Source organism: Lethenteron reissneri, chromosome 65, assembly GCF_015708825.2.
Source record: "Lethenteron reissneri isolate LAM-NWPU_2019-01 chromosome 65, ASM1570882v1, whole genome shotgun sequence".
Lineage (NCBI taxonomy): Eukaryota > Metazoa > Chordata > Hyperoartia > Petromyzontiformes > Petromyzontidae > Lethenteron > Lethenteron reissneri.
Genome location: NC_083843.1, coordinates 12,396,885 through 12,468,206, shown reverse-complemented (window position 1 = coordinate 12,468,206; position 71,322 = coordinate 12,396,885). Strand labels below are relative to the sequence as shown.

The 71,322-nt window shown below is 46.9% G+C and overlaps 6 protein-coding genes across 9 annotated transcripts in view; 3 read left to right on the top strand and 3 right to left on the bottom strand.

The window, feature by feature from the left end:
- LOC133359675 (aerolysin-like protein) overlaps positions 1 to 429 on the bottom strand; it is a 12,897-nt gene extending 12,468 nt beyond the window's left edge. The window contains exon 1 of one of the 2 annotated variants that reach the window (XM_061578184.1): positions 401 to 429. In XM_061578184.1, the coding sequence (XP_061434168.1) occupies positions 401 to 414 (14 nt within the window). In that variant the 5' untranslated portion in view covers positions 415 to 429. Of the gene's footprint in view, positions 1 to 317; positions 367 to 400 lie in introns of those variants that run through there. The other variant, XM_061578183.1, reaches the window with a different exon arrangement.
- A 5,465-nt stretch (positions 430 to 5,894) lies between these two features.
- On the top strand, positions 5,895 to 16,750 carry LOC133359673 (uncharacterized). The gene is made up of 4 exons (XM_061578180.1): positions 5,895 to 5,900; positions 8,745 to 8,814; positions 10,018 to 10,334; positions 12,609 to 16,750. The coding sequence occupies exons 2-4, from the start codon at positions 8,793 to 8,795 to the stop codon at positions 13,305 to 13,307; spliced, it is 1,038 nt and encodes a 345-aa protein (XP_061434164.1). The 5' UTR covers positions 5,895 to 5,900; positions 8,745 to 8,792; the 3' UTR covers positions 13,308 to 16,750.
- A 7,198-nt stretch (positions 16,751 to 23,948) lies between these two features.
- LOC133359660 (uncharacterized) lies at positions 23,949 to 35,597 on the bottom strand. The gene is made up of 5 exons (XM_061578143.1): positions 35,218 to 35,597; positions 33,144 to 33,227; positions 31,099 to 31,180; positions 29,953 to 30,014; positions 23,949 to 29,564 (listed from the first exon to the last, which is right to left on the bottom strand). The coding sequence occupies exons 3-5, from the start codon at positions 31,115 to 31,117 to the stop codon at positions 24,096 to 24,098; spliced, it is 5,550 nt and encodes a 1,849-aa protein (XP_061434127.1). The 5' UTR covers positions 31,118 to 31,180; positions 33,144 to 33,227; positions 35,218 to 35,597; the 3' UTR covers positions 23,949 to 24,095.
- A 5,358-nt stretch (positions 35,598 to 40,955) lies between these two features.
- On the top strand, positions 40,956 to 44,618 carry LOC133359665 (zinc finger MYM-type protein 1-like). 3 transcript variants are annotated; one of them, XM_061578155.1, is made up of 3 exons: positions 41,031 to 43,027; positions 43,129 to 43,228; positions 43,662 to 44,546. In XM_061578155.1, the coding sequence occupies exons 1-3, from the start codon at positions 41,523 to 41,525 to the stop codon at positions 44,109 to 44,111; spliced, it is 2,055 nt and encodes a 684-aa protein (XP_061434139.1). In that variant the 5' UTR covers positions 41,031 to 41,522; the 3' UTR covers positions 44,112 to 44,546. The 3 variants fall into 3 exon arrangements, 2 of the variants coding, with proteins under 2 accessions (XP_061434139.1, XP_061434138.1); XM_061578154.1 differs by having other exon boundaries at positions 43,584 to 44,544; XR_009757184.1 differs by having other exon boundaries at positions 40,956 to 41,810; positions 43,129 to 44,618.
- Positions 44,619 to 50,799: 6,181 nt separating this feature from the next.
- On the bottom strand, positions 50,800 to 64,712 carry ILKAP (ILK associated serine/threonine phosphatase). Its single transcript, XM_061578182.1, has 10 exons — positions 64,337 to 64,712; positions 61,462 to 61,578; positions 60,538 to 60,652; positions 60,029 to 60,135; positions 59,216 to 59,309; positions 58,361 to 58,448; positions 56,800 to 56,915; positions 54,745 to 54,864; positions 53,435 to 53,516; positions 50,800 to 52,685 (listed from the first exon to the last, which is right to left on the bottom strand). Exons 1-10 carry the CDS (start codon positions 64,371 to 64,373, stop codon positions 52,536 to 52,538), a joined length of 1,026 nt encoding a protein of 341 aa, XP_061434166.1. The 5' UTR covers positions 64,374 to 64,712; the 3' UTR covers positions 50,800 to 52,535.
- Positions 64,713 to 65,912: 1,200 nt separating this feature from the next.
- LOC133359676 (aerolysin-like protein) lies at positions 65,913 to 69,777 on the top strand. The gene is made up of 3 exons (XM_061578187.1): positions 65,913 to 66,427; positions 68,181 to 68,244; positions 68,779 to 69,777. The coding sequence occupies exon 3, from the start codon at positions 68,788 to 68,790 to the stop codon at positions 69,727 to 69,729; it is 942 nt and encodes a 313-aa protein (XP_061434171.1). The 5' UTR covers positions 65,913 to 66,427; positions 68,181 to 68,244; positions 68,779 to 68,787; the 3' UTR covers positions 69,730 to 69,777.
- Positions 69,778 to 71,322: the final 1,545 nt, after the last annotated feature.

The window sequence follows — 71,322 nt, the reverse complement described above, 5'->3', positions numbered from 1 at the left end:
TTCCAGGAACATCAGGGCTCCATACTCTTTGGTTCTTTCGGTAAAGTCACGTAGGTTTCAAATAAATTAAACTAAATCACGACGTTTCGGGCGCAACACAAGCGTCCGTCATCAAGTTGGGACAACCACAGCAAGAAACAATTGTTGAAGTGGGCAAATGGGCTGCTGTAACAGGAGGCTATGCAGGTTAGAGAAGGGGCAGGAGCAAGGGGGGAGATATAGAGACGGGGGGGGGGGGGGGTGCTGAAGTGAGCAGGGCTGGGAATCAACTATCGAATAAGCAAGATTAAGCGATCAAAACAAAAAATAGCTACTACCTCAACGATAGCATTCATCTCGATTCCGTGGCTTTGTGCATCAGGGTCGGCGATCGCGATCCACGCTCCACCACCGCACGAACCTGGCACCCGCCATCTGTGTGGTCACGAGGCGTCTTCAGTCTTCTGTTTTCTCTGCGTCCGCAAATACCTCACATCCCACGGGGGGGGGGGGGGGGGGGGCGTCGATCAGTAGACTCGGTCCGCCGACTGATAACTACAATTTTGGGTGCTGTTCATTTCGAATGTTTAGATCATGTGGTTGATTACTTATGACACCTCATGGCCCAACATCCTCCACTCATCTCTGTGCAACGAGATGCATCCAGCGGGCCAGCCTGAGTTCATTCTCGGTTCTTGTTCTGCAAACCTCCTGGCACCTGATGCGATAACCCTCCATAAAATGCCCTCCCACCAGAGGTCACCTTACGAATTGTGTGGGCACAGACCCACTTAATTGCCTCTCGGAGTGCATATTGTTTGTGTGTTTTTGTGTATGTGTCTGTGTGTTGTTGGGAGTGGTAGTGTAGCGGTTAGCACGTTGCGCTTCGAACCAGGTGACCCGAGTTCGATTCCCGCTCACGGCCAATACCCAGTGACGATTATCTGAACCGGTCATGGGCCTTCCCTAGGTCGACTCAGCCTCAAATGAGTACCTGGTGCGGTGGGTAAACATCGCCACTGGGGAGACAAAGGTGGCCGGGCGTGGTGTTGGCCACCCACATCCTCGTGTGCCGTGCCGGCCTTCATAGGTGCTGTTCGCTAGCAGCACTTGCCCCTACAGTCTGTTAAGGTTACACGGGGGATCTTTATGGTCATAGTGGGAAGGCCTTCAGCTCTCTGGGTGTTCACGTACAGGTTCATCCCTCACCCCTACGGAGCCCGGCTCGGCGCGTTAGAGTCCCACTCGCAACCAACTAAGAATTTATGGATCGTTTCATTCATTTTCTAAGGACGCATTAAGGTCCGAATCTTCTGCCGACGTTTGAACGCGCGGTGCATCGAGAGGGAGCGATGTCAGCCCGACTTCATCTCCGGTTCTGGCTCTGCAGACCTCCTGGTGCCTGTCGCTGTAACCCTGATAAAATTACCCTCCCACCTTGACGCCCCCAACATTCATCTGGTCGGTTTTTAGTGGCCCGGAGCCAATGATTGCCACCTCGGCCACACTCCCCCCCCACCTCCCTTCCTCCAGAGGTTATCTCAATGCTCGTGTGGATGCAATTGAGAACAATTACCCTTTGGAATGTCTTTTGACTCTTTGTAGCCTGGTTTACTCAGTTAGATTCTTCGGATCCTCTGCTGTTTTATGACTTCCTCCTTAGGTCAACTCAGCCTAAATGATTAACTGGTCTGTCACGTAAAAGATTGCAACTGGGAAGACAAAAGCGGTCGGGTGTAGCTTTGGTTGTATCCCTTGCATTATTACGTTTTACCTGCTTATTGCAGGCAGTATGGCGCAATAGTAATTGTTAATGAAAATATATAAAATAGTCACATTACACCTGTTCATGAACGAATCTTTGTTGATAGCCAGTGGGTTTGCAAGTACCTTCGTGAGCCCACCGCATTAAAGCAATGATCAGCTACGGCTGAGATATCGGTCCTTCTGTGTTTCAGATCTGCTTTATGTTCATAGGACTCGGTCCGAGACATGTCGCTTAGTTTCCCCAATTTAACTACTGCCTCAGACACAGCTTAGTTTGTAGACGCTGGGGTATTGCATGTCAGGGATCACATTGTTCACAGATGGGATCAGATCACGAATTTTACGTACCGTGTTAAATCTTGTGTTTGCTCATTATTTGATAAAAACAATTGGCGACCCCTGTTATGTATGACAAGATGATGGTTTTGATTGGGTCTTCAGATGGTTATTTCCCAACGGTTGGGGTGATAGATTTACAGAATGTGTAGTCTGAATATTCCATTCGTCTTGAGAGCTTGGTGTACGTGTTTCTGTTCACTGGATAGGTGGTGATGGTCGGAAATACGAGCTCTATGGTGGAGAGTTTTGATGAGGGAATTCTTCTGGGACGGATGGTGGTGAGTCAGGTTTTAGGTAGGCATCTGTAAGGATTACTTTCCTGTAGACAAGGTGGCCCATTGAGCCACCTGGTCTCTTTTAGATTATAACATCCAAGAATGGTAGCTTGCCATTATTTTCCACCTCCATAGTGAATTTGATGGCTGGGTGTATGGAATTGATGTGGTTGAGGAATTGGTTCAGAGCCGGTCGGCCATGTGGCCAGATAACGAACGTGTCATCTACGTACCTCTTCCACAAGGACGGACGTAGAGTGGATGCCTGGCTGGCGTCTGTCTCAATGTTTCCCATTAAAACATTGGCTACAACCGCAGATAAGCGAGAACCTATTGGGGAACCTTCAACTTGTTTGTAGAATGTTCCATTCCAGGTGGAGTAAGTGTTGGCGAAGCAGTGTTTCACCAGGGCCGGTACATCAAATTTCAGTCCTTGTTGCGCCAAATCTTCAATGATTACAATAGTGTCAGGCACAGGAACTTTGGGAAACAAAGATACTACATCGAAACTAACGAGCAAATCACCTGGAGATAGTGAGATGTCCTAAAATAACGATACCAAGTGAGCTGAGTTAAGTACAACTGAGGCGGTCTTACCAGTAAATGGTTGTAAGGTCTCAGACAGAAGTCGGGCCAGTTTGTAGGTGGGTGAGCCAATGGGAGGCGATAGGATGGAGAGGTGTACCTTCTTTACGCATTTTTGGTAAGCCATACAATCTGGGTGGTCTAGCAGCAGAGGTTTTTAAGGAAACCCGCTTGGTTGGTTCGATTAAAGATGTCGAATCAGTGATGATATTGTTGGTTATTGTAACGAGGCTGTTGGTGGGATCTCTTTGAATTTTTGTATAGCCACCATCATTAAGTAGGTCCTGAATTTTGTTATTGTATGTGGTTTTGTCTATAATGACTGTGGCATTGCCCCTGTCGGCTGAGAGGATGACGATGTCATCTCTCTTTTTTAATTGAGAAAGCTCAAAGCGCTTATCCTTACTGATGTTGCTGATAGGTGTCTTAGCGTTTTTGAGGATTCCAGCGATTTTCGATCTTGCCACATCTGCAGTGATGTGTTCCAAACCCTTAAGAGCTACGTCAGCCTGGGCAATGAATATCATCCACTGGGATGTGTTTAGGGGTGACTGCGAAATTCAACCTTTAATTAGAACCGATTTTAGGCTGTCTGAAATTAGACTGTCACTCTGATTGATAACAGTATTGTCAGCGTTTAACTTTTAAACGTGTCGATCTGGCTTCTTCTTAGAAAGGAGGCTGAACTTGGAAATTAGGTGAGCTGACATTGAGGCCGCTGAAGAGGCTGTCATGTTATCTACATGTTCCCAATCAGATGTAGACATTTTTTCCGTCAATGTTAAGTGTGATTTCAGGAGAGTATTGTCTAAATTGTCTAGTTCAAATCAGAGCAATCTTATTCTCTCTGAGATGAGGGCTAGGCCATCCCTGAACAAGATCCGTTTAGCATTAGGAGAAGTGACAGCAGCAGATGTCGGTGTAAAGGCGATCGCGGCATCCCTTCAGAAATGTGAGCGACTCAATCTATCAAGTTAACACTTAAAACCTCGATGTTTGAACATATTCCTGTGAGGTGGCGGTCAATCCCATTTTACAACTTGTCCAAGTCAAGGCTTGTTGATAATTAACCTCCAGGTGCCGAGTCTCCTTGTGTGGGGGCGAGGCAGCGGGGGCGGGGGGTTGCTCCTTTGGCAGTTGTTGTCTCAAGGGAAAAGTTACACAGGCCTCGTTCCTGCGTTTTTTTAGAACGCGTTAAATCCAGATATATAATAACCATTACATAAAAAGGCATTATCACTCTTAATATTATTTTTTGGAAAAGGCATATTTACAACAGTGTACAGGTGTCTGTGTGTCAGAGGTGGGACAAAGTCATTGTTATGCAAGTCCAAGTCGAGTCTGAAGTCATCAAATTCATGACTCGAGTCTGACTCGAGTCCAAGTCACATGACTCGAGTCCACACCTCAGAGGTGGGACAAAGTCATTGTTATGCAAGTCCAAGTCGAGTCTGAAGTCATCAAATTCATGACTCGAGTCTGACTCGAGTCCAAGTCACATGACTCGAGTCCACATCTCTGCTGTGTGTGGGTGGGTGTACAGGTGGAGATGACCCTGCTCAAATACAGGAAGAAGTCACCCGTGCTGGCTGGCTGAGGCACCATCTGTTGAGCAAGTTCTGACGGTGATCCAGAGTCTGAGACCAGGAAGAGCACCGGGCAGAGATGATCTCCCAAGCGAAATGCTGTGTGAAGGTGTCGTTTGTGCACAGACTGCCCTATATGTCTGGACCACTGGACAGGTTCTGCAGGATGGAAGGATGCCCTGGTGGTCCCCCTCTTAAAGAAGGGTGACTGCACAGACTAACAACTACAAGGGCATCTCACTCCTCAGTGTGCCGGGAAAGGTCATGGCAAGGATTATTCAACATCGCCGTGCCAGGCACGTTGAGGAGAGGCTTGTGGTGCCCCAATATGGTTTCAGGAAAGGGCGGTCTTGCACAGATGCCATTTTTCTGTCCATCTGCTACAGCAGAGGTGTAGATAATTCCAAAAAGACCTACATCTGTTTTATTGACCTGGTCAAGGCCTATTATACCATCAGTAGGCCTGGGCTCTGGGTTGTTATTCGTGCTTTTGGAGTCCGACTCTTTGCTCACAATCATTAAGGACCTTCATGATGGTGAGCAGGCCTGGGTAGACCTTCGTGGTCAAGATTCGGAGCCATTCAATGTTTACCTTGGGGTGTGACAGGGATGTCATCTGGCTTTCACATTATTTCACATCTATTTTGACCACGTAGCTCGTGAAGCCTTCGATGGCTGTACCGTAGGAATTTCCATCTAGTACAGATACAACCACACTCACCCACACTCATCGATATCCAACCACACACACCCATACCCACCCTGACACCCACACACTCAATCACCCACCTGCTCACTCACTCACGCTCGCTCAATCACCCACATTCTCATCCACTAACCCACTCACCAAATCACTTACTCACTCATCCACCCACTCACTCGTCCACCCACCCACTCACTCATCCACCCACCCATTCAGCCAAATGTCATCCGTTGCTTGACCCAGCTGAGTGTGAAATCGCAGTCGTTGGCTCTGCATCTACAGGAGCCGTACGACAATAAGGCGAAAACCAACACCACTCGCAGGCTTCCCGCCTTCCACATTCCCCCCTTAATTAGACCCGAAGCTGCTTAGTCGTTCCATGTGCATTGATCACATCGATGCTGATCTCGACTCCGCCAACCGTTTGCACCTCGTAGGAAATGCGTGGGAGTACAAAATACATCGATCTTTGTACATCACACACACACAAAGACACACAGACAAACAGGTGTGTGTGTGTTTATGTGTGCTTCTTGGAAATTGTATTGTCGTATTCTAGTCCGGGAATTTGCGTCACAATTGAAGTCTAAAACAGCCACGCAGCATATAAATACCGCCCGCTCTTAACATTACAATCACCACAGGCCTTTGAAATCGCGAGTAGAGGTAAGCACTTTAAAACGCCTGCTCTTTGTAAACTTTCACAATATTACGCCGTAGCATTTCTACACAGCAGGCGCCCGCGATAAATACTCAAAGCTAGGAGGGTTTGTTAGATCGCGTCAAACATCTAACCCCACCAATTATTGATACGTTGTCATCACTATACACTAAAGTAAGTTTTGCTCGCCAGACGTTGGTTTGATAACCTGTGATTAACCTGCGAATATTTGTGTTTCATTCTCGATGTACAATCATTCGACGGCAATACAATTATCTGATCAGATCGTGATCGGTTGTTTCTCTCTGCCCATGTAGATTCAACACTACCCAGAGACTCAACACAGCCCGTATAGTTTAACAAGTAGGCTTTCGCGACAAATATTATTCATAATCAACGTTTTTGGGTTAGATCGCGTCATTTATGAATGTGTCGTAACCCTCCACCACCCGACACGGCCAATCAGCAAAAAAAAGTGTCACGTTGACAAAAGACAAATAGTTCACGACTTTAGCCCACCTGTGTGTTGAAGCGTGAAACCGCAACATTTACAATTTTTGAGTACGACGTTTCGCTGATAATTGCATCCAGCATCATCGGGCAATTCGCATGAATGATGAGGCTCTGCTCTGGCTCCCGGTCTTAAATAGAGCAGCAGCAGGGTGACGTCATAATTTAACTCATCAGGTGCAACGATTTTAGGCAGAGGGGGGGTTATTGTAATTATATACTAAATTAGTAATCAGGCAATTGTTACGCTGTGAGTTGTAGATTAGTAATCAGTTGTAATGTGTGTTATTGTAATTATATGCTACGTTAGTAATCAGTTAATTAGTATTTGTTTCCCCTATAAGGAATTGTAATATGTATTATTTAATAATACGCTTCCAGGCCGCACTAAGCTTGTAGCTGTCTGAGCGATTAAAGTTATTTCTGTTTCTCTCAATTTCAATGGATGCTCTAATTAGTCTTTGCCAGTAGTAATTCGTTTTACACAACACTTCAACGTTATTAATATCAATTGAGTGTCCCTGTTGGCAAGCATGCTTCAAACCAGACCGTATGTCATAACTGCGATTGTTAATAAGGACAAGCAAACGAGTCGCGTTTAAAACCTCATGTAACAATGGATCCCATCATTAGATTACCGTGCAGCAGTAGTAGTAGTAACCACGACGTTTGCGATTATTTTAATGTGCGGCGGTTGTCACTGTGAACGTTTAAACTTTCCAGGCACCGGGGTTTGTTAACTCAGAGCAGCGGTCGGGAACCAATGGCTCGCGAGCCATATATGGCTCTTCTGGTGACGGCATATGGCTCCCAGACAAATTTGAGTTGAAAAAAAAAAATCAGTTTGGAACTGATTTTAAAATACATGTGATATTGCTTAATAATACTGTGTCATTTTAAAGTAAACAGAAATTTGTTTTGAAGATAAATTTCACGGGTCACGCCTGCACGAAGCTTCAACCTCACCACGTACGAACCAGACTACTACAAGGCCATCAGCAAAACCACGCAGCACCAGAAGTTGCATTAAAAGTAAGACATATTTAATTTATTATACGTTAAAAATACTATATGGCTCTCAATGCAATATATTTAGAAATATTTGGCTTTTATGGCTCTCCCAGTCAAAAAGGTTCCCGACCCCTGACTCAGAGAGTCGTTGGAGCGACAAAGGGACATTCTGCTTTGACCGTAGGGTCCCTCCCTTTCGTAAACATATCTCTCGTAAATGTGTCGGGCGTCACCCCTTGCCCACGCAAGGAGTTATTTCGTCCATGGCCCTGCCATTTGACGCGTTTGCCCTTCTGCTACGTCGACTCGGTTTAATTCCTGGGAAGCGAACTTATATTGAGGCTTCACAAGAACCGGCCTCAGGCTCTGGTGATGTTCATCATGGCCATCCGATCAAAGCCTCTAGTAAAGTGTTTCCCCTCGCTTCCCATTCTGGCGCTGTATGGGTTTGTCATCTGGGTTTTGCGACTTTCGGGACGCAGGGAACGCGTCTATGGCCACAAGGAGCTTTGACATTCAAAAGAGACAATATCACACTCAGTATTAATTTTTGGAAAAGGGATACGTACATTACGACACTATACACTACCATTCACTACACTATACACGACTATTCACTACACCATACACTACGCCAAGCACTACACTACTGTACACTACACTATACATTCCTATACACTACTATACACTACACTGTACACTATTATACACTATACTATACAATACACTGTACACCTACTATACCATACAGTAGACACTACTATACTCTACACTTTACAGTACACTATACACTACCATACATGACACTATGCACTGTACACTACTATGCACTATACTACGATACACTTCACTATACACTACACTACTATACACTACACTATTCATTACTATACACTACACTACTATACACTGCAATATACACCACAATACTATACACTACACTATTCAATTACTATACACTACACTACTATACACTGCATTATACACTACAATACTATACACTACACTATACACTACTATACACTACACTCAACATGATACTACTATACACTACACAACTATACACTACACTACTATATACTACTATACAATACTATACACTACACTATACACTCCAATACTATACACTACAATACTATACACTACACTATACACTACAATACACTGCACTATACACTACAATACTATACACTACACTATACACTACTTTACACTACACTACTATACACTACACTATACACCGCACTACTATACACTACACTACTATACACTACTATACACTACACTATACACTACACAAGCTCACTAAGCCACCGTGTTGCCCACAGGACTCCACAGCAAGGACAGCGCCCGTGGCTAAGAGGCTCGGCAACAATATGGGCTCAGAACAGAGCAAAGGTAAACTACAACTACAGTCTATGGGTAGTGTTGAGTCTATGGGTAGTGTTGAGTCTATGGGCAGTTTCGAGTATATGGGTAGTTTTTAGTCTATGGGTAGTGTTGAGTCTATGGGTAGTGTTGAGTCTATGGGCAGTTTCGAGTATATGGGTAGTTTTTAGTCTATGGGTAGTGTTGAGTCTATGGGTAGTGTTGAGTCTATGGGCAGTTTCGAGTATATGGGTAGTTTTTAGTCTATGGGTAGTGTTGAGTCTATGGGTAGTGTTGAGTCTATGGGCAGTTTCGAGTATATGGGTAGTTTTTAGTCTATGGGTAGTGTTGAGTCTATGGGTAGTGTTGAGTCTATGGGCAGTTTCGATTTAAAGCTTTAGTGACTGCAGGGATTCATCTTCTTGGTTTTTTTCGGTAAAGTCACGTAGAAGGGAAGTAATAAAATAATAAAAATAAAACAATAAAATAATTCTCACGACGTTTCGGCCACAACGCAAGCAGCCGTCCTCAGGTGAAGAACAGGTCTGTCAGAAAAACAGTGTCTGAATGAAAACCACCAGACTTGGCAGCGTATATTTAAGCTGGGTTGAAAGGGGGAATTGCGCCCCGACAAAGGAATTCGCATATCAAGAGGAATCTAGCATACCCATGGGTATGCTAGATTCCTCTAGATTCCTCTTGATATGCGAATTCCTTTGTCGGGGCGCTCTTCCCCCTTCCAACCCAGCTTAAATATACTGCTGCCAAGCGTGGTGGTTTTCATTCAGACGCTGTTTTTCTGACAGCCCTGTTCTTCACCTGAGGACGGCTGCTTGCGTTGTGGCCGAAACGTCGTAAGAATTGTTTTATTATGTTTTATTTTTATTATTTTATTACTTCCCTTCTACGTTGCTTTACCGAAAAAAACAAGAAGATGAATCTATGGGCAGTGTTGAGTCTATTGGCAGTGTTGAGTCTATAGGTAGTGTTGAGTATATGGACAGAAATAGGCTGTTTTTACCCTATCATCCCCATCTTTTGTGGTGGTGTTGGTGTGTGATGTGTAACGTGTGTGATGTGACGATGTGTGTAATGATGTGTGATGATGTGTGAGATGAGTGTGATGTGTGAGATGATGATGCGTGACGCGCGTGATGATTTGTGACGCGTGTGACGATGTGTGCCGAGATGATGATGATGGCTATGTGTGTGGGGGGGTGTGTTCTTTTACAGGGCAGGCGAAATCAACCTCCAACCAACCATGCAAGGCTTACGGCCTCAACTGTGCGATCTGCGAGGGCATCTTCTACGACCCCGTGTTCCTGCCGTGCGGCCACACCTTCTGCCGCATTTGCTTCGACGTCCACTGGGAGCTGGAACGGACGCGGAAGAAATGCCCCTGCCCGCAGTGGACGTGCAATCTGCGCTGGGAGTGGAAGCCGAAATTGCGGACGGACGAGGAGCTGAGAGCGCAGGCGGAGCGAGCGAGGGAGAACCTCGTGTCGTCGAAACTTTGCGGCGACGGATCGGCGTGGCGGGCAAACGAGCGGGTGAGTTTGGTCGGAACACCGTTCCGTTTCGGTACGCTGGAGGTCGTTGGGATTCCGATCCCGGAACCCTGACGATGACCTGCCTGCTGCTGTATATTTGGAGCCTGCTGTCTCTCTCTCTCTCGTCATCACGGTGGCTAGGATATGTTGACTACCTCGCCTGGTGTACAGGAGGTCGTGGGTTCAAACCCTACTCTGACGATGACTTGCCTACTGCATAGTTGGAGATTGCAGATCAGTGGGGCATTACACCTGTAGTGGGTTCTAATCGGGCGCACACCAAGACTGGGAGGCAACACGTTTTTATTCTCTAACACAACCAACACTATTCAACGTTCCAAGGTTAACTATGTACATTCCGAGCGACTATGTACATTTCAGGTAAACTACGTAAGGTGGTGGCCTAACCACCTAACCACTTGAACGGATTCCCAATAAGGTTGAACTAGAACTGCCGACACGACCGTCGTGTTGTCGCGTACTGAAGAGCGAAGATCGGAGAAGATGACTTCTTTCTCTGGTTGAATAGCCACGCTCCCCTTCGGAGCTCGGCTTCTCTCTCCCGTGTGACGTGGCCGGGCTCCGCTCGTGGTCACGCCCCCCTCCTCGATCTTTCGCAGAAGAGCTTGGGTCCACATCACGTGGCCCGCTCACCCCCTTCTGGCAGGCCCCCGTGCCCCCTTGTGCAGTCACGTGCTCTCGCGGGTTCACCCAGACTGTCATGTCCTGACCCGACCTCCGTGACATCCAGAATCTGCCCTCTAGTGAGCCCTTGTGTATAGTATAGCCACTGTCGCCATAGAATGGCCCATTTATGTCGTTACACACCTGATAACATAAACATCGTTTAGTTTTAGTATGGGTCTCTTTGTATCTCTATGGGTCTCTATAGGTCTTTATGTATATTATATGTCATCTCTATGTATCTATATGGGTCAATATGTATCTCTATGGGTCTCAATGTATCTTTATGGCTTTCTGGTTCACTATAGGTCTCGATATATTTCTATGGATCTCTATGTATCGTATGTATCTCTGTGTCTCTCTATGGGTCTCTATGTATGTATGGGTCTCTATGCATCTCTATGGGTATCTGTGTATCTATGTGTCTCTCTATGGATATCTTTGTATCTATACGTGTCTCTATGGGTCTCTACGTATCTCTATGGGTCTCTATGCATCTCTATGGGTCTCTACAACGTGTCGAACGCCCACTGACAGGATGTCATGAGACAGACCCTGTAGGTGCCATGGGTTGACCGACTGAGATGACTTAGGAATACACCAGCAGCTGTACCCCCTACTGGCCCACTCACACACTCACTCACCCACTCACCAGATCATCTGCACACATCATACCATGGTTGTACTAATAAGGAGCCATCCCTTGACCGGACCCAGGCATCGATCAGTCTCCAATTGCATCTTTATCATATGGAAAATCCACCAGTACATCTGTGGAAATCTTCAGAATAAAAAATGGTTCCGACACCCAGTCACACAACTTTACCTGGGCCTGACCACTATCATGAAGGTCCTTAATGAAAAAGTGAGTAGACAGTCTGGGAATCTGAAAGCACGAAGACGAACCCAGAGCCCAGGCCTACTGATGGTATCATAGGCCTTGACCAGGTCGATAAAGCAGATATTTAGGTCCTGTTGGAATTCCATACATCCCCTGCTGTAGCAGACAGACAGAAAATATGGCATCCATGTAGGACCCCCTTGTCCTGGAAACACATTGGGGCTCCGCAATCCTCTCCTCAGCCTGCCTAGCAAGGCAATGGTGAAAGATCCTTGACAGGACTTTTCCCAGCACACTGAGGAGTGAGATGCCCCTGTAGTTGTTACAGTCTGTGCGGTCCCCCTTCTTAAAGAGGGGGACCCTTCCAATCCTGCGGAACCCAGTCCAGTGGTCCAGACTGTTGTTATTATGTCATGTAGGGCAGTCTGTGCACAAACGCCACCCTCCCTCAGCATTTCACTTGGGAGATCATCTCTGCCTGGTGCCTTTCCTGGTCTCAGACCCAGGATCGCCTTCAGTACTTCCTCAACAGATGGCACCTCAGCCAGCCACTCACAGGGTGTGACTACTTCTTCCACCATCCCCAAACACACACAAAGACAAAGACACACACACACACACTGCGTGAACACGTTTCAAAGGGCACTCCGAAAGGGTTACGACTTTGCGTGATTACTTGTCATGACGCCACTGTCACATTTCAATGCCTCCACCTTTTGTTGCTGTCATCATCTTCGCTTCCACAACAGTCCCAAGCATGCAGGAAGCTCGTGGAGACATTTCCCGAATGGAGGACGAGGAGGATTGAGGTCTTGAAGATGCTCTTCAAGATGATCGTTCAGCTGAGGAAGAGGAAGCGAGACGGCAAAATCTCCAAAGCGACCGGCGCTTCTGCGGGCATCGTCGGCGGTGCCATGGTCATTGCCGGCTTGGCCCTCGCCCCGTTGACCTTCGGCGCATCTCTGGGCCTCACCATCGCCGGCACGGCCACGGGGGTGGCCGGAAGCATCACGGCTGCGGGGTCGTCGATCGCCGTGCTGGTGATGAACAAAGCCTCGACCAAGGAGGCGAGAGCGAATGTCGAGAATGATAAAATTGCCGGCGAGAGGTTCGCCGAAGTGGTGCGGTGGGTTTACTCGGTGGCAACTGAGCGCGACGTCGTGACCATGGACACGCTGGTGTCCGAGAGCGTGTCCGTCAAGGGAGGCAACAGAAGCGCCCTCGGGCACCGCGGAAACAGCCAAAGTCACCATGGGCGGAATGATGATGGCAGGCGGCACGATGAAAGGGACGATGGACATCGTCAAAAGCTCAAGTGCGTTGGTGAGGATGGGTGCGGCGGGCTACAGCAACATGGGCAACTGCTTCTCGTTGGCAGTGGTGAAAGGCAGCAATCGGATAACTGGATTCGCAGTGGCCGCCAGGTTCCTCGGCTGTCAACATCCTGAACCTGATCTCGGCCTCGATCAGCGCGCACAGGAACAACCCGTCGCAGATAGAAAAGCACTGGCAGGAGAAGTACAGCGACTTGAAGTTGCACCTGATCGGAATGGCGAAGATCAACGATTACTTCGAGAGAAATAGGAATTAGATGATGGGTATCCACCCCCTCGATACGTACGGCAAGGTCTCAGAGTACACGATGGGGGCTCAGCATACGTGGTTCCCGCTCGTACCGCGACCGACCACCCCCGATTCGTACTTACACTTGTACCCGTATCACCCGCGCAAGAAACGATTCCACCCAGCTATAGCATATTTCATATACCGTAGAATACACTCGTATAGTCATATAGTAGTATATTAATAAAGTAGTACATAGTAGTATAGTAACATAGTAGTATATAATAGGGTATACAAAGTATATCGACTCTCGTGTAGGTGAACCCCAACTTATGGAAATTCGTGCTAAGGAGGGGACACACGGAACCCGACCCCCACCACGTACTCTGAGACATTACTGTGTAGACACACACACGCAAATATACACTCTGATACATTACTGTGTAGACACACACACATATACACTCTGATTCATTGCTGTGTAGACACACACACATATACACTCTGATTCATTGCTGTGTAGACACACACAAATATACACTCTGATACATTACTGTATAGATATATACACACTCTGAGACATTACTGTATATATATACAGTGAAACGTCACTGTATACACACACAGTGAAACATTACTATATGTATACAATGAGACCTCACTGTATAGACACGAATTGACTGCGTTTTTCAGGAACCGCGTGTAAAGACGCACATTTAGCAAACCGTAGATTGGCTTTTCCCCATTGATTTAGAATTAGACGATCAGGGCTGTGAAGTGAGACCATTGTGTAGCTGCTCTTCCCGAGCTGTCAATGCTCTGAGACGTGTGGAATGGTTCTTGTGCTGGTCGCCTTTTGGCGTCGTTCTCTGGTCTCCCATTGCTGGTGAGACTAGGCCCTAAAGAAGGCTGCTGCCTCTGGTGTAGGCCATTCAGTTACCAAGACAATGGCATGTAACATTGTAGTTACATTATTATAAAGACAATGTCTACTAAGTAATAATATATTATACTGTCTACTGACACTGGTAGTGAGACAATGGTGGTGAGACTAGGCCCTAAAGAAGGCAGCTGCCTCTGGTGTAGGCCAATCAGTTACCAAGTCAATGCCATATAACGTTATAATTACATTATAATTAAAGATAATTTATACATAAGTGACAGTATTATTATCCTGGTCTACTGACACTGGCAGTGAGACTAGCCCCTAAAGAAGCCTGCTGCTTGTCACTCGTGTAGACCAATCAGTTTCCAAGACACTGCCATCAATATACGACCAGAGACATGGATTTTGTTTGCCTGGTCACCACAAGTTCCGTGTGGTGGTAAATGCAGACAGTTGATTCCTTGCAAAAGTTTTCTGTTTGGTGTTTGAACATCTAAACACGACTTCCTGCTGTTTCACTACCGCCAGAGAGGGTACACAGCACCCATTCTTAGCTGTTCACAACGAGCGGCGTATTTCGAATAATCATTCAAACACTATGCCTAACCCCAACAACAACATCGATATACAGGGTGCTTCAAATTTGTTTACCACTTATATGGGACTATCGTGTTTAATGGAAAAAGAGCGGATAATAATGGACTGTAAACACAATAACAAATGTAATGTTAATAGCTTCAAAAGTCAAAGAGTCTCCCACTTGTTCGCCATCGTTGTCAACGCGCGCCTGGAATCTTCTCCAGATGGTCTCCAGAGGCACCGCCTACATCACTGTTCACACGTAAATAGTAAAACGATTGAATGATAATTAATTTACAACCCAAAACAATAATATCATATACACACACACGTGTACACCCACACACGTGTACACACACCCACACACGTGTTAACCCACCCACACACACGTGTACACACACACCAAACGTGTGCACACACAAACACGTGTACACACACACAATTACACCCACCCATACACACGTTTACACACACCCACCCACGTGTACACACCCGCTCACATGTACATACCCACACCACACGTTTAAACACATCCACTTACACGTGTACACACACACGTGTACACACACACACGTGTACACACACGTGTACACATGTGTACGCACACACCACACATGCACACACACACGTATGCACACACCCACACATGCACACACCCACACAAGTGCACACACATCATCTTCTAAACCTCTGTGTGTGTGTGGTAACTTTTATGTTGCTTATACCTTTAATTTGTGTAACCATTTCTTGATTTTTGCTTCCTGTTTTAGATTTTGAGCTGACGGGTTTCATGTTGACGTTGCTCGTCCAATTTATATTCACATTCCTCGTTGCTTTTAATTCATTCTTATTATCTGACGCATTTTTAATTCGCTGTAATATGTAACAACAATGAATATCGCCATGCATACGATGTAACCCTGAATGAGATTATGCAAGGATAATTATCGTATTCAGCACAGCGTTGTGAGTTGCAATGAGCATGGATGAAGATCAACATACAACTGACATTGTCAATGTCGAAGGCTCGCTGCTGGCAGGAGGTCACGGGACGGACCCTGCAGGTGCCATGGGTTGTATTTCTGTGCCAGGCTAAGTGCAGGAGGAGGTCACGGGACAGACCCAGCAAGTGCCATGGGTTGACCGACTGAGATGACTTTCAAATACACTACCTATGCCCCCTAAGTGCCAACTTGCTGCGCTTTATCTGCCCGGCACTCTGCTCGTTGTTTTGAGCGTCGCACCTCTGCCCTCTGCTGTTACTGGAGGGAGACTGCCTCCAACTGCCCAGTAGCAGCGTCCTTCACGAGCCTCCTCCACAGAGGCCGATCTTAACACCGCTGGTCCCAGTCATTGGCAAGTCCACTCAGCTCCACGTCCTCCTGTACCACATGACTCCATCTCTTCTGTAGCCCATGCCGCGCCCATTTAGCCCCCTCGGTCCGGCCGAACAAAAGCTGTTTGGGCATGCGGTGATTGGGCATGCGGGCCTGCCGGAGGAGCTCACCGATGGGACTTTGTCCAGATCTTTCAAGGATTTGTAAGCTTCTCACACAATCCAGCCTGCAGGTTAAACCTTGCATGGGTCGTAGGCAGGGCAACCTCAATATTTCTAACTGGCGAAGATGTACAATTATGGGTGGGGGGGGGGTCCACGTTTCTCAAGCATAGAGAAGGGAGGGAATGACCATGGCCGAGGAGACCTGGAACTTTGAGATGTAGTTAACATTTTACTACGGGCACCCAACATTTGGCCAATATTATGACCTCTAAGCTGTGACATTCCATGTGAAAAGTACGTGCACCGCTTATCGCAAATACTAATCATGGTTTATTAATCAATAAAAGCCTTTGTCCAATCACCTCGTCCTTTTTGATGTACTGTGTGACCTCTTGCTGTGACATATGTTGTTTTGTAAACGCACTACGTAGTGTATAATTTACAATTTTCAATGGGTGCAATTGTGAACAACAGACATTTTAACACGTAGGCTGTCGCGATCAATATAATCCATAAAATAGTTGTTAATGTTGTGGATTTGCTCTCCAACACACAACCGGTGTAGTGATGTACGATTATACAACACTAAACACTACACTGTACACTACACTATACTGTACACTATATTATACACTACACTATACACTAAACTACTATACACTACACACCACACTACTATACTCTACACTACTATACACTACACTATACACTACACTACTATACACTACACTGCACTACTATGCACTACACTACTATACACTACACTACTATACACTACACTACTATCTGCTAGTGCTGAACTAGTGTGGTGGGTTCCAAGGAGGCACACACTTGAACTGTGAAGCAACACGTTTTATTATAACACCCAACAGGGAAACTGCTTAACACACTCCTAGTTAACTAGACCTCAACAGGTGTAACTACATAACCGAGTCAGGTCAGGAACGTACTGCCTGACCCACGATGCCGAGCGTGACGATCGAAGACCCGAAGATCGTCCAAGAGACAGCCACGATGTCTCCCGGAGACCTCTCCTTGATCCTCCCTCCTTCTGGAACTTCCTAGAAGGTCCCCGTGGGAGCTTGACGTGTCCCTCCAGCCCCCCCTTTTGCCCCCCCCCTCGCTACCCCACGCCAGTCACGTGCCCTCTCGGGGTCACCCAGTCTGTCACGCCCTCACGTGCCTCTCTCATGACTGTTCTCCGAACCGTGTCCTCTAGGGCCACGCTTCCACGCCGCAGCTGCTCCGGTGCCAGAGAGAGGCTTGAGGCACACAATTCCACCTTGTAATCGGCGGCCGGCCCTACCAGTGACTTAATTTACGTCACTACACTGGTAACGCATTGGCGCGGTCTGTTTACGTGACACTAAAACTTACTGATTGGGTGTGTCGGGTGATGGCGGGTTTAACGACACAAGATTTATACATTTACGCGATCTGACCCACAACAAATCTCTATTGTGAACAATAACCATGTCAGACGTAACATCTACATCAGCATCATCGTTGTGTGCCACTGCAGCGCAAAGACTCAGTTCGCTACAAGAGGTGGGTGTACACATGTGTGGGTGCGTGTACACGTGTGTGTGGGTGTACATGTGTGTACACGTGTGTGTACACGTATGTGGGTGTACACGTGTGTGTGTGGGTGTACACGTGTGTGTGTGTGTATACGTGTGTGGGTGGGTGTACACGTGTGTGCGGGTGGGTATACACGTGTGTGTGGGTGGGTGTATATGTGTGTGTATACTGTTGTATATATTGGGTCTTGAAAAATTAATAAAAATAATAAAAATTAAATTAAAATTGAGAAATGTGTAATTATGCTAATTATGTTATGCTAATTGGGAATGTGTCATTGTATTAAGTGTATGCAATTATGCTAATGTATACAAGTATGATAATTAGGCTCTGCCTCGTTGTCTAGGGTTGTATTATCAATCTGGATAATACAATGAATTGTATGAAGTTATTCAAGTGTGATGTACAGTAAGTATGCTGATTAAGCTCGGCTTCGTTGTCTAGGGTTGTATCATCAATCAGGATAATACAATGATTCTTGCTTTAACTTTTACTGATTGTTTTAGTGTTTGTCTGGTCTCAAAATTCAGATCTCATCGTAGGATACAGTTCTTATAATTAAGATTATGCATGAACTTAGGAAGGCACCACTCAGACTCTTCTGTGTTAAGCAATTTTAATCTCTAAACAAAAACATAACACTCTAATATGCGAACTCTTATGCTAGGAATTTCAACACAGTACTCCTGGAGATGTCCTACTCATTGATCCGTACATTGAACCCTCAATGATTAAGTTTGTAAAACTGAGTAACAGAACAATCGGTTAATTCTTCAGAGTAAAGCGAGCATTTTCGGCGATGGAAAAAAGTCCTTAAAAATTAATGAGACAATATTCATGCAAACAGTAATAAAGAAACATGTCCCGAAAGCAAATCAGACCTCAATGAATTTATTGGTAAGATTATGCAATTAACGAAATGTCTTGGAACAATGGTGTGCGGCAGTGTGCCTGCTTGTCTAGCAAATTCTTATCAATTGGCTAAGGCTTCGATAAATTCGCGGGTAAGATTATGTGATCAAAATAAATATTTCAACACAAGTCTCCCTGTGAGTGGGTAGATTCGTAACGTAGATGTTTCTAAATGTTTAGTTTCATCAATGAATTCATTGGTACAGATTATGCAATTAACAAAAAGAATTACTAAAATATTTCTAACGACCATATCCACATAACTCGATGGGAAGCAATGCTTTTCACGATCAGATACGATTTGGCGCACCACCTCAGGATGGCCACGCTTTTTGAAAAACAAAGATAACTTTGGAGTACTCTTATTAGTCCTGATATGTGCGTTATGTGTGGGTGGGCGTATTGTTTCCTTGCTCAACTCTTTGTGTTAAGCAGACGCCGAGGTGGCGTTCCTTGTACCCATTATGCCTTGGTTCCCTGCTGGGCAATGAGTCGTGGGTGTGTGAGTGTGGGCGTGTCAATCACACGGCTCTCTCTCTCGTGGCGGCAGCTCCTCCGCTGCTGGATGAGCTGAGTCGGCACGACGCTTGTCTTTGAAGGTGCTCGATCGCGCTCGCAGCTTGTTCGCTGGCCGCTGACATCCCCGCCCGGTGGCGCTGGTTGCACGCTCTCTCCTGCCCTGTGCTCTCTGGCGATGCACGATTGCTCTTGCAGCTCGTTCGCTGGTTGCCGATGCTGTGCGATGCTCGCTTGGTTGATGCTTGGCGCTTTCCGCCCTTCCTCGAGGTTGATTGCTTGATGTTGCTCGTCACTCTTTCTCTCGTGCTGAGCTGCTGATGGGAGCTGGCACTCAATGTATAATACAACTTTTAACGATACTTCGTCTGTCAGCGCCGACCTCGTACTCGGTGACACATCGCTACTCTTCAAGCCTCGCCATCCTTGGTCGTTTGCCGCAGCAAGACTCTATCTCTGTTGACTTCGTAGACTCGTGGTTTCTGCCGATGCATCTCCCTATCGATGTGCCTGTCACGGGGGCAGATTCCCGAAGCCTGCCACTTGCAGAACTGAATTATGTGTGTTGTGTCCCTGCTTATATCTTTAAATTTTCTCCCCTTGCCTCGCCTTCTCATAAAAGACCGGAATTCCTTTGATTTCGCTCTCAGCTTGTGGGGGCAGTTGTTTGTCCGGTGTACGTGTGTGTGTATCTTCTGATTTATTAAGCAATCTGTTAAGTCTCAACAAGGCCTGGTTCCTGTCCCCTTCCTCAAGCCACCCTTTTATCAGTGGAAACAGATGCTCCACATTGCCCCCAAGTGCGTCTTTCCAGTCCTCCAACCCTCTGCAATAATTAATCTGGAAGGTGGGGGGGGGGGGGTCCCCCTGTCCGGTTGCGTTCTCCCCCATCTTCCTTCACGGTGGGGGTGTTACATTTTTGTCTCTCTAAGAGAGGGGCACCGTCTCCGTCTCTTGAAGTGTGACCTCCCATTACCATGTTTTCCATTCATTATTATGGGTTGTAAGCTGAGAGAAAAAGAAACATTATTTTCCACCTCTTAGTGTGTATTCCTTTTTGCGGTGTTGACTCTTTAAGTGACTCAAGGTATGTTTTGAGCACTGTTTACAGTACGCGTGGTTTGGAATTTCTTCATGGTGTTTGATATCTCAAGGGGAGGCGCCCTCCCTGCATGTGTGATTACTTGCTACCACGTGCTTCTGGAAGACAAAGGTGGTTGGGCGGCTCTGATTCTGTGGAATACATATTATCTTGGTCGTGTGTAATTGACCTGTTTCGCATTATATTTCTTCTGGATGACCCTCGGTCTAATACTTCATAATTATTATTTGATTTATGTTTAACCAAGATTTGTGATCTACCATAGTTGTTACCACAGGTATTCCGAGGGTTCCCTATCTGTATCCAGGGATCCGTGCTTTTTATTCTAGAGTAATATTTTTATATCCTGAGGTTGGAGATATAAGCTTTCTTGACTGCTGGAATTCATATTCCTTGGTTCTTTTGGTAGAAAGATACAATAAGAAACAATATATGAGGTGAATAAGGGTGAAATTAAATAAGAAACAATAAAAGCCACTAATGTAGACTGCAGTCTATAATTTCGATTTATTCTTGTTGCTAAGTTTCGAACTTTTACCGAAGTAAAAAAAAAACGCCAGTTGTAACGTCCGTTTGCCATGTTCTGTGTCTGCGTTTTATGCCCCCCCGCACCCCTTGCACCGGGGTTTTTATTACATTGTATGGATTATCTCCAGCTGCCTTCTTGTATGGCTTGTGAGGGCAGCGGGGTGAGGGGTGAGGGTTTTTGTTATTTTTTTTTGTGCCCCACGCTACCCCCCGATTTATTATAAAAAAAACATGGGCAGAATTATTCTTAATATGAATTTTTGGAAAAAGGCCTATATAAATACAACAGTCCCATGTAAGTGTTAACATTTTTTTGAAGCACCCTGTATATGGCAATGTGTACGTTAACTGTAATTAATTGTATATGCATGTGTCTACGTGGTTACTAATGATTGCCCTATAATCAAAAACACCTACAATTAGCAGGTTCCTCGAGTATTTCTAAGTATGAATGCCCATTTTTTAACTACATCCTATTTTATCACCACCCTAATTGCTGCCAGTATAGAACGATGTTGAAGGTTTTGGCATTCGTATTTTACCAATTGCTCTTTTGTAGCAGGATGCAGCTTCCACGATGCAGCGATCTCTACGTGCAACACCTCAAAAAACCAGCGCATGAGTGCATCGAATTTGTCATTACAGTGGGCGTCAAACTTCCACGTTTTGAACTCCGTGGCCTTTGCCTTGGACCACTTCATGCAATTGTCTCCCCAATAGACTAGCGAATCATCCTCGTATAAATTGCATGGCACTGCTGATAACTGTTTGGTGTCTCTGTCATGCGTGCCGTGAAGGCCACGCGGCTGGTGGCAGCTGTGGTGCACCTTTGTGTCGCCATCGTTTTCGTCGTGACCCCGTGACCCCCAGCACAGAGCTCCACACCAGAAGCATCGTGCCGTGCAACCGAGCCGATTTTGGACCCTCTCGTCTGTTGACGGCCCCACAAATTTCACGCTGTCGGGGTCTCCCTTTGCCTCGGCGTCATTGAGCACTTGCAGGACGCTCTCACGAAGTACAGATACATCCATTTGCGATACATCTTGTTCGTCTAAGCAGCTTTTGTATTCGAGGTCTTCGGCATTGGTCAGGTAATAACGAGTGAATTTCTGCACTGATGTGATGTCCTGACAGTTCCGGATTTCCTGAACGACAAGCTTCAGTTCAGCAGCGTATGTCGCCTTAAACGCCTCGGTCGTTTTATCACAGATGTGGCTGTCGACCCTCTTGGAGAACCACTTTTCGATCGTGGAATTTGGATGTGCGAAGTGCTGAAGCGCTTCTGCGGTTTGTTTCTTATTGATCTGGGTGGCCAGATGCTCAAAGTAGGTGAGGCGCACCTTCTCACTATTGGTTGTCCAGTGCAAATTCAGCACGGCTTCTACCTTTTTGCGATTTCCAGACTCAATCGATCTCTGTCGAATAGCGTCCAGGAGATATTTGGCAATGATTCTCCCTTCGGAAGCAGATGAAAATCCTCCTCGAAGTTGAATGTCTATTATTGCTCTGTACTCCTCCCTCTTTTGTTGCAGTATTGCAATTGGGCAGTGTTGTTTTTCCCATTTATTTTGATAGACTGAATTGACTTTTGCAAATTTACGAAGAGCGAATAAGTGGGCTTCCCACTTGATATCTGTCGACAGTTTAACGTGTCGTTTTTCTTCATAAAGACGTATAGATGTTTCTACTCGTTTTTTAAGTTCACGAATCATACCATTTTCAAAATGCTCAGCGTTCTTATCCATGAATATTTGCTTCGGCAATGATTCTAAATCATTCTCTAGCCAAGAGTGATTGTCATTTGTGCTGTCATCGGTCTTTTTCGATGACCATGGCCATCGCCATGACCACACATTTTTATGTTCCGGTACTGCTTCTGCTTTTCTTCCAAATGACTTCAGAGGTGTCTTGTTACCGTATCGTGCAGATATATCAGGCGCTTGCTCATATTCATCTTCTAGCTCCTCTTTGAGTTTTCTATCATCTGGTACATCCTTTCTCATCGAAGTAGCGACCCCGGAGAGACTCGAGAGAATATTCTCGACAATAATGCTGCGATCCTTATCAGATAAATTTCCAGCTGGCCGTTTTATCAATTCAGTTTTAAGGCATCGCTTAATTTCCTCCAAGAACTGCTCCGAGCAGCCTTGACGCACCATGGCGGCGTCCAGTATTTGTGTGAGGGTCGTCAAAGTGGACTGGCGGATGCGCTGTACATAGTTGTTAACTGTTTTCCTTATCTCGAGCTCGCACTGTGTTTCTATTGCATATGCCTGTAAACTAAAATTTTTTGTAGAGACATCTTCACATGCCTTGCATCTGGAAGTTTTAAATGCACCATCCTTACAGCCATAAGGCACAGCATTAAATTCATCTTTGAATATTTTCAACAGATTTTGGTAAGCCAGACGTGGAGTTTTTGCATTCCAATCCTGCACCTCGTTGCGTATTTGTCTTTTCAGCTTCTCTGTGTGCGAAAAAAATGCCGCATCAGCAGCCTCTTTCATGGCTGCAATTCGATGGCCACGATCAATGAATTCGTAAATTTCTTTGATGTTTTTGAATCGGACGGCAAAATTCTCCTTCAAGACGCAACTCCAAAAGCTCTGTAAACGCATTGTGCCATTCTGAGAACAGCACCGAGCCACCCGACTTTGCGCAAGTATCCAGGATAGTTTTATACAGATCCAGCACGTCCTCGTGGTACTGCTCCGATGGGGGAGATCCAGCGCTAGCCCCGTTCTTGAACGGGCGGAATTGTTTCAGAAGCTTCCCATTCTGGATCCTGTCAGTCAGGTTCTTCAAGCAGCTGACATCGGCAATGCCCGTGTCAAAATCCTTCTTGTCCGTAAGCTCCAGTGCCTTTTCAATCGCTTGACAGAATTGGTTTTGTGCCGATGACATCATGGCCGAGTTCCTCTCCGTGAGATGCTGAACCATGAGAATGTCCGGCGCCATCTTAACCTTGCCAAGCCGAGCCATCGCGATGATCGCGATCTGCAAGATTTCAGTCAAATCCCGCATGTACTCCCCGAGTACGTTGATGAGCGTGAGGTTACTCACACTCATTACGAACGTTGTGAGTATTCGGTCCTTTTGTTCGTGTTGTCGTCGTTCATTTTCTCTGGCGCCCCAAGTCCCTCGGTGTCAATGAGCACGATCGCATCGTGTTTGAGCTCCTTCACGAGCTTCTCCTCCAAGAATAGCAGCCTCATGAAGAGACCGCGGGTGCAGCGGCCAACGGAGATGGCAAATTTGCAAGCGAAGAGGGCGTTCAGGAGTGTGGATTTCCCAGACGACTGCAATCCCAGTATGGAGATCACGAATATGCGGAGTGTTGGGAAGTTGCGGGAAATGTGTTGAAAGATGTCTGCCAACCACGCTCCGGGCATTTCGCTGTTGTCACCGTTAAGCAGTTCAATGGAATGGCCTTGGGTGAGCAACTCTCCATACAATTGTGGAAATGTTAATATGTCTTCATTTTTACTTTGACCCCCTTGTACTATCTCATAAATATGACCCAACTCACGAAAGAAATGCTCCAAACCGAGACACATATGGTCTAGCTCTTTCAAGTTATCATGAATATCCTTTTTAATTTGATTAAAAAATGTCTTGTCTTGATCCTTTTGAACAAGTTGTCGTTGTAAGTTCTCAATTTTAGTTGCAACTTTTTGTCTGATATTTGAGGATTCTGCATTGGATAGGAGTGAGATATCCCTCTCAAGTTGGGACATGGCTTTTAGTCTTTCAGAAAGAGGCAGGCTCAAAACTGCTCCATAATGTGTCATCAGCTGCTGGAGTATCTCGTTGTCGCCCCATAATCTAATCAGATTTGTTCTTTGACCGGTTATATGCATTTCAAAATTCATGGCTCTTCTAATTTCTTTACACGTCTTCTGTCGAACGAAATCTACCACTCGTTGTGATTCGACACATTCAATCACGTGTGCAAGAGACAGTGGGTCGCATATTTCGTAGCTTTCAAGCTTCCGGTTGAGCGTCATTTTTTTAGAAGGAATTTTTAGAATTTCTCTGAAAATGGAGCGCACTTTCTCCAAAGTGGCATCATTTGTCAGCGTTGATGTCTGAATGATGATTTCGTCCGCTTCGTCGCAGTTTGTTGAAGGATTGACAAGAAGGAAGAAGGATTCATCTTCAGAACGTGCATGTTTGCCAAACTCCTTATTTCTCTCTTCCAAGATGTTCTTTGTTCCTGGCATTATGAAAATCAGGTATGCTGAGGTGAACTTCTTCAGGAACTCGAGAGTTGTTGGGTGCTTGAGGGCATCGCCATGGAGGTTTGCAAGGAGCACAATCTCCTGCTGCCCCTGCGAGTAAAACTGCTGCATGACAGATTCCCACAGGCTGGCGCTGCACGTCTCCTGTGTGAGCCACGTGAACTCTACCGTCCCGGCCAGGGTCAGAGGTGGCCCTCCCTGGGCTCCGGGTTCCCCACACGATGAGAACATGTTCTCCACGGCCATGAGCTGGTTGAGGATTGTGCTCTTCCCGCAAGAACTGCTGCCGAGTCTAACAGCCAGGATGAGTCTGAAAGGGCTGAGGAACAGGTGGTTCTCAGCAATGACCCCAGATTGAGACTCACACTTTATCGTGTTGCCGACAAGCAGCGGAAGCATCACCTTCAACTTGCCTGCAAGTTCCAGATCTGGCATCACCAGCGGGAGCGCCATTGGGAACTTGGTCATTATCTGCAGCATTTCTTGAACGACTGTGCAATCAGCAGCGCTGAGCAGAGCAACGATGCAGTCAAGTCGAGACAGGGAAGCTTTGTTCTGCTGTCGTGTTGGCCAAGCATTGCGCGCATTAGCAATGTTAGCTGTAAAATTGGGACGTTTACAGGCACGGCAAATGACGGTTGTAGTTTCTCTTTGACCCAACCTACAGATCGCATCTGCTCGAAGAATATTGCCTCCCCACATTTTCAATGTCTGCATTATATATGGCAGAGCTTTATTCATGATTGCTGATATTTGTTCAGAGGAAACATCTAGTTGATTGATAATTCCACGCACAATCACGTACTCAAAAGGTGTGGTCATTGGCAAGGATTTGCCAAACACTGAGTGCCAATCTTCACGCACCATCACAACCGCTTTGTTAGCTTGCACATCAACCTTCACATCGATACCTACATCTCTCTGCATTTTATGTAATTCGGCTGACTCCTTCGCCTTGTTAAACTTCTCAATATTGTCCACAGCATCCTTGAATGTCTGCAGAGACCAACCCTCACTGAATTGTTTATCCTTTTCTTTCCAATATATCAGAGCGTTCGCTTCTTTTAGTGATTTCTCCAAAGTTGCATCATTGGCAATAGATTGAGCAAATAATTGAGTGAAATGTCGTGGGATTTCTTTCAGAGTAATGATGTTCTGAAACGTGCTCAAAGCACTTTCCAAATTTGAAAAGTAATTTGGCATTAGAGACACACTTTTGCATGAGAACTTATCTTGCAATTCCCTTGGAATAAATGTGCGATTCATGAAGTGCATCGTTTGAAGTACGTCGTAGTCCTCGATTACACGTCTAATGAGGTACTTGAACGAAGAATTGGTCCAGAGATCTTTCCATTGATTTACTTGCAGTCCAGAGATTGACAGCAGTTGCAGCACCCCGACAACTGCCTTGGGCTCATTTGCCTCTTTGAGTTTGTCAAAAGCAAGCTGCAGCATGACCAGGTGACGATTATACTGTAATTTAGATAGATGTTGAAGCAGTGCGTGAAGCTGATGTTTCTCTATGCATTGAGTAATGGATGTGTTCGAGCTGGAATATTGAGAGTTACGCAAATCAATTCGACCAACATATATATTTATGGCATCATAGGCATTAAAGAAATATGAGTCATTTTGATACATCCGTTTCAAAATTGAAATCAGTGTTTTTACATGAGTCATTCCGTCTTGGTTTTCAGAACTGACCACATAGTCATCTGCTCTTGCTAGAAATACGTAGCATTTATTATGGAAATCACTCTCCTGCAAACTTTGAATTTCATGAAAATTATATTCTGGGCATTCTGGGTCATCTGTAACTAATTGGATAGCATTGTTAACACTCATTATACTATTATCAGTGCACGGACCAGATGTCAACTGAAATTGCTGTATGATTACTTTGGCTGACTTTACCTTGGTTAAGAAATTATCACGTGAACTTAACCACCCTTGCAGCGCAGTACTGATCAACTCACAATCTTGCAGCTCTAGACGGTCCTTGCCAAAACTGCAATCCACGTTTCTCCATCCATTTTTCTCGAGAATACTGCACATTTGTGGATTATCCCTTATGGCAAAATGTGTAACCATTGCAATTACATACATGTCTACTCGCGATAGACAACTGCGTACAATGTGCAGTGCATCGGTAAGCTTCTCATCGACATTATCCTCAAACGACTGCATCCTTAGGTGATTATAATTGTGCTCATAATGATTAGCTGGATCCATGAGTTCCATGGCCTTCACTGCGTAAATGGCTCTGTTGTGATAGATAGAACACTTCAGGGACGCTGGCGACAGGTAGGACAAATCGGGTTCATTGTGTTCAGAGGTTGCTGCTTTGTTGAAGAGATCGACAAGAATAATAATGTCCAGATGGTCTAGACATATGGCTTTCACTTTCTTGTCACGAAGGACAAACAATAAGGGCGCTTCGTGCTGCTTGGCAATGTCCAGCCTACCCACCACCCACTTTCCATTGGCACAGGCGAGTCGTTTCAAGTTGTCGCGAAGGCCGACTATGGATTCATATGCAGTATCCACTGCATCGATTGGGACAAAAAACATCCAGTGGGAGTCGCCACTCCAGAGGCACTCTAAAGATTCCATGTAGGAGGAGGCAATGTGTACATCTCCTATTTTCAATAATTCTACCAGGCGATGAAGGTCTTTAAGTTCGTTCGTCTGAAGCGGCAAAGTGATGTTGAAGCGTGAAGCCATGATCGTGTAAAACTGATTCTCCACTGACGAGTCTGTGCTCATGGCGGCACTGACAATCCCAAGGATGAGTGGAATATCAGCCGCGTGATAACACTTTTGGTGTTCTCTAGCCTTAATTGTAAGAGAGAAGTTGTCAGAAATGGAAGGCAGTGCAATTCCCACATCAATGTTATGCTCTTTCAGTGCATAACTGATTTTAAAGAGGCGATGGAATACTCCACTGGAAGGGCCATCCTTTGTCTGCAACAATATTTTAATGTTCGACTCTGTGTTCATCCATTCGTTCAACAATGCACGGTTGGTAAAGGTGCAGATTTCAGCCTCCATTTGAGTTGCATCTTTCTCATGGATTCCATCAAGTTCGTGTTTTCCATCCATCACGAATTTGTCCACTTTTGTGTATATGTCAACTGCGCTGAATTGAGACATTTCATATTCTTCTATAATCTTGTGAAGCTCAATGGATGTGATTACTGCCTGCTTATAGTCTCTCAAAGCCTTACAGGCACAAATAAAGAACGATTCGACATTTTTGTTTAGTATCTTCTCGTATTGTGAAATGTCTTGAGAGAGTGGGGAGCTGGAGTCCGAGAGGACGCACTGGAGACGATGCTCTTTCTCAAGCACCCGTCTCTTAATGCATTCGGGCTGACGAGAATCCTGCAGGGAGATGAGCATGGCTCTGAAGTCGCAGAGTAAAGTTTCGCTGATCTGCATGTAGAGCTTCTCCACGTCAATGTCCAGGAACTGAGCAATGGGTACAAGCACCCAGCGTATCGGCACTCCCGTGATGTTTGCGTCACTGAACTTATAATGTCGCTCATTGGCAACAGACACGTCTATATTTTCCACCAACTCAAACATCTCCTTGACCGTGGACGGCTGCCGCTTCATTGGCGGCTTGGAGTGAATGTCGATCTGCGTGCTGTAGTCATTCGCCTCGCTCGTGTCCAACCACTCGAGCTGAGCTTTCAGTGAGGCCGTTACTTTGCCAAAACCGAGTTTCCCAACCGCACCGCCGCTGATGCCGTCGCTCGTTTTTGTCTCATTCCGCGTGACCAGTATGTGCGCGTTCACTTCCGCGCCCAAGATCACCCCATACGCCACGTGTGTTGCTTTGATGCGTCTTTTCATCAGCTGGCTGTGTACGTGCTCATCGATTTCCGTTTTAGATATTGGAAGCAAGGAGATTGAAAAGTTTTCCAAATTGTACTGACAGATTAGTTTTTCTTCGTTCACGCTTCTCACAGATCTATTGCTATACTCTGCAAATCCTTCAATTTTAATGAGCCCACATAGCAGCTCCAGGCCCATGGAGCCTTGGGCTTTGACCATTGTGATTTGGTCTTCGGTGCCCTTGACGTGTTTCAAGCTGTACTCAAGCTTCTTGAGTGGGTGGGCAATTAGGTGGTCACATTTGAGTTGTGTCTTGAACAAGTTTTGATGGGTTGTTTCAGAGCTATGACAATTCCAGAGCTCACCAAGGCCACTGACACCATTCTTTACAATCGGTAGAACAATGGTGACGTCTTCCATGTACACGTCACCTTTCTTGGCAATATTTCCACTTGCCTAAAAAATACAAATGTGTTAAATGGTCAATGAACGTAAAATTCCGTTTAACAAGTAGTAGTAGTTGCAGGGCTTTTGCAACCAATATTATCCATAATAGAGGGTATTTTGGGATAAATTGCGTAAATATACATGTGTGTTGGTAAACCCACCACAACCATCAGCTGACACAGCCAATCGGTGAGGGGTTTGTCACGGAAAAAAAACGTGCTGACAATTCGTTACTAGTTTAGTGCTAACCGGTTGTTGAGTTATGGAGGTTAAACCCACAAAACACATTCGAGTAACCGCGACGTTTCACAAGGAATCACAACAACCAGCCTCTATGATGGATAACATAATCATACAAATATACGGAGAGATAATACAAACAAAGACCTGTAATTACCTGTGATGGCTGCCCATCTGTTTGCTTTTCTGCGGTCTCCATATCGAGACACCAATGGAAGTCTGTAACACCCAGAAACGCCACAGGCAAGACGAACGTTATTCGCATGGACATGGATCGGCACTCCGATGGGACCAACAATACATTTGACTGGTGGATGTGTAACGGGTTCCGGAGACACTTGTAGAGGTAACTTGTTTATTACAATCCAACACTCTCCAACAGTCCAACTCTCCAACAGTCCAACTCTCCAACAGTCCAACACTCCAACTCTCCAACAGTCCTGATACTCTGTTACAGCCTAGGTACACAGCCTAGGTACACAGCCTAGGTACACAGCCTAGATACTCTACTCTGGCTACGCTCTGGAACTCGCCCTCACAAGGTCGTAGAGTCGGGAGTTCCAGAGTCCCACCACTGGCTCTCACAGCGTCCCAGGGTCCTCCGATGGCTGGTCTTGGGTCTTGGGTCTTGAGCTACGACTGGACCCCGATCGTCCAGGGAGCTCCCCTTTTATGCCTGGTCCAACGAGGGGTGGGGCCGTGTGCGCCACCAGACATCCCACAGAGCACACACAGCCCCCCCCCCCCCCCCCCGTTGGCGGCGCCAATAGGCTTAAGCGTCTGAGAACCCAACGCCTGGTGCCAAGAGGCTTAAGCGTCTGGACCCGCCTGGGAACCCAACGCCTGGTGCCAAGAGGCTTAAGCGCCTGGCCCACCCAGGGTCCCAGAGCCCCCAGCAGCCCCTCCCTTCTTATGTCACTACAGATGGATTGTGTACAGATTATTATTTAGTTCTAAATATATACTTTCAAGCAACCACAATCATTGACATGACTGCACAAAACCAGACAAGCAATGCAAGATTAATAAGTGTAACATTTTTTTTTCTGGGTAGTAAGTGTTATTTCCTACTTGCGTATGCCTCAAACGTACAGAAAATGGCTATTATTTCCCAGAATGTTTGCTTTTGTGACCAGGACAGTGATATTTTGAAATTTACCTATTTTCCAGAACATTCCAGATAGATTCAGTGCTGAGTAAACTTGGAGTAATTTCTAGAACATTCGAGAACTCTCCAGTGATATAAATAGTAGTATAAATACAGGGGCCTTAAGCCCACCAGTTCAGAGGAAGCGTCACCAACCTTTTTGCAGCTTCTTCATCCGTCAAGATGGGCTCTGCTTCTGCCACAATGTGACCAGTCTGTTCGAGGCAATCGGATTTGCCTGTAACCAGAATGAGTGACACCTCTTCATTGACAGCTCATCCAGGAACCTCAAAGCCGTGCTGTTCCATAATGGTGTAATGCGAGCAAGGATTGAGGGGGGGCGGAGTCTGGGTCACGTGGGGAGTGGGTGGAGTTAGGGTCACGTGGGAGAGAGGATTTAGGGGGAGAACCGGAAGGGGAAAGGGGAGTTGAGACGGAGTGAAACAGGAGGAGGCCACGCTGGGCAGGACAGAGAGAGTGGCGCGGTCGCCACGCGGTGGGAGACGTCGACACCGTCAGCCATCGGTGTCAGACGCAGAGAGCTAGCGGCTGTGGGAGGCTAGCTGTATACGGGGCAGCAGTGAAGCTAGAGAGCGGAGCAGCGGTGTGGCTGCAAGGTGGAACAGCAGGGAGACTGCCTAACGGAGCAGCAGGAAGACTGCATATCGGAGCAGCAGGGAGACTGCATATTGGAGCAGCCGAGTGGCTGTGGAGAGATCGTCGGGAGGGACGCGGGCCTGAGCGAGGACGCCGTGGTAACGAGATTTTACGAACCCAATAAAGGACAACGGAGATCGACATCTGAGAGAGAGTCCTTTATTACAATGGTAACAAGTACCTGTCTCTTCCCCTGGCTCACTCGGTGCACCTCAAAGAGAATTACAACAGCATCAAGACCTTGCTGGATGCCTTGGAGTATGATGAGTACGGCTGGGTGGTCATCAGAGACTTCAAAATGGTGGCATTCCTGATGGGTCTCCAAGGCGGTTTACCAAGTTTCCCTGCTATCTTTGGGACAGCAGGGACACCAAGGCGCACTACCACAGGCGAGACTGGCCACAGCGGATCGAGTTCTCTGTGGGGAGGAACAACGTCAAGTGGGAGCCACTGATAGACCCCCGGAAGATGCTGATGCCACTACTGCACATCAAATTGGGCCTTAAGAAAAAAATTGTCAGAGCTGCAGATAAGGAGTCGGCAGCCTTCAAGTACTTTCAAGACTTCTTCTTTAAGCTGTCTGAGGCAAAGGTCAAACCTGGTGTCTTAATTGGACCACAGATAAAGAAGATCCTGGAGTGCAATGATTTCTCCAAGAAGCTCACTAGTAAGGAGAAATCGTATTGGAACAGCTTTGTCGCAGTGGTTCGTAGCTTCCTGAGCAATCACAAGGTCAAAACTATGTGGAGCTGGTTGAGACTCTGGTGAAGAACTACGGCACAATGGGCTGTAGGATGTCCCTCAAAGTCCATATTCTTGATGCTCATCTTGTTAAATTCAAGGAGAACATGGGAGCGTACTCGCAGGAGCAAGGTGAGCGCTTCCACCAGGTTATGCTGGAATTTGAACGCCACTACCAGGGACAGTTTAACGAGAACATGATGGGAGACTGCATTTGGGGGTTGATTCGTGAAAGTGATTTACAGTATACAGTAATAATTAATCTCGAAAAACTATTCACTTCTAAATCTTTTGTAGTCATTTTGTATTACGTTATGGGAATGAAAATACATACATTCGTCCATTTTCTCATTGAAAATAGGTACATTTCAAAATATTATTGTTCTGGTCACAAAATCTAAGTTTTTGGGGAATAATAGCCATTTTCTATCCTTTTTAGGCATAATCAATTAGGAAATAACACTTACTATCTAGGAACAAAAAATGTGTTACACAGTGTAATAGGCATTCTATTTATAGCCACACACCTACGTTATTATGAACCGAAATCGCAATCAAGTTATAACGTCGAATGCGTGCACCCAATCACCCACCTACTCACTGACCACCTTACCCACTCACCGACCCACTCACTCACCCACTCACTCACCCACTTACCTACTCACCCACTCACTCACTCACCCACTCACTCACTCCTCAGCCCACCTTCGATCCGCCTTAGCACAGTGCATCGATGTTGTGCATTTTAACAGCCACACATGAAATGACTTCCTTGACCAAATAATTTCCCAGTGACCACTCACCTCGTGTTTAAGAGGAAGCAGGAGTGGGGCAAGCCGACATCGTCAGGCAGGTGGACATTGGGGTTCAGGCCGCTTGCAATCCACCTGATAGTTTTACACAATCCACAGAAAAATTCTACGTTAGTTCAACAGATATTCCATAATAATAATATGAATCGTAAAAATACGCTATCCTAAATGCACACTCGGAGCGCTAAAAGCAGTCTTTGTTAAGTATTAATATGCCGAGGCGATGTGTTGTGAGGATGTTATGTAGTTTATTCTTCTCTAGGATCCAAATAATAATTGTGGCTAAGTAATTTGCGTCGACAAGAGGACAAGAGGACAAAGTTAAACGTTCGGAGCGATTTTAAATTAACAGTGGCCAGGGCTTCTGTAGTCGTGGCAAGATGTAGCTACATTCGATTTGCGATGTTTTGTCAACTTATTTTATTCTGTTTCGCACGTAGAAGGCTTTCAATATCATCCATAACACAAGTTTTTTGTCTTCTTGGTTCTTTCGGTAAAGTCACGTTTTTTGGGTTAGATCGCGTAAATAAACAAATTAGTAAGCTTTGTCACGTAAACAGAACATGCCAATTCCTTCCTAGTGTAATAAAGGTCGTGGACGCGACTTCTGGAATCCGGTTTTTATTTGTCTTTTTTTACAACACTCCTTCACACTGCTGACAGACAGCGTGAGAGGGATAGAGAGAGAGACGCACGCATCCACGTGGCAGCCTGGACCCCCGCTCTCGCGTGGCCTCTCCCTCCGTTCGTTCCAGTTCTGACCACGTGTTGTTCGTCTCCACCCCTATTTAATACCCGGGTCACGTGGTACCTTTCCACAAATCCTGGTTAGCCTTTATGGAATCTTTCAGACTCCATCGTAGGCTCCCGGGACCGCGCCCCTGACTCGTCTCCCCATTGGCTGTGGCTAAAGCCAGCAGAACCAATCCTCTACTTACAGCTGTCACCTTTCCATTACGTCAGGGCCACACCCCTAGGCTTCCCCCCATTGGCTATGGACCAGGACCGGCAGAGCCAATCATCATGATGAGTTGTGATCCGTCAGCGACCCAGATATATCCTCACATTACACTAGTATAAAGTACTTAGCTGCACAAACGGAGAGGCAGTCACAAGCGTGAGCATTGTGTGCACCGCAGGGCTGACGAGCAACACGGCTTCTTATTGGCTGAAAGAACGCATCTAGGAATAAGCTCGCTGGCCATTGGTGGAGGGAGTTGAAGGACATCAGACATAACCTCCTGAAGCAGAAGGTGAGAGGTCGGACGGTGCATGCAGCCAATGGGAGATGAGAAGAGGTTGTGACGAGGAACGACGGGGGGAGAGACGTGATTGGTTGGAGAGACATGAGGGAGAGAGAGCGGGAAAGAGAGGGGAAGAGGATCGGGGGGGAAGGCTCAGGGCGCTTTTGATGGTGGAAGTTGACGTGAACGCACGCAGCCGAAGATAATACAATCTTCTCACACCTTTCTTACAGCCAGCGTGTTGGAGTTGTTACACTTGGACAGACCCCATTGTGTTGTAAAGGGTGTGGATTTGCTCTCTTACACACTGGTGTGCTGTACTAATATACTACACTACACTATACACTACACTATACACTAGTGCTGTACTACTAATTAATTGACATGTTCTGTTTACGTGACACTAAACCTTACTAATTGGCTGTGTCGGGTGGTGGCAGGTTTAAAGACACAACATTGATATATTTACGCGATCTAACCCAAAAAAGTGTATTATGGATGATTTCATTCTCAATAACATATTACTGTACTTTTTTGTTGGCAGAGCCATATATTCACAATTATCAACAGCATATTCAATCATTTTGTAAAATTACAAATATAAAGTTTGTTGCAGATGTAGGGGTTATTACGGAGAGAAGGGCGGACAGAAAACACAGGGTGTCTGCACCCACACACGGGTGTCTACATCCACGTCCGCATCCGTTAACCACTGGGGGGCCATGGGGGCTCTGTGATCCCCCATAACCCCGCCCCTCGGAGGGAATTCCTATAAAAGGCAGGGAGCCAGAGAGCTCGGGGCCAGTGTGAAAGAAGCTTACCAGTGAAGTCTGAAGACCGGCAGAATAGGCCCTGGGACTCCCCTGTCTCGCTGCCCTTGTCAGGGCCGAGCTGGGCAAGCCAGCGGCGTGGCCCCAAGAGCTTCCGGACCTCTGCTCTTGTAAGAGCAAGGCCGGCTTAGCTGGGTGCCGGGATCCGTGCTTTACCAGGGCTGGATCAGACAGCCTCCCGTAGCACTATTAGAGGGGGACTGGGAACAGGACAGGAGAATTAGTGCTAGGGGTATTTTCCCATCTAGTACGGGTGAAGGGGCCGTTACCCCTTCAAGTATTGTACTGTCCTTGAGTTTAATAAAAGAGTGTGCCTCGACTCCGTCGTCAGCCTCCCTGGAACTCACTACACATATGTAGTGGGTTCGAATTAGGTGCATACACACACAGATTGGAGGCCACACTATTTATTAAACGGTAAGTAATATAACACTGTACATGAGGTGGTGACCACCTTCCTCAACTCACTAACACTCTGGAACACGACACAGACTGGACCAGGCAGGCAACGGCCTGCCTGGCCCAGGACGACGACCCGGGACTTGAGAACCGATGATGTCGTCTTCACTTCAGAGTACAACAGCCTCGCTCTGCGTTCACACCACGCTTATATCCGCTCCGGCGTGGTCGGCTCCGCCCAGGCGTGGCCTGCTCTGCCCAGGTCACGCCTCCCTTCCCAGGCCACGCCTCCCTTCCCCCACCTCACGGGAAGTCTGGGTCCCTCCACCACGTAACCCCCCAGGCACCCTCTTGGGGCCCCCAGCCCTCGTATGGGCCGACACAGTAGTGACGTCTTATGTCACTACACATATATCAAAGTAACATATGACTATTGCCAATATAAAGTCATGTTAATGTTTGACTATCGGAGACACGTAAAGTCAAGCGGTATTAAACATGTTAGTCCAGGATTATTCTCTGTTGCACTCTACTCCTGTGCTCCCGCGTCAAACATCTAGCCACAGCTACCAGTGTGGGAGAGACACTGATCCAGAATTGTATTGACAAATACCCTGTACATGTAACAAATACAAAGATCCCCTGTGTAGCCTTAACAGACTGTTGGGGCAAGTGCCGTTCATAGCGAGTAGCAGCACCTATGAAGATCAGAACGGCACATGAGGGGGTGGGTGGCCAGCACCACGCCCAGCCGCCTTTGTCTCCCCAGTGGCGATGTTTTCACATCGCACCAGTTAACTGATTTGAGGCTGAGTCGACCTAGGCGAGGCCCAGGACCGGTTCTGTTGATGGCCATGAGCGGGAATGTAACTCAGGCCGCTGGGATTGTTCACGCAGCGTGTATGCTAACTGCTGCGTCACTATTCCCCACGTGTAAACAACATGTAGGTATGTGTACACACACGCATGTGTACACTGGACACAACTAAAACAACTCCAAAAAAACAAATACGTACAGACACCAGAAAAAATGTGCTTGTGCTTTCACACCCTCACTTCAATATACAGGTGTAAAAGCATAGCACTGGCTGCTGGCGACAAAGGGGATTTGCGGTGTACGGCTGTACCGACGTCAGCACACACGAGAGGGGACATCCAGGGGGGATAGGTTACAGAGGGGGGCCCATCGGGAACCCTCTGGTAGGTTCCAGAAAGGGGGCATGGCCGGGGTTAGAGCAAGGCCACTCTGACGATATATGTGGGGGACTTCGTGGCTTCGTGGCTGTTGTTGTGTAGTGACTAACTCAGATATGCTAAGAGTTGAAGGCACTTATTTAATTTAACGAGCACCCTCGGCACAATACACACCCTACGCTGGTACACACTCTTCTGTCGCTAATGTATACACAACTCTACATGTGTTGCTAGCCTATACACAACAAGAGCCATCTAACGCTGACGGCGCTGGACCGAGACAGCCAACTACCGTCCAGCAGCACAATATCGAGTGAAGACAACAGCGACGATGGCGACAATCTTCAACAGGATTCCATTACATACGACATCCCGGAGCTCTCGCTCAGGGCCTCCTTTTATGCTCCCAGCGGGGCCTCGCTCCGCCCCGGCCATGCACCCTCTCTAGAACCTACGAGCGGGTTCCCGGGCTTACCCCACGTGCCACTTCAATAAACTTTCCCCCAGATATCCCCCTCTGGTGCATCACGTGGCCTGCTGACGTCAGGGCTGCTGCAAGCCGCAGATCCCCTTCCCCGCCAGCAGCCAGCGCTATGCTGTTACATTACTTATTCTATGCCACTAAACAGGCATTAAAGATGCAGCCATTAAAGATACCGCTATTAAAGATACATCCAATGAAGATACAGCCGTTAAAGATAAATCCATTAAAGATTAAGGCATTAAAGATGGAGCCATTAAAGATTCAGGCATTAAAGATGCAGCCATTAAACATTCAGGCATGAAAGATGCAGTATTAAAGATGCAGTCATTAAAGATAAAGCCATTAAATAATCAAGCATTAAAGATCCAGCCATTAAAGATTCAGGCATTAAAGATGCAGCCATTACAAATTCAGGCATTAAAGATGCAGGAATTAAAGAGGCAGTCATTAAAGATAAAGCCATTAAAGATTCAGGCATTAAAGATGCAGCTATTAAAAGAATCAGGCATTAAAGATGCAGCCATTAAACATTCAGGCATTAAATATACATCCATAATAGAGGTTTTTTGGTTAGATCGCCATGTAAATATATAAAATGTCGTTAAAACCCGCCACCACCCGACACAGCCAACAAGTAAGGGTTGTCAAGTAAACAGAACATGCCAATTCGTCTCAAGTACAGCACACCGGTGTGTTGGAGAGCCAAGCCACAACTTTTACAATCTGAGTACGACGTTTCGCCAGTAATTACAAATAGCTTGATCAGGCGACAACCTGATTTGTGGACAAGTATTACTGTTTCATTCCTTATATTGAAAATACATGCATTAAAGATGCAGGTAATAACGACACAGGCATTAAAGATACAGGCATTAAATATACAGACATTAAAGATGCATGCATTAAAGATGCAGGCAATAAATATACAGGCATTAAAGATACGGCCATTAAAGATGCAGGCATTAAAGATACAGGCATTAAAGAAACAGCCATTAAAGATTTATCCATTAAAGATATGTGCATTAAAGATGCAGGCATTAAAGATACAGGCATTAAAGATGCAAGCATTAAAGATATAGCCATTAAAGATACAGGCATTAAAGATACAGGCATTAAATATATATATATCCATTAAATATATAGCCATTAAATATGAAGGTGTAAAGGTATTTTTGGGCAGAGATGCGCCATCTCCATGCAATTAGCCGGTAGTACCGGCCACATGCCAATAGGGGGCAGAAGAGTGGCTGAACCCCAGTGATAAGAGACTATGGCCCACAGGGCACAACGGTAACCCCTATGGAAAACTGCATGACCAGAGGTACAGACTGCAGACCCCAGGAGGGAGCTGAGGGATGACATCACCCCCAGGTCCTGCTAGAAAGTTCAGGAAGTAAAGCGTGGCTGGGGAGGGGCGAGCCACGGCCCTGTATAAAAGCTGGACCTCTAAACGGCCGCGGCAGTCGTCGTTCACCCGAATATCATAGAGCCTCCTGAAGAGAAGAGCCCAATGTCAGAGCCGTACCCCTGCATAGGGTTGGCTCTAGCTTAAACCAGTGAAGACCAACACGCTTCACTCAAGAAGGAGTTAGATTAGCCAGTGAGAGGCGTATCAGTCCAGAGGGGCTACCGCCGTAACGTATCGGGTGTGAGGGGCCGTTATCCCTCTGTGTTAAGGATTCATTGTTAAATAAATTCCGTGTTGCCTCAAAGAACTTTCCTCTAGTTACCTATTAAAGATAGAGCCATCAAAGATACAAACATTAAATATACAGCCATTAAAATACAGGCATAAAAATGCTGGCATTAAATATAAAGGCATTAAACATATAGGCATTAAAGATACAGCCATTAAAGATGCAGCCATTAAAGATGCATCCATTAAAGATACAGCCATTAAAGAGCAAGACTCTCATTCACGCGAAGCGTTGTGCATGAAACAACAATAATATAAGTTGTACCCTTTCCGGCAATTAAACGGGAGTGGTGTTGGAATGTTCAAACTACCCAATAGAGACACACACACAACAGGTTCATTGCAAGGCATCGTCAAATCTTGCATTAACCACACAACGTAGTTGTGGTAAAATTGTACACAGACGATGGTTTTGTTAGTTACTATACCAACAGCTAGAAACTACCTCTATGGCCTCGTGGCTGCCTCAGTGGTGTTAGTAGACCAGAGAAGATGGTCAGAAGGTAAACAGCAAAAAGAGTGCTAAGTATCAGCGCACTTCAAGATATAACTGATCAACCTGGGCAATCGGCCGTCTCTGGCGAAAGCCAATGAGTCTCAAGTTCAATGCATATGTAGTGGTGATACGCGCTGGCAGTGGGGATCGTGTGGCAGCGCGTGGTGATTGGCTGTGTGTCGGTGACGCGCGCTGATGGTGAGGGATCATAGGGCAGCACGGGGTCATGAGTTATGTGGTGGTGATTGGCTGTGTGTTGGTGACGCGCGCTGACAGGGAGTGATCGTGTGGCAGCGCGGGGTGATTGGTTGTGTGGTGGTAACACGCGCTGGGAAAACGGATCGTATGGCAGCGCGTCGTGATTGGTCGACTAGGGTGGGTGCTCACATCGCGGTCCGCATAGGCTCCATCTCCTCGGGAGCGGAGGGCTATATAAGGCGGTGCGCGCGGGCGCTCGGGGAGTTGGTGACCAGTGAAGACGGAAGACGGAGGAGGAAGAGATAGGGCCCTGAGACCCCTAGTCCCGCTGTCCTTGTAAGGGCCGGGACCCTGTGTGGCTCAGAGGCGGGACCTTGGGACCCGGGGCCTGACGTCCGTGTGAGGGCCGGGCCACGGGACCCAGTGGTCGTGACCCATACCCAAGCCGGGGTGGGTCTGTAGGTTCCCCTGGAAGCTACGGGGCTGGAGAGCCCGTGTGTGTGTAGCCGGGTGGAACGTGTAGCGTGAGCTGTAGTGTCCACACGTGTTATTGTGGCTATAGAAGAGCTGTAGTTGTCCACACGTGTTATTGTGGCTAAGGAAAGAGTTAATAAAGTGTGCTACCCGTCAAGTGGTCTCCCGCCGTAATTTACAATACTACACATACATTAGTATCATCATCAAAGCAGTGTTTGTTTGCATTACATGTGGCAAATGCAGATGGTTTCTTGGGATATGTGTGTGTCTACTGTGTTTAAACATCGTTACACCCTCCTGTGTTAATGCCGTGCATGGATATTGATGTTTTTAGGGGATGGTTAGTCTGAAGAGAATTGTTGTCAATTGTGAGTGTCTAAAGAACAACAACGATTATGATAATGGTGAGTGGTGGGCATGTGGTTAATGTCAGGTTAGTTGTGATTTGGTGTGCGAGGTGCACGGGCGAGGAATGCATGAATGTATGTGGGTAGTGTTAGTCTATGGGCAGTGAGTGTGTGTATGTTGAACTTCTTTAGCACCGTACGTAGCCAACCGTGAAAGTGTTGAGACTATGCGCAGTGGTGAGCATATGAACAGTGTTGAGTCTATGGGCGGTGTTGAGTCTATGGGCGGTTTTGAGTGTATGGATAGTGTTGAGTCTATGGGTAGTGTTGAATCTGTGGGCAGTGTTGAGCCTATGGGTAGTTTTGAATCTACATGGGCAGAGAGTAACAACGGATCACGATCTGATCAGATTATTTTATTTCCGTCGAACGATTGTGCAGTGAGAATGAAACGCGAAAATATCCGCAGGGTAATCACGGTTATCAAAGCAACGTCTGTCGAGCGACCCGTACTTTAGAGTATCGTGCAGTGGCGGCTCGTCAATAGAGGGCGCAGGGGCGCCGCCCCCATCAATATTCCAGAAATATACATATACAAAATTTATATAAAAATACATAAATAAAATATTTTTTTCATACGATGTGCCGGCTGGTAGTAAGAAAAGCATCAGCATTTAATAAAAACTGGCTTTAATCGGTCAACTATTTTCTATGTTTTTCAATGTGTTTTATGCGGGGCGCCGGACAAATGGATGTCTATGTGAGACTTTACATTTTCGGACAGCATGTGACCTGAAGCTGGTCTCTAATTGGTTTCTTAAAGATTCTCCTCGGGGCGCAAGTCGTTGCGTCCCTGGCCAATCAGAATTGGATACATGTTATTTTATCCAATCTGATTGGTTCTCGTCACCTGTCATTCAAATTTACGCTGTAGGCCACTACTGCGAGTGCGAAGGCGACACCACTTTGACACTTGCTAGGCTGATCAAATTTTTTGTGTAAACAATGGCAGCAGTTCATCCAAATTCTGTAATTTATTTACAAAAAAACCCTTTCACAAGGCTTTCGCTGGAAGAAATAAAAAAGATAAAGGATCTCGGACCGGACCAACCCGATTTACAAATCCAGCAGCAGGCCAGTGACAGAGGACGAAGCTACACACGAAGCTTCACCCGCGCTTGTTATGAGAAACGGAGGTGGCTGGCTGGATGTGATGTTAGCAATTCTCTTTTTTGTTTTCCCTGTCTTTTATTTCAAAGTGTCGGCACTGAAGTTTTGTGGACAACGACGGGGGTAAGAGACCTCAAACATCTCTCTGACAAATGCAAACGTCATGAAAGTAGCCGCAGCCATATTGATAATAGCATGAAACTAACGTTTTTGGGCAGAGTTAGCATTGCTGAACAACTAGATGAAGGCTACAGGATTGGCATTAGAAGGCACAACGAAGAGGTGACAAAAAATCGACACATACTGTCCAGGATAATAGACTGTGTGAAATTTTGTGGAGCATTTGAGTTGGCGTTACGTGGCCATGATGAGAGTGAGAGCTCAGATAACCCCGGTATATTTCGCGGGTTGGTGGATTTTGTTGCCTCTCTTGATGGAGCATTGAAAGAGCACCTTGACAGTGCTACTGTATTTAAGGGAACGTCGAAAACTATACAGAACGAGCTACTGGACTGTATGTTGTCTGTTACAAGAGAAGAAATAATCAAAGAAGTCCAGACAAGTAGTTTTTTATCAATCCAGGCAGATGAAACAACAGATATTGCCACACAGTCCCAACTTGTGCTTGTGCTGCGCTACATCGACGACAAAAATAACGTGCAGGAAAGATTTTTTGAGTTCATCCCTCTGCAGTCAGCTACAGCTGAGTCCATTGCTACTGCACTAAAAGAGCGTCTTGCTTCTATCCTTCCTAAGGATCAGAAAAGTAAGCTCATCTGCCAGGCATATGATGGGGCCAGCGTGATGAGGGGTGCCACTGCAGGTGTTCAGAGAAAAATACAAGATGTGTACCCAAATGCCCACTACATCCACTGCTACGCACATCAGCTCAACCTGATAATGCAACAGGCCACGTCTCACATATCCAAGACGAGAATATTTTTTTCTAACATTGGTGGATTTGCCAGCTTTTTTTCTAAGTCACCCAAGCGGACATGTTTTCTGGATAAAGTGGTTGCCCATAGACTGCCAAGATCCAGCAACATCAGATGGAACTTTCATAGCCGTGCCATTAATACTGTTTTTGAGCACAGAGAGGATCTCATTCACTGTTTTGAGAGCATACAAGACTCAGATGACTTCGACCCCAATACTGTCAGAGAAGCAGGAGTCCTGGCCATGCTACTGGAGGATGAGGATTTTAAGTTCTTTCTGGAACTTTATCACCACATCATGCCACATGTAGACTTCCTCTATGCCAAGCTCCAGAAAAAGAACATTGATTCAGTCCATATCAAAGTGAGCATCCAACAGTTCCAACAAGAAATACAAAAGATCAGGTAACTTTATTCCTGTAATATGATCATTATTTGCTTTCTTTCATTTTTAACTCTCTTTATCCTTTGCCAAAATTATAATAAATTATCTTTGTCCTTTGCAGAAACTCTCTCCACTCCATTGGTGAGCAAAGCAGTGGTTCTCGTCCAACAAAGAGGCGCCGGGCGCTCAGTTCGGAAGACCGTGAAAGGATTGCAGCAGAGGTGAGTTTGTTATAGAAATCAGTCAAAATACCATTTTACATTATTGTTGTGCTGCAGAGATGTCCTGCCTACATATCATATTCTACAGACTCAAGAAAACATTTTTAGTTTGGTATAAATCCTAACAAAAATCTTAATTTTAATATACAATAGCATCCCAAAAATAATAAATTGGCAACATAAAAATAAATGATCAAATGAAATTTGAAGCCACCAAAAACTACAGTCTTGTATGGGACAAAAACTCAAATGGCTCTATTTTTCTTTTGAAAGTAATTGCAACTGTGACAATTAGTGGTCTACTCCAGGCTACTACCTTACATTTATATATCTATTTGTTTAATTATCTCTATAGGTCTGTGACACAATCCTGGGACACACTAGGGAGCGTTTCTCCTTCACAGACCACCTTGTCTGTGCCACCTTGTTGCAGGGGGACAGGTTTGATGAGTACAAGGATACCTTTCCTGAAGATGCATTGAGCAGCACCATGAAAGCGTACCCGATGCTCAGTGGAAGCAAGCTGAAGACGGAGCTCAGTCTCATCTACAGCAAGGAAGAGTTCAGAGCCTGCCGTGGTGCTGTGGACCTATTCCAGCTGTTTATGGAGAATAATCTCGAAGAAGTCTTTTCCGAAACTGTGACTCTCCTAAAAGTTATCATTACCACACCCATGACCACGGCTGAAGCTGAGAGGTGCTTCTCAACCTTGAAACGAATAAAAAATTTTCTCAGAAACACCATGACCCAGGAGAGGCTGAATGCACTGGCATTGCTGTCCATGGAAAAGAGACTTGTTACGGAGATGACTGACTTTAATCAGAGAGTAGTTGAGAAATTTGCTGGCCAGAAAGAAAGAAGAGCAAAATTTATGTTCAAGTAGGAAACATGCTTTTTGGTACTTTGGTCTGAAATGTATATAAAAGAGAAACATTTATGTTCAAGTAGGAAACATGCTTTTTGGTACTTTGGTCTGAAATGTAAATAAAGATCATCAAAATTTATATTCAAGTAGTCAAAATGGTTTTTGGTACTGCTTTATATTTATTTGCCCCCCTCAATAAAATAAAAAAAATGCGCCCCCCCAAAAATAAATATCACCAGCCGCCACTGGTATCGTGATGACAACGTATCCATAATTGAATGTTTTTTTAGGTGGTTAGATGTTTGACACGATCTAACAAACCCTCTAGTTATGAGTATTGGTTGCCTGCGCCTCCTGTGTTGAAATGCTAAGGCGTATTCTTGTGAAGGTGTAGAACGAGCAGGCGTTTTAAAGTACTTACCCAGTGTCTCCTCGCGATTCCAATCGGCTGTGGTGGTTGTAATGTTAAGAGCGAGCGGTATTTATACGTTGCCTGGCTGGTTTCGACATCCTCTATGGCGCAAATTCCCTGACTTGAAGACAATACAATTCCCACGAAGCACACACAAGCACACACACCTGTGTTTGTATGTCTTTGTGTGTGTGTGCGTGCGTGTGCGTGTTTGTGAAGAACAAACATCTGTACCCACCCTCCACGCATTTCCTACGAGGTGCAAACGGTTGGTGGAGTCGAGATCATCACCGATATGTTCCGTGCACACGGAATGACTCAGCAACTTCGGGTCTAATAAAGGGGAAAATGTGGATGGCGGGAGGCCTGTGAGTTCAAGTTTCATTAATTAGGTGTAGCCCTGTGAGCCATGCGGCTCTTGAGTCGGGTGCAACCGCAACAAACAAAATATGAACATAAAATATCTTAAAGCGACGACGCGCAACAGAAACATCCTGGAAGAAACCAGCAAAGTCTTCCAGAAAAAGCACCGTCTTTCAACGCTGTGTGCAAAAATCCCAGTGTGATACAAGTCACACAATAACAACCATAAGACAATTTAGATTAACCATGTGTTTTCAAAATCACCAAAATAAAGCTATAAAAACAATGTAACAACAGTAATCATAGGAACTGTGATTCAAATTTAACAATAAACGATATACATAACATGTACGACCAAACTTGCAGCCATAGCTGCAGTATGACACTCCCAGTGTATGTGTGAGTGAGTCAGTGGTAGTGTGAGTGTATGATGTGTGAGTCAGCCTATGATGAGTAAGTCAGTGTATGATGTGTGAGTCAGTGGTTGTGTGAGTGTATGATGTGTGAGTCAGCGTGTGATGAGTGAGTAAATGATGAGTGAATTCGTGTATGATGAGTGAATGGGTCAGTGGTTGTGTGAGTGAGTGTATGATGTGTGAGTCAGTGTAAGATGAGTATCACGGAATCCTCCACGCCATCGCGGCCTCCTCCACGCCATCACGACCTCCTCCACGTGTGGTGAGTCTATTGGTCTCTGTGTGGTGAGTCTGTGGGTCTCTGTGTGGTGAGTCTGTGGGTCTCTGTGTGGTGAGTCTGTGGGTCTCTGTGTGGTAAGTCTGTGGGTCTCTGCGTGGTGAGTCTATGGGTCTCTGTGTGTTAAGTCTGTGGTTCTCTGCGTGGTGAGTCTATGGGTCTCTGTGTGGTAAGTCTGTGGTTCTCTGCGTGGTGAGTGTATGATTCTCTGTGGTGAGTCTCCTGGCCTCTGTGTGGTGAGTCTGTGGATCTCTGTGTGGTAAGTCTGTGGGTCTCTGTGTGATGAGTCTGTGGGTCTCTGTGGTGAGTCTCTTGGTCTCTGTGTGGTGAGTCTGTGGGTCTCTGTGTGGTGAGTATGTGGTTCTCTGTGTGGTGAGTCTGTTGGTCTCTCTGTGTAGTGAGTATATGGGTCTCTGTGTGGTGAGTCTGTGGGGTCCTCTGTGTGGTGAGCCTGTGTGTCTCCGCGTGGTAAGTCTATTGGTCTATATGTGGTGAGTCTATGGGTCTCTGTGTGGTGCGTCTGTGGGTCTCTGTGTGGTGAGTCTATGGGTCTCTGTGTGGTGGGTCTCTGCGTGGTGAGTCTATGGGTCTCTGTGTGGTGAGTCTGTGGGTCTCTGCGTGGTGAGTCTATGGGTCTCTGCGTGGTTAGTCTATGGGTCTCTGTGTGCTGAGTCTGTGGGTCTCTGCGTGGTGAGTCTATGGGTCTCTGCGTGGTGAGTCTATGGGTCTCTCTGTGTGGTGAATCTGTGGGTCTCTGCGTGGTGAGTCTATGGGTCTCTGTGTGGTGAGTCTGTAGGTCTCTGCGTGGTGAGTCTATGGGTCACTCTGTGTGGTGAATCTGCGTCTCTGCGTGGTGAGTCTATGGGTCACTCTGTGTGGTGAGTCTGTGGGTCTCTGCGTGGTGAGTCTATGGGTCTCTGCGTGGTTAGTCTATGGGTCTCTGTGTGCTGAGTCTGTGGGTCTCTGCGTGGTGAGTCTATGGGTCTCTGCGTGGTGAATCTGTGGGTCTCTGCGTGGTGAGTCTATGGGTCTCTGTGTGGTGAGTCTGTAGGTCTCTGCGTGGTGAGTCTATGGGTCACTCTGTGTGGTGAATCTGCGTCTCTGCGTGGTGAGTCTATGGGTCACTCTGTGTGGTGAGTCTATGGGTCTCTGTGTGGGTAAGTCTGTGGGTCTCTGTGTGGTGAGTCTGTGGGTATCTGTGTGGTGAGTATGTGGGTCTCTGTGTGGTATGTGGTTCTCTGTGTGGTGAGTCTGTTGGTCTCTCTGTGTAGTGAGTCTATGGGTCTCTGTGTGGTGAGTCTGTGGGGTCCTCTGTGTAGTGAGTCTATGGTTCGTGTTGAGTCTATGGGCAGTGGTGAGTATATGGGCAGTGTTGAGTCTATGGGCAGTGTTGAATCTGTGGGCAGTGTTGAGCCTATGGGTAGTTTTGAATCTATGGGTCGTGTTGAGTCTATGGGCAGTGTTGAGTCTATGGGTCGTGTTGAGTCTATAGGTAGTGTTGAGTCTATGGGCAGTGTTGAGTCTATGGGTCGTGTTGAGTCTATGGGCAGTGGTGAGTATATGGGCAGTGTTGAGTCTATGGGCAGTGTTGAATCTGTGGGCAGTGTTGAGCCTATGGGTAGTTTTGAATCTATGGGTCGTGTTGAGTCTATGGGCAGTGTTGAGTCTATGGGTCGTGTTAAGTCTATAGGTAGTGTTGAGTCTATGGGCAGTGTTGAGTCTATGGCAGTGTTGAGTCTATGGGTCGTGTTGAGTCTATGGGTCGTGTTGAGTCTATAGGTAGTGTTGAGTCTATGGGCAGTGTTGAGTCTATGGGTAGTGTTGAGTCTATGGCAGTGTTGAATCTGTGGGCAGTGTTGAGCCTATGGGTAGTTTTGAATCTATGGGTCGTGTTGAGTCTATGGGCAGTGTTGAGTCTATGGGTCGTGTTGAGTCTATAGGTAGTTTTGAGTCTATGGGCAGTGTTGAGTCTATGGCAGTGTTGAGTCTATGGGTCGTGTTGAGTCTATGGGTCATGTTGAGTCTATAGGTAGTGTTGAGTCTATGGGCAGTGTTGAGTCTATGGGTAGTGTTGAGTCTATGTCAGTGTTGAATCTGTGGGCAGTGTTGAGCCTATGGGTAGTTTTGAATCTACATGGGCAGAGAGTAACAACGGATCACGATCTGATCAAATTATTTTATTTCCGTCGAACGATTGTGCAGTGAGAATGAAACGCGAAAATATCCGCAGGGTAATCAGTTATCAAATCAACGTCTGGCGAGCGACCCGTACTTAAGAGTATCGTGATGACAACGTATCCATAATTGAATGTTTTTTTAGGTGGTTAGATGTTTGACAAGATCTAACAAACCATCTAGTTATGAGTATTGGTTGCCTGCGCCTCCTGTGTTGAAATGCTAAGGCGTATTCTTGTGAAGGTGTAGAACGAGCAGGCGTTTTAAAGTACTTACCCAGTGTCTCCTCGCGATTCCAATCGGCTGTGGTGGTTGTAATGTTTAGAGCGAGCGGTATTTATACGCTGCCTTGCCTGGCTGGTTTCGACATCCACTATGGCGCAAATTCCCTGACCTGAACAAGACAATACAATTTCCACGAAGCACACACAAGCACAAACACAGGTGTTTGTGTGTCTTTGTGTGTGTGTGCGCGTGTTTGTGAAGAACAAACATCTGTACCCACCCTCCACGCATTTCCTACGAGGTGCAGAATCACAGAACCGGAATTCATAGCTTGAAATCATTTATAGCAGGGCCCTTGCAAGTGCGGGGCCCGTAGCTACTACATAAGTAGTAGCTACATAAGTAGTAGCTACATAAGTAGTAGCTGCATGTGTAGTAGCTACTACATATGCAGCTACTTTTGCTACCAGGATAATCTGGCAAAGCCTCACATTTGCAACTCCTTCCTGTTTGGGATTCACAGCAAAGTACACTACTGGGCAGACTCATCCAGCTTTGATCAAGATGCAGCTTTTCTGGAGTTGTATTTTTTCACAAGTGGCCCCGATGCGTGAGCCACCGGTGAAATTCCGAATCGGGGATTCTTAAGACGAAAGCCGTTAACCACCGAGGCTTCAAAAGGGGCTAACCACGGAATTTAAAATTTCCCATCAAGGTCCTTAAGAGCTTCTGATCTACATATGTTAAAAATGTGCCCTAAATAAAAAAAGGATATCTTAAAAGACGTAAATGTTTAACTTGGGATAGTGAATTGGATTTATTCATTTGCTATACAGCCGGATAATACGACAAATCGCTAACCTTAAACACCCCCAGTAGTTCGTACAAAGTCGAAGGCAGTATAGTACTATAGTAATAGATAGTGCCGGATTAAGCTAGTGCGGGGCCTGTAGCATATGATGTTATAAATGGGTCCTAGATAAATAAAAAAACACGGAAATATGAAAATACATTAATTTGTAACTTGCAATGTAAATAAATAGTATTTGCTCATTTCATATACAGCCGGATAATGCGACAACTCGCTCACCTTAAACACCCCCAGTAGTTCGTACAAGTCGCAGGCGATGTAGCACAAGCGAAACATTCACGCGTTTTAATGTTTTTGTTTAAAAAAAAAATTATATTCAGGGGCCCCTTCAGAACGACGAAGGGAGGGGTGTGTGAGGTGGGGGGTGTGAGGTGGGGGGGGTGTGAGGTGGGGGGATGAGGTGGTGGGGTGTGAGGTGGTGGGGGGGTGTGAGGTGGTGGGGGGGGTGAGGTGGTGGGGGGGTGAGGTGGGGATCTGCCTCGGGATTCTGGGCAAGGGCGGCTCAGACATCGACTGCATGGGCTTCATGTTCATCAATTCGGTGAAGCGGTCCGAGATGATCAACGTGACGTACCCGACGCTGCACCGGGAGCTCCCGAAGGTCCAGATGGAGGAGATCAAGTCCATCAGCTACAAGAACCGGGGCTCCGTCCCGCAAACCTACAAGGTGGAGACCTCCAAGACGCTGACCAAGACCTCGTCGTGGTCGATCGCGAACAAGCTCGAGGCGACCGTCAGCATCAGCGTCAAGGCCGGCATCCCCGACGTCGTCGAGGTGGAGAGCGGCTTCAGCTTCACGGTGGGCACCGAGAGCACCCGCGGCGTCGCGAACTCCGAGTCGAAGACAGAGCGGCGGTGAAGTCACCACGGCAATTGTACCAGGCTAGGTGCACCACATCGAGGCCACGTGAAGTGTCCAATGCCCGCCGGCAGGAGGTCACGTGTGTGTGCGAGTGTGTGTGTGGACTTGCCTTCAACTTCACACCGCGAAGCGCAAATCAGGAGGAAGGTGGTGGCCTCAAATTGGCGACAGCTCCTCGGACGTTGACATCCAAAACGAGTTGGGGGGTGGGGACCCCCCCCCCCCCACCCACCCCCTCTTATCGCGTCCGTCGCCACCAATTCAAGTTATGAGTCGCGTGATCTTTGAATCGTGGTAAAGTGCATGCAAGCAGAAAGGGGGTCGCGCGAGCATTTGACTGCGTGTGAATCGGTGCTACGGGATGAAAGTGCAGGGTGAGAAATAAAATAAAATGTTTCGATTTAAAGCTTTCGTGAATGCAGGGATTCATCTTCTTGGTTCTTTCGGTAAAGTCACGTAGAAGGGAAATAATAAAATAATACAATGAAAGATGTTTTTATTTTAATAATAAAATAACAATAAAAATAAAATAAATTAATGTTTTATTTTTATTATTTTATTATTTCCCTTCTACGTGACTTTACCGAGCGAACAAAGAAGAGAAATAAAAAGTCTTCGAAAGAGAACGCCGGAACCGCGGTCGCGTGCTCTGGGTGGAAGGGCTGCATCTCAAAAAAAAAAAACACCACCTGGGTTCGATTCCAGATGCGGTTAAGCCGGGACTCACGGCCGCGGCGAGTTGGTGGCCATGGGAAGAAAAAAAGAACATAATACAATTATCATAAGAAAAAAAAGAAAAAATTATAATATAAAAACATAATAAGAAATAAAGAACCTGGTTAGCTGTGGCGGAGAACTCACGTGGCACCGCTGACATCACGGGTTTTGCATTTTTTTTTATTGATTAGGTTTTCAATCGCACGTGATTAAGACGGAATTCTCGGTTTTCCGAGTCTCTCCCCCTCTGCCGAGTGATCGACACCGTCGCTTTGAAGGGCAAAATGCGGGCTCAGAAGTCCCATTTGGGGCCGTCCATAAATGACGTTATGCACTTAGGGGGGGGGGGTCAGACATTTGTGACGATGTGTGACGACGGGGGGGGGGGGGGGGGGGGGGGTTTGAGAAATGTGACGTCACATCAAAATGCGCAACTTTAAATAAATATAGAATTGTTGAGTGCAGCGCCACGTTAAATACGCACTACAATGACAATAGTTTAAAGCGATTTGAAGCATCTTTTATTTTCAAAATGTAAATATGGTTTTGGGGGGGGGAGAGGGGGGCAGAGCTTTGTGACGTCATATTTGAGGGGGGGGGTCTGACTTTTTGTGACGAGGGGGGGGGGGGGGTCAAAAATCGTCCAAAATCGCGTGACGTCATTTATGGAAGGCCCATTTCCGACGAACCACTCACACAGCTTACCGTCCATTGATGACCGTACGAGGAACCCACGCGGCAATGGATACCCACGGTGATTTAAAGGCATTAATCCCCTCCCAACTCGACCAAAGAAGCGCTCACAAGTGGTGCCATCACGTCTATCCCCTCTTATTCATTCAGCAAAGCAGGAAGAGGATTTCTCCACAAATCCGCGGCTGTCGCCTGATGAAGCCGTCGTTGTGATTACCGGCGAAACGTCACGGGGCTCGGATTGTAAATGTCGTGGCTTTGCTCTCCAACATACAACCGGTGTGCTGTACTAGTGTACTACACTACACTATACACTATACTACACACTACACTACTATACACCAATATACTACAATAAACACTATATACCACTATACACTACACTATTATACACCACTATACTGTACACTAAACTATACACTACACTATAAACTAGTATACACTACACTATACACTACTATACATGACACTATACACTACGATACACTACACTATACACTACATTATAATCTTCTTGGTTCTTTCGGTAAAGTCACGTAGAAGGGAAATAATAAAATAATAAAAATACTTTTATTATTTCCCTTCTACGTGACTTTACCGAAAGAACCAAGAAGATGAATCTCTGCTGTCATGAAAGCTTTAAATCGAAATTACACTAGAAACTATACACTACACTACACAATAAACTATACACTACACTACACAATAAACTATACACTACACTATGTACTATACACTACACTGTAAACTACTATACACTACACTGTAAACTATATACCACACTATAAACTATACACTACACTATACACTACACACGAGTGCTGTATTCGTCACGAACTGAGTGAGCTCCGTTCCCGTGACACTGAAGCTCACCGATTGGCTGCGTCGGGCGGTGGGCGGGGCTCTAACGACATCGACGCGGTCACGTGACCTGAACTTGATCTTAGCGTGACGACAAGAGAGCGAAGACAGTGGGGGGGGGTGGTGTAGTGGTGGTGTGGTGGTGGGACGGACGTCGAAATTCGTCCCGAGGGATTTGCCGGTGGGCGAACGTTCGCCATGAGAACGCGTGTGAGTAGCAAGCCTGTGTGTTTGTGTGTCTGTGTGTGTATGTGTGTGTATGTGTGTTTGTGTGTCTGTGTGTCTATATTTGTGTGTCTGTGTGTCTATGTTTGTGTGACTGTGTGTGTCTGTATCTACCTGTGTGTGTCTGTGTGTCTGTGTGTCTTTGTGCGTGTGTCTTTGTGTGTGTGTCTGTGTGTGTGTACCGATGTCTCTGTGTGTGTATGTGTGTGTGTGTGTATGTGTGTGTGCGCGCGTGCGTCGACGACGATGACGTCACTGCGGGGGGGCGTCACCGGCGATGACGTCACTGCGGGGGGCGTCACCGGCGATGACGTCACTGCGGGGGGGGCGTCACCGGCGATGACGTCACTGCGGGGGCGAGTGCAGCTGGACCAGCACAGCCGTGACGTTGTCAGCGCTCCCCCGGCGCACCGCCTCGGTGGTCACGCGGACGCACGAACTCGCCCAGCGCTCGGCACGCGCAGACGAGGACGAGGAGGAGGACCCCTCGGGAACCTGAGACAACACAGAGACAGAGACACAGAGACACAGACACACAGAGACAAAGAAAGATGAAGAGACAAAGATCCCCTGTGTAATAATTGGTTTTTTAGCCTTTTATCTGGCAACAAAAGGAGTCATGTTTGCATAGACCACAATACCTGCAGCCATAATGCAAACAAAAAATCATAACTCTGATAATGATATACACTGTCCTTGAAGTTGATTGGTCCACACCCGAGACAGCTTTCTCACATGGGTTGGACCAGATGACGCCAAAAGGCGCACAACTCAAAGACAATGCACCATCAGAGTATGAGAGCTCGGGGTAAGCATTTACACCATTGGAACCTCATTTGCCAGTAAAAAATATGATAATTGTTTTTTACCCTTTAATCTGGCAACAAAACTGACACCTTTTTCCCCCGTGTAGCCTGTAACAGACTGTTTGGGGCAAGTGCTGTTAGCGAGCGGTTAAAGTCACGTAGTTAGAAAAATAATAGATCACGACGTTTCGATCGCAACACAAGTAATCGTCATGAGGTGGGACAACCACAGCAATAAAAAAAAACTGCTGAAGTAGGGTTTTTTCTTTCTTTTGTTCTTGCTGTGGTTGTCCCACCTGATGACGATTGCTTGTGTTGCGATCGAAACGTCGTGATCTGTTATTTTTCTACCTATGTGACTGAACCGAAAGAACCAAAGAGTATGGATTCCTGCAGTCACGAAAGCTTCAAATCAAGAATGTACTAATGTGTTTGTACCTCCAGGCTCTTGTTGATGAAGGAGACCGCCTCGTCAGCGGTGAACGCCTTGAAGAGACCATCACACGCCAGCAGAAGGAACCTGGGACACACACAGACACACACAGACACACACAGATACATACAGACACACAAAGACACATACACACACACAGATACACAGACACACACCAGACATACACACGGATGCACAGAAACACACAGACACACAGACACACAAAGACACACACAGACTCACACACAGACATACACAGACACACACAGACAGATAAAGACACCCAAAGACACATACACACACACAGATACACATACAGACACGTCCGATCAGCACGACTGGACTACGTACGGCATAATAATCAGTTCAACGTACGCACGCAAATAAAAACTTTGGTTCCAGTATGCGCGTGTGCTGTGTGTTCTGTGTGTCTCTGGGTGTCTCTGTGTGTATCTGTGTGTGCTAAGTGTCTCTACGTGTCTCTGCATGTGCCGAGTGTCTCTGTGTGTCTCTATGTGTGCTAAGTATCTCTACGTGTCTGTGTGTTCTGTGTGTCTCTGTGTGTTCTGTATGTCTCTGTGTGTGCTAAGTGTCTCTGTGTGTGCTAAGTGTCTCTGTGTGTTCTGTATGTCTCTGTGTGTCTCTGTGTGTCTCTGTGTGTGCCGAGTGTCTCTGTGTGTCTCTATGTGTGCTAAGTATCTCTACGTGTCTGTGTGTTCTGTGTGTCTCTGTGTGTTCTGTATGTCTCTGTGTGTGCTAAGTGTCTCTGTGTGTGCTAAGTGTCTCTGTGTGTGCTAAGTGTCTCTGTGTGTGCTAAGTGTCTCTGTGTGTTCTGTATGTCTCTGTGTGTCTCTGTGTGTCTCTGTGTGTGCCGAGTGTCTCTGTGTGTCTCTATGTGTGCTAAGTATCTCTACGTGTCTGTGTGTTCTGGGTGTCTCCGTGTGTTCTGTGTGTCTCTGTGTGTTCTGTATGTCTCTGTGTGTGCTAAGTGTCTCTGTGTGTTCTGTATGTCTCTGTGTGTCTCTGTGTGTCTCTGTGTGTCTCTGTGTGTCTCTGTGTGTCTCTGTGTGTCTCTGTGTGTCTCTGTGTGTCTCTGTGTGTCTCTGTGTGTCTGTGTGTCTCTGTGTGTCTCTGTGTGTCTCTGTGTGTGCTAAGTGTCTCTGTGTCTCTGAGTGTCTGCGCGTGCTGCGTGTCTGTGCGTGTCTCTATGTCCCTGCGTGTCTGCACATGCAACGTGTCTCCGCGTGTCTGGGCGTGCTGTGTGTCTCTGCGTGTCTCTGCGTGTCGTCTCCGCGTGTCTCCGCGCGTGCTGCACCTGTCGTTGGCCGTGAGCTGGCATCGCCTGATGTCGGGCGTCGAGATGACGCCGCACCGCTTGTACTGCCCGTCGCCAATCGACCGAGACACCTCGAGCACGCCCAGCACTCTACCGTCCCTGCGTTCACCGCCGTTCGCAAGGACACACGCACAGTACACAACGCTCGCCCCACTCCACAATCTCAACATAGGGGGCAGCAGCAGTGACCTGGGAGATGTTGACTCCCTTGCCTTGTATGCGGGAGGTTCGTGAGTTCGATCCCGGACCCTAGCGATGCCTTGCTGCTGCTGTATATTTGGAGTTTACGTCTCTCTCTCTCTCTCATCATCATCACGGTGGCCGGGAAATGTTGGCTACCTCGCCTGGTACGCGGGAGGCGGTGGGTTCCACCCTGAACCCTGACGATGCTTGCTGCTGTATATGAAGAGTTAGCGTACACAACAACAACGAACATTTGCCACATAGGTTGCGATGACATCATCTCGACGCTTATGCCAGGCTCTGTGCACATTGAGGCCACGTGAAGTGTTGAACGCCCGCTGGCAGGAGGTCACGGGGCAGACCCAGCAGGTGCCACGGGTCGACTGACTGAGATGACTGGCTGATGCACCACCTGTGCCCCCTACTGTGCCAACTTGTTGTGCTTTATACACCTGGCGCGCCGCTCATTGTTGTGAGCGTCGCTCCTCTGCCCTCCATTGTTGTTGGAGGGTGACTGCCTCCAACCGCCCAGTAGCGTCCTTCACGAGCCTCCTCCACAGAGGCCGATCTTGACACCGCTGGTATCAGTCATCGGTAAAGGCCACTCAGCTCCACATCCTCCTGTACCACATTACTCCATCTCTTCTCTAGCCCGTGCCACGCCCATTTAGCTCCCTCTATCCAGCCGAACAAAAGCTGTTTAGGCATGCGGTGACTGGGCATGCCGGCTACATGACCAGCCAATGCAGCCTTGCCTGCCGGAGGAGCTCACCGATGGGACTTTGTCCAGATCTTTCAAGGATTTGTGAGCTCCTCATACAATCCAGCCTGGTTAAGGCCAGGATGGATCATAGGCAGGCCAGCCTAGCATAGAGAAGGGAGGGAATGACCAAGGCCGAGAAGAGCTGAAGCTTCGTGCGGAGCGACAGACCAGGTAGCTTCCACACAGTGTTACGCAACCAGTGAAAAGATAATGCCTTTCGACTGATTCTGAGTGAGACCACTGCTGTCAAACCGGAGCCGGTCATGAGTACACTGCCCAAGTATGGGAAACTCTCCACTCTCTCCACAACTGCCCTATCACCAATTGTGAGTTGTGGGGGTGGAGTGTCCGATAGTACAAAATTCCCAGGCAGGTGCTTAGTTTTGGTGGGGCTGATGGTAAGGCCCCACCTCTTAGTGGCACACTCCAGGTTCAGCAGCAGCACCTCCAACTCCTCCTCTGAGTGATCAGCAGTTACCAGATCATCGGCATACGTAACATGGTTTTGTGGTAATGAATTGAAGGTGGAGGAGTTACCAGCCCCTTGCACCCATCCAGAGCCCCCATTTGGCCGCTGTGGTGGTTATAAACGCCATGAGGGGAATAGCCAATCTAAAATGGCACTCCCCCCATGGCACTGCCCTCCAGGTAGGGGGTTGTTTTTGCGTACACACAAACACGTGCGCAAACACGTACGTCACCGGAGGTCAACATTGAAACCACCACCACCGCTGCTACCACCCCCGCCACCACCGACACCCCCCCCACCACCCCCATCACCACCACCCCCACCACCACCATCACCACCGTCATCACTACCCCTACCACCATCACCACCCCCACCACCACCACCATCCCCACCATCCCCACCACCACCCCCACTACCCCTGCCACCCCCACCATCACTACCACCATCACCACCCCCACCACCACCACCATCCCCACCACCACCCCCACTACCCCTGCCACCCCCACCACCACCACAACCACCACCGCCACCGCCACCACCCCCACCACCACCACCATCCCCAACACCACCCCCACCACCACCATCCCCACCACGTGAAGCTCCTCTGTCCAGGCCATACCTTACCGTGGCGCCGGCGCGCTGCAGCCGCATGCGCTCCTCGTACTGCACCGCGCTGTGCTCGCGGCTCAGCGGCACGGCGAGGACGGCGGAGCTCGCAGCGCGGCACAGCACGGCCTGGGGGGGGCGCCACGCGCACGCGGGGACACACAGACACACAGAGACACACAGACATGCACACAGACACACAGGCACACACACAGACAGACACACACACACACAGACACACGCACACAGACACACACACGGATACACACAGAGACACACACGGATACACACAGAGACACACAGAGACACACAGGCACACAGACAGACACACACAGAGACACACAGGCACACACAGACACACACAGAGACACACACAGACACACACACACAGACACACACACACACACGCACACACACACACGCACAGACACACACACACACACAGAGACACACACACAGAGACACACACACAGACACACATACGGAGACACACAGAGACACACAGGCATACACACGCACACAGACAGACACACACAGAGACACACAGGCACACACAGACAGACAAACACAGAGACAGACACATATACATACAGACACAGACACACAGACACACACACAGACACGCACACAGACACACAGACATGCACAGACACACAGACACACACACAGACATGCACAGACACACACAGACACACACACACAGACACACACACACGCACAGACGCACACACACACATACACGCACAGACACACAGAGACACACACACGCACACAGACAGAGACACACACATGGAGACACACAGGCACACACACGCACACAGACAGACACACACAGAGACACACAGGCACACACAGACAGACACACACAGAGACACACACAGACTGCTGTGTTTACTCTGTGCCGTGTATACTCCGTGCCGTGTGTACTAAGTGTCGTGTGTACTCCGTGCCGTGTGTACTAAGTGTCGTGTGTACTAAGTGTCGTGTGTACTAAGTGTCGTGTGCACTCCGTGCCGTGTGTACTCCGTGCCGTGTGTACTAAGTGTCGTGTGTACTCCGTGCCGTGTGTACTAAGTGTCGTGTGTACTCCGTGCCGTGTGTACTAAGTGTCGTGTGTACTCCGTGCCGTGTGTACTCCGTGCCGTGTGTACTCCGCGCCGTGTGTACTAAGTGTCGTGTGTACTAAGTGTCGTGTGTACTAAGTGTCGTGTGTACTAAGTGTCGTGTGTACTCCGTGCCGTGTGTACTAAGTGTCGTGTGTACTAAGTGTCGTGTGTACTCCGTGCCGTGTGTACTCCGTGCCGTGTGTACTCCGTGCCGTGTGTACTCTGTGCCGTGTGTACTCAGTGCCGTGTGCACTCCATGCCGTGTGTACTAAGTGTCGTGTGTACTAAGTGTCGTGTGTACTCCGTGCCGTGTGTACTCCGTGCCGTGTGTACTCTGTGCCGTGTGTACTCAGTGCCGTGTGCACTCCATGCCGTGTGTACTAAGTGTCGTGTGTACTAAGTGTCGTGTATACTCCGTGCCGTGTGTATTCCGTGCCGTGTGGACTCCGTGCCGTGTGTACTCGGTACCCTGCTGTCTCCCAGGTTGGCCACGTAGGCGACGTTGTCGACGATCAGAGCACAGATGGCCGTCGTGCCGTCCTTCCACACCGGCTTCCTGCGGGCAGAAAACGCAACAACAACAATAATGGAACGTCGCCTCCACGCACGCGCACGCACGCGCACACACACGCACACACACAAACAATCTTAAACACGCTCACACACTCACACAAGAACTCTCTCTCACAGACACCCTCACGGTCACACACACACTCACATGCTCACACTCTCACACACACACGCTCACGCTCACACACACACTCTCACACGCTCACACTCTCACACACACTCACAGACACCCTGACACGCTCACACACGCACACACTCACACGGACACCCTCATGCTCTCACACTACGCTCACACACACACACTCACACACACGCTCACAATCGCACACTCTCCCACTCACTCACTCACATACTCTCTCACTCTCTCACACTCACACCCTCACACTCGCACACACACGAGCTCACAAACACACGTGCTCACACACACATACGCGCTCACACACACACACACGCGCTCACACACACGCTCACACACACGCTATCTTTCTCTCTCACACACGCACTCACACATACTCTCTCACACACTCTCACACACTCTCTCACACACACACTCTCTCTCTCTCTCACACGCACACACACGCACTCACACACACTCTCTTACACACTCTCTCACACACACACAGACAGACACACAGACAGACACACACACACAGACACACTCACAGACACTGACACTCACACACTAGCACACTCACACTCTCACACTCTCTCACACACTCACACGCACACACACTCTCACACACGGGGACTCACTGGCTGGATGCCAGCTTGAGGAAAGCGGCGTCCGTCTGCTTAAATGCGTCCCTGAGGCTCCTCCTGATCTCCTTGTCCAGGTCGGAGACGGCTCCTGCAACTCAGCAAGAGACCCACAGAGATACACAGAGATCCATAGAGATCCATAGAGACACACAGAGACACACAGAGACACACAGAGATCCATAGAGATCCATATAGACACATCACATAGAGACCCACAGAGACACACAAAGACCCACAGAGATACACAGAGATCCATAAAGACCCACAGAGACACACAAAGACCCACAGAGATACACAGAGATCCATAGAGACCCACAGAGATACAAAGACCCACAGAGACACACAGAGATACACAGAGATCCATAGAGACACATCACATAGAGACCCACAGAGATCCATAGAGACCCACAGAGACACATCACATAGAGACCCACAGAGACACAACGAGATCCATAGAGACCCACAGAGATCCACAGAGACCCATAGATACCGACAGAGATACACAGAGATCCATAGAGACCCACAGAGACACATCACAGAGACCCACAGAGACACAGCGAGATCCATAGAGACCCACAGAGACACACTGAGACCCACAGAGAGGTGACGCGTGGCAAAGGAGGATTATTGTTGTGATATTATACTTATTATTTTACGTCTTATTCTTAATGTCATTTGTATTTTTATCATTCATTCTTTCTTCTTCTTATTATTATTTTACTTATTATAAATGTTACTTTTATTCTTATTATTTTCCTTATTTTTATTATTTGCAATTATCCCGTAGCGGCCGTGCGTGGGTCTCACCCTGGGGCAGGCACAGCAGCAGCTGCTGGTGGAGGTGACGCGCGGCGAAGGAGGAGGCACGGGAGCCGCCGTGGCCGTCGAAGACGGCAAAGTAGGCGAGGCGCGAGCTGGGACGGGGGCGGCGTGGGCAGCGTCGTCATCGTCATCATCATCGTCATCATCGTTATCGTTATCATCGTCATCATCATTATCATTGTCGTCGTCATCATCGTCGTCATCATCGTCATCATCATTATCATCGTCCTCATCGTCGTCATCATCGTCATCATCATTATCATCGTCCTCATCGTCGTCATCATCGTCGTCATCATCGTCGTCAGCATCGTCGTCATCATCATCATCATCATCGTTATCATCATTATCATCATCGTCATCAATCATCACTACACTACTATACACTACACTACTATAGACTGCATTACTACACACCACACTATACACTACACTACACACTACACATTCCACTACACACTACACCACTACACCACTACACACTACACTACTCTCACACTCCGTGGGGTAATCGCTCCGTGAGAGACGGGATGATCGTGTGGGCGTCCTGCATCTCGTCGCGTTCGCCCCTCCGCTCCGACACGAAGGCTCGCAGCTCCAGCAGGGCCGGTTCTGGGGGGGGGGGCACACACAAAGATAAAGGCAAAGATCCCCCACAGTGTAGCCTCTAGCAGGCTGTAGGGGCAAGTGCTGTTAGGAGTGGCTTTTGGCCGGTCATACACTACACGATACACTAGACTATACACTACACACAACTTATACACTACCCTATCCACTACACTATCCTACTATACACTACATTATGCACTACACAAAACGTATACACTACCCTATATACTACACTACACAATACACTACTATACTACTATATACACTACAAACCTATACACTACACACTACAATATACACTACACACTAGACTAAACTATACATTTCACGACTATAACACTATACACTACATTATACACTACGCTACCCTATAAACTACACAACTGTACACAATACGCGACACACTACGCAATACACTACACTATACACTACGCGACTATACACTACACTAAACATTACACGACTCTATACACTAACACACTAAACTACGACTCCACGCTACACTACACGCTACACTACACACTACACACACACTACACTACATGCTACACTACACACTACACGCTACACTACACGCTACACTACACAATACACTACACTACACGCTACACAATACACTACACTACACGCTACACTACACACTACATGCTACACTACACACTACACTACACACTACACTACACACTACACTACACACTACACGCACACTACACTACACTGCACACTACACACAAACTACACTACACACTACACTACACGCTACACTACACACTACACTACACACTACACTGCACACTACACACACACCGTACCTGTGTGGATTTCGGGCTCGTCACGATCGTCAGCGTTGGCCGCCGCTTTCCTCTTCGCTCCGCGCTGCTCTTGCCGGGGTTCCGCGTCTTCGGCGGCGGGCGGCTCCTTAGCCCCTTCTACCCCACCCAGGCAGAGACATCGTGAGCGTCACCTGATACTATACACTATACTATACACTGCACTAAACATGACACTACACACTACACTATACACTACACTACACACTACTTTACACTACACTTTACACTACACACTACACTATACACTACACCATACACTACACTATACACTACACTATACACTACACTACTATACACTACACTTTACACTGCACTATACACTACACTGCACCATACACTACACCATACACTACACTACTTTACACTACACTAAACACGACACTATACACTACACCATACACTACACCATACACTACACTATACACTACACTATACACTGCACTATACACTGCACTATACACTGCACTATACAGCACAATATACTGTACACTATACTAAGCACTACACTACCATACAATACAATATACTGTACACTACACTATACACGACACTATACTATACACTACATTATACACTACACTATACACTACACAACTATACACTACACAATACTACACTTATACTTTACACCTTACTGTACACTACAAAATACTACACGAAACACTACACTACCATAGACTATACACTACACTATACATTAAACTATACATTACACTATACACTACACTATACACCACTACCATAGACTATAAACTACACTTTCCACTACACTATACACACAATCCACTACACTATACACTACTGTACACTATACTACTATACACTATACTACTATACACTACACTATACACTACAATATAAGTGTAAATGCTGCAGTGGGCTGTTGCTCTCCAAAACACCGGTTTAGTGCTGTACAAGTAACGAATTGGCACCTGAGCTCGATTTCCTCGTCCCCTAGGTCGACTCAGCCTCAAATGAGGTGGTGTAGTGGTGTAGCGGTGGTGGTGTAGCGGTGGTGGTGTAGTGGTGTAGCGGTGGTGGTGGTGTAGTGGTGGTGGTGTAGCAGTGGTGGTGGTGTAGTGGTGGTGAAGCGGTGGTGGTGGTGTAGCGGTGGTGGTGTAGTAGTGGTGTAGCGGTGGTGGTGTAGTGGTGTAGCGGTGGTGGTGGTGTAGTGGTGGTGGTGTAGCAGTGGTGGTGGTGTAGTGGTGGTGAAGCGGTGGTGGTGGTGTAGCGGTGGTGGTGTAGTGGTGGTGTAGCGGTGGTGGTGTAGTGGTGGTGAAGCGGTGGTGGTGGTGTAGCGGTAGTGGTGTGGCGGTGGTGGTGTAGTAGTGGTGGTGGTGGTGTAGTGAACATCGCTAGCACTGGGGGAGAGACAAAGGTGGCCGGGCGTGGTGGTGCTGTGTGTCAGTGTGTCTTTGTGTGTAATTGTGTCTGTGTGTGTGTCTGTGTGTGTGAGTGTGTGTCTGTGTGTCAGTGTCTGTGAGTGTGTCTGTGTGTTTATCTGTCTGTCTTTGTGTCTGTGTGTGCCTGTCTGTGTCTGTCTGTGTCTTTGTGTCTGTCTGTGTGTCTGTGTGTATCTGTGTCTGTGTGTCTGTCTATCTGTCTGTGTGTGTCTGTCTGTGTGTCAGCGTGTGTGAGTGTGTCTGTCTGTGTGTCTGTGTGTCAGTGTATCTGTGTGTCAGTGTGTCAGTGTGTCAGTGTGTCAGTGTGTCAGTGTGTCTGTGTGTCAGTGTGTCTGTGTGTCAGTGTGTCTGTGTGTCTGTGTATCTGTGTATCTGTGTGTGTCTGTGTCTTTGAGTCTGTGTGTGTCTGTGTGTGTCAGCGTGTGTGAGTGTGTCTGTCTGTGTGTCTCTGTGTGTCTGTCTGTCTTTGTGTCTGTGTGTCTCTGTGTGTCAGTGTGTGTGTCTGTGTGTCTTTGTGTCTGTGTATCTGTGTGTATCTGTGTGTGTGTCTGTGTGTTTGTCTGTGTGTGTGTCTGTGTGTGTGTCTGTGTGTCTGTCTGTGTGTCTTTGTGTGTCTGTGTATGTGTGTCTGTCTGTGTGTATGTGTGTCTGTGTGTGTCTTTGTGTCTGTGTCTGTCTGTGTGTGTCTGTCTGTGTGTGTCTGTCTGTGTGTGTCTGTCTGTGTCTTTGTGTCTGTGTGTCTGTCTGTGTCTGTGTGTCTGTGAGTGTGTTTGTGTGTGTCCGTGTGTGTATCTGTATGTGTCTGTGAGTGTGCCTGTCTGTGTGTGTCTTTGTGTCTGTGTGTCAGTGTCTGTGTGTGTGTCTTTGTCTCTGTGTATGTCTGTGTGTGTCTGTGTCTATTATGGATATTGGTCGCGAAAGTATCCTACTACGTGTTAAATTAACGCTAAATCGACGATAAATTGACGTTAAATTAACTTTAAATCGATGTTAAATTGACGTTAAGCCTTTTGGCGTTCTGTCGTACCGTAAATGCATTGCAAGGCGCCAGCACTGAACAGTTTTATATAATACATATCTAAAATGGAATCGTGGAAAGGGGGGTGGGGGATTAAACATATATATTGTAATTTTAATAGTTTCACGATTTGCAACATTTTTATTTTAATAAAAAAATATTTTTAAAAAGTCATGTGTTAGGCCGAAGCCTTCAGCCTCGCCTGGCCACCTCGGGCGGCCAGTGGAGTCGCTGGACCCCGGCCGGGGGTTCTATCCGAGCACGGTAACCTCGAGCGCGAGGCCTAGTCAACTTGCAAAATAATCTAAACATTTCTTCGCTATCGTCGTTTCCTTACGCTAAATGCACCTCGCAGTCATCAAAGTAAAACAAAACCCGTGATTATTCGTTGTTAGCGTTATTGTTCATAATAAAATACAAATTATCACTGTACCTGCCGCCGGCTCTGGTAAGTCTCCGAACAGATCCATGCTTCGTATTCTTTATTTATTTTGTTGTTAGTCCGGATTAAAGGCGCCTGTTCCGGAATTGGGTTTGCACCGCGTTCGTTTTACACTCAGTGCTGTCTCTGCCGCGTTCTAGAACTGGGTCCCGTGTCGAGTTGGGCCGGACCCGAATTCTGGTGCAGATCTCTGTTCCAAAGTCGAATGAGGTCACTCACTCATCCACTCATTCATCCACTCAGTGATTTATCCACTCACTCATTCACTCAGTGATGTATCCACTCACTCACTCATCCACTCACTCATTTACTCACTCATCCACTCAGTGATTTATCCACTCACTCATTCACTCAGTGATTTATCCACTCACTCACTCATCCACTCACTCATTTACTCACTCATCCACTCAGTGATTTATCCACTCACTCATTCACTCAGTGATTTATCCACTTACTCATTAATCCACTCACTCATTCACTCACCATCCACTCAGTGATTTATCCACTCACTCATTCATCCACTCACTCATCGACTCACCCATCCACTCACTCACCCACTCACTCACCCACTCACCCACTCACTCACTCATCCACTCACTCACTCATCCACTCACTCACTCATCCACTCACTCACTCACTCATCCACTCACTCACTCATCCACTCACTCACTCATCCACTCACCCACTCATCCACTCACCCACTCATCCACCCACTCACTCACCCATCCACTCACTCACCCATCCACTCACTCACCCATCCACTCACTCACTCATCCACTCACCCATCCACTCACCCATCCACTCACTCACCCACTCACTCACTCATCCACTCACTCACTCATCCACTCACTCATCCACTCACTCACTCATCCACTCACTCACTCATCCACTCACCCACTCATCCACTCACCCACTCATCCACCCACTCACCCATCCACTCACTCACCCATCCACTCACTCATCCACTCACTCCTCATCCACTCACTCCTCATCCACTCACTCATCCACTCACTCATCCATCCACTCATCCATCCACTCACTCACCCATCCACTCACTCATCCATCCACTCGCGTAAATATATCAACGTGGTGTCGTTCAACCTCCTGACACAGCCAATTAGTAAGGTTTAGTGCCACATAAACAGAACGTGGCCATTTTGTTACTAGTACAGCACTACTGCACAGTGTAGTGTGTCGTGTCGTATGTAGTGTGCAATGTAGTGTCGTGTGTAGTGTAGTGTGTAGTTTAGTGTGTAGTGCAGTGTGTAGTGTATAGTGCGCTATACACTGCACTATAATTGTAAATGTCGTGGATTTACTCTCAAACACACCGGGTTAGTGCTATACCAGCAACGAACTGGCACAGCAAGTTCTGTTTACGTGACAAACCCCCTCACTAATTGGCTTGCTTTGGGTGGTGGTGGGGCTTAACGAGACAAAACACCACTACACTTATATTCATGCGATCTAACACAAAAAAGCAACTTCTATTGTAGACAAACACTCATAGATGCATGTATTGTGAGTGTAAGAAATGACTTTAATCAATGCAATGCTACTTGATTAAATCTTTTAATCAATGCAACCAAGAGCAATTAAGGGTCAGATGGTGATAGTCTGAGAAGTGAAATGTAACAGTTACAATGATGCACAAATCAACAGGGCATTGAATGCCAAAACCAGATCAAATAACTGCCCAAGTAATTAAAACGATCAAAATACCGCACATTGCGGGAGTAACTGATAAATTAGCCAGATATTTGGAAAAACAAAACATCCCAGTCAGATTTGGCACGGTACATAAAATACAGAAATTAATATCTGGTACACCTCCCCCCCTCCAACCCAGCTTAAATACACGCTCCAAGCTTGGTGGTGTTTCATTCTTCACCTGAGGACGGCTGCTTGCGTTGTGGCCGAAACGTCGTGAGAATTTTTTTATTATGTTTTATTTTTTATATTTTATTACTTCCTTTCTACGTGACGACTTTACCGAAAGAACCAAGAAGATGAATCCCTGCAGTCACGAAAGCTTTAAATCGAAAAATACAAAAGATGCGTTACCGAAGCTATCGACAGAAGGTTTGTACAGGATTAACTACACGTGGTTGCATTAACGAGGCGCGTGCCAGTAGCTCGGCTCATGAACGACGGCGCATCACACACTCAATGGGCGCGCGTGCTATGAGCGAATCTCCACTGTGATTGGCTCCCGATGATTGGCCTGGAGGGGAAAATGGTCGGAGGCACGTGCGCGTAATTACGTCACGTGATCTCAGCTCCCTCAATGGACGCTCAACATATACTCACTTGGGGGCCGTGATTGCGTCTATGATGCCATAGCGCGCGTGGCTGGGCTCGTTAACGGAGTCTCACGCAGAATCGGAACGAGTGCAGGAAGCGCCACCCATCCAATTAGTAAATCATCATGCTGATTGACTCGCGATGATTGCCTTCTCCCTCCGACCCCCATGATTGGCCAGGGATGGGAAGGCCACGTGATTGTACCACGTGACGTGCGCTCCCTCGATATAAAGGAGGGAGCAGACGGCACACCGTATCTGCTTTTCACGGGACTGACTGCTTTTGTAAGTGGTGAGTGGGGTGGCCGGTTTGCTGTAGGGTTTGCTGTAGGGTTTGCTGTAGGGTTTGCTGTAGGGTTTGCTGTAGGGTTTGCTGTAGGGTTTGCTGTAGGGTTTGCTGTAGGGTCTGCTGTAGGGTCTGCTGTAGGGTCTGCTGTAGGGTCTGCTGTAGGGTCTGCTGTAGGGTCTGCTGTAGGGTCTGCTGTAGGGTCTGCTGTAGGGTCTGCTGTAGGGTCTGCTGTAGGGTCTGCTGTAGGGTCTGCTGTAGGGTCTGCTGTAGGGTCTGCTGTAGGGTCTGCTGTAGGGTCTGCTGTAGGGTCTGCTGTAGGGTCTGCTGTAGGGGCACCTTTCCAGACCATGTTGGTTGTCGTTTTTTTTTGTTAATACGTTTATTTAACTTTCTGCATTGTCGGTTTTCTTAGCTTTCAGGATTAATGTCTTTGGAGGTACTAAGCTGAACGAGCTGACGCTTTCAACACGCACTCGCCGTGCATGACAATTCAATATTTTAAGACCTATCCAGGTCCCGTATATTTTGCTCCTTATTGCGTTTTAACATAATCCACGTAACCTTCCATTTCGACCATTTTATGCAAGATAACCACTCATTAAAGAGACACTTTGAATACTTTTGGTCAAGAAGTTTTATGCTGCAAATAAAAGCATGCATTGGCTTGTTTACCTAAGTCTTTATTTTCCCAACATCAACGGGCGTGTTATTTGAACAAATATTTTTTTTCCAGTATTATCCGGGTTGATCTCCCCGTAATTTTCTTAAACCATGTCTGTTCTGTACCTTTTCAAAATCTCACCTGCCAAAATTCTGGCTGACTCTGTAATGTTTTAAAAAATGGGTTCGTAGCATAGGGCTGCACTACTGTATTGACCTGAAATCTGAGGGTTGTATGGCAGAAGCTGAAAACTCTTAAGTTTGAAAAGCAGCTAATGGGATGTCTGAAATTAATTTTAATTGTTCTGCAACCTAATTTTTTTTTCTTTCTAAAGGGTATAATTTGACCCCCTTTTCAAACGGTGCTGTCATAAATTTCTCCACCCTGACATGATGCAACACCTAATGACCACTGCATTATGCCTGCGCTCTAAAAAAAACCCTCTGCTGTTTATTTTTTGGCAAGGATGGTTCTTGCCTGGGCGATCTACATATGCAAACATGGTTGCCTTAGGTTATAGGGTTAATCTGGTTTCCCCACACTACCTTAACCCAACTGCTTCTGTTCGTATGACCCGTCTAGGCCGCCTTCAGCAAATTCCCTGGATCGTCTATCCGAGCTTGTCATTGTTCGTGAAAAGAAAAAGGTATTTGTGCTACTGCAACTTGACACGTGCATCCCTCTTGCATTGCTCCACTGCATGATGGTCTACTGTGGCTGAGTGGATCGAGGGTTGTGGAATGGGCCATGCTCTATCCTGCTGTTCGATGTAGGGAGACAAATGTATGGGACTTTAGTTTTGATACTCTGCCACCAACAATGCCCGCAGTTCCACGAGCACGCACGCTTGTGCTTGAAGGACTAATTGTTAATAGATCAGCGGAGTTAATTATGTTGTGCTTTTTATGCTTTAATATTGATTCCACAAATTTAAGTCTAAAAACGGTAGTAATTTTGACTTAGGTTTGCGTATGTTGTATACTTGCCAAAGATTTAAAACATGATTTTAACAACATGTAAAATGGCTATTGCCCACTATTTTTCAGTCCTTCCGAAGTGTTTTAATGTCCAAATTTTAAGACACGAATGGTACACTGAACTATAGTCCTGATTTCTGTTTTTAAATGATAGTAAGGCAGGAATACTTGGCTTGAAACATGCTTTCCCTTCCTGTCTCCAGGTTGACATAATGTCGTACCCACTTACGCTGCACATCATTGGAGGCCAAGGTGGAAATGCGTTCTCGTTTGATGGGAGGAGCAATGCGGCCACGCTGCAGAAACTCTCCGTGAGCGTTGGAGGCTGGCAAGTGAGGGGCGTGGAGGTGTGGCTGACTGACGGGCGAAGGCAGACATTCGGCACCGTGGACTCCTCTGCTCAGCAGTTTGAATTCCAGTCGGGCGAGTTCATGTCGCAGCTCTCCCTGTGGGGCAATGGGGCCGGCACGCGTCTGGGTGCCATCAAGTTCAGAACGAGCCGCAACCGTGAGTTCTTTGCCAAGATGACGGACTGGAAGCTCCAGACAGAGTACAAGATCGACGTGGGCTCCGGCATCTGCTTGGGTGTTCAGGGCCGAGCGGGGGCTGACATCGACTCCATGGGCTTCCTTTTCATCAATGCTGTCAAGTCGTCGGTGATCCAGAACATGAAGTACCCAACTATGCACCAGGTTCGACCTAATGTGCAGATGGAGGAGATTAAAGAAATGGAGTACATAAACGACACGAGCGTCATGCAGTCTCACACCTTCGAGAGCTCCAAGAAGATAACCAAAACGTCATCGTGGTCTACGACCAACAAGATCGAGTTCACCTTCAGCCTGACCGTCTCGGCAGGCATCCCTGAGGTCGTGGAGGTGGAGACCGGGTTCAGCTTCACCGTGAGCTCTGAGACCACGCACGCATTGGAGAACTCGGAGGAGCGGATGGAAACTCTCACGTTCCCTGTCTCAGTTCCTCCGCACAAGACCGTCACCGTTGTCGCCAAAATCGGGCGTGCAAACATCGACCTCCCGTACACGGCCCTGCTGCGCATCACCTGCATGAACGGCGCTCTCTTTGACGTGCCCCTGAGTGGCGTCTACAAGGGGCTCACCTACACCAAAATGACCGCCCGTGCTACTGAGAAATAGAGCAGCATTTTGTACCGTTTTTGATCAAATGTTCTGAGAATAATTGTGGCTGACTACGAATAAAAACCTTCTGCATTGCACTGCAATTTTCTCTTTGCATGTTTGTGGTTGCATGTAAGAATTTACATTTTTACGAGGTTCTAATGTTTATAGACATGGATATTTCACCATTTGCTGTTGGCAGGGATTTTTGTAGTTACATGGAGCTTCATATCATTCTAGATTTGAAGGTTTTGTGACTGCAAGGATCCACTCTTATTTTTTTCACCTTAACTTTACCAAAAGAAGCAAAGTATCGCGCTTCATATCCTCCATTCTGCATTGTATGGCCATTATTGAAACGGTGGATTAGTGGCATGGTATGTTTTACAGGTAGAAACAACCAGGTTCCACACTTCCCACCAGGGATTATTTGTCTCGCACAAATGCGCTATCCAACTAAGTTCCTACCTGCCCACTCAGAAGGAACGTGTTTTGCCACGGTTATCGCTTGAGTGCCGTCGGAGTGGTTATCATTTTAAGGTTTATTTTTTTAGTTTCCGATCTATGTAACTTTACCGAAAGAACCAAGAATAGGAATTCCTGCAGTCGCAAAAGTTTTAAGTCAAAATTTAAGCTCGTTCCCTTGTTAGCCCTCTCCAAACCCAACTCACCTCGGTCACCACAACTCTCTCACACCTACAGATTAAAACATAATCTAATAGATGCATTGTCTTTGAAACTGATTGGGCCACACCAGAGACGGCTTTCGAGCCGAGTCTCAAACGGTGTTAGACCAGAGGACGCCAAAGACAATGCATCATATGCTATCGGTGTTTTTGCATTCTGTGGTTAATGCAGACATGATTTTGTAAAATGTTTCAGTTTGTTTTAACGTCTTAACAACTCTTATTTCCAGAAAAAAAGTGGAAAACCTATTCTCATTTTTGTACTGGCAAAGGAGATCCCATGATCTACGGAATGATCATGTTTTTACATGATCACAAATGATAAAAGAACAGTCTTCCTTCTTTTCCTCGCCCCCCATCCTTTCTGGCAACAAAACACGAGTTGTGTCAATATACTTCCAAACGCCAAATAGATTACACCTGTTTACAATGCACTAAAGACTCTCCTGTAACGGAGTGCGTTGGGGGGGGGCACACGAGGGGATGGGGTGGGTGGCCAGCACCACACGCAAGCCCAGCCACCTTTGTCTCCCCTCCAAGTGACGATAACTCGCTATGTAACACGATTTTTGTTCCTGGGTAGTGTTATTTTCTAATTGCTTATGCCTCAAGTATAGACAATGACTATTCCCCACAAACTTTTCTGGGTGCTGTACGAGTATACTACACTATACACTACTCTGTGCGATGGTGATTGAGAATGCCTCCACCGAGACGTTGAGGGGTAACTTGGTGACGTCACCACGTTAGGGGGGGGGTGTGCGTAATGACGTCACAGGCGCCGATGACGCAGCAGATAACTTCAACTGTATTGATATTGTCACCTTTTGTGTTTGTCGCTTCGTGTTTAATGAATGAACAGCGTTGCGGGATGCAACGAGCTCGAATGACGCTGTACACAACTACATTGCTGTTGCTGTTTGTG

Coding starts and splice junctions, on each gene's coding strand:
- LOC133359676 (XM_061578187.1), top strand. CDS start 68,788: ATGTCGTACCCACTTACGCTGCACATCATTGGAGGCCAAGGTGGAAAT.
- LOC133359665 (XM_061578154.1), top strand. CDS start 41,523: ATGGCAGCAGTTCATCCAAATTCTGTAATTTATTTACAAAAAAACCCT. Junction 43,028..43,128: donor CAAGAAATACAAAAGATCAG/GTAACTTTATTC, acceptor TGTCCTTTGCAG/AAACTCTCTCCACTCCATTG. Junction 43,229..43,583: donor GTGAAAGGATTGCAGCAGAG/GTGAGTTTGTTA, acceptor TTATCTCTATAG/GTCTGTGACACAATCCTGGG.
- ILKAP (XM_061578182.1), bottom strand. CDS start 64,373: ATGGATCTGTTCGGAGACTTACCAGAGCCGGCGGCAG. Junction 60,136..60,537: donor GAGCGATTACCCCACGGAGT/GTGAGAGTAGTG, acceptor CCCCCGTCCCAG/CTCGCGCCTCGCCTACTTTG. Junction 54,865..56,799: donor CGCGCCGGCGCCACGGTAAG/GTATGGCCTGGA, acceptor CGGTGAACGCAG/GGACGGTAGAGTGCTGGGCG.
- LOC133359660 (XM_061578143.1), bottom strand. Junction 29,565..29,952: donor CAGATGGGCAGCCATCACAG/GTAATTACAGGT, acceptor TGTATTTTTTAG/GCAAGTGGAAATATTGCCAA.
- LOC133359673 (XM_061578180.1), top strand. CDS start 8,793: ATGGGCTCAGAACAGAGCAAAG. Junction 8,815..10,017: donor GGGCTCAGAACAGAGCAAAG/GTAAACTACAAC, acceptor GTTCTTTTACAG/GGCAGGCGAAATCAACCTCC. Junction 10,335..12,608: donor CGTGGCGGGCAAACGAGCGG/GTGAGTTTGGTC, acceptor CTTCCACAACAG/TCCCAAGCATGCAGGAAGCT.